We start from the raw sequence: 71,560 nt of genomic DNA, 5'->3' as shown, positions 1-71,560 counted from the left end.
GTGTTGAGCTTTAGACCAACATTTTCGCTCTCCTCTTTCACTTTCATCAAGAGGCCCTTTAGTTCTTCTTTCCTTTCTGCCATAAGGGTGGTGTCATCTGCATATCTGAGGTTATTGATATTTCTCCTGGCAATCTTGATTTCCGCTTGTGCTTCGTCCAGCCCAGCGTTCCTCATGATGTACTCTGCACATAAGTTAAATAAACAGGGTGACAATATACAGCCTTGACGTACTCCTTTTCCTATTTGGAACCAGTCTGTTGTTCCACATCCAGTTCTAATTGTTGCTTATTGACCTGCATACAGGTTTCTCAAGAGGCAGGTCAGGTGGTCTGGGATTCCCATCTCTTTAAAAATTTTCCACAGTTTGTGGTCATCCACACAGTCAAAGGCTTTGGCATAGTTGTTAAAGCAGAAATGGATGTTTTTCTGGAACTCTTGCTTTTTCAATAATCCAGTGGATGTTGGCAATTTGATCTCTGGTTTCTCTGCCTTTTCTAAAACCAGCTTGAACATCTGGAAGTTCACAGTTACTGTTGAAGCCTGGCTTGGAGAATTTTGAGCATTACTTTGCTAGTGTGTGAGATGAGTGCAATTGTGCGGTAGTTTGAGCATTCTTTGGCATTCCCTTTCTTTGAGATTGGAATGAAAACTGACCTCTTCCAGTCCTGTGGCCACTGCTGAGTTTTCCAAATTTGCTGACCCATGAAACAAGGTAGACCTCAGCAAACACCTCTTCTAGCTGTGGTTTCTAACCTCACAAATATTCATAGGTTCCCATTGTAAGACAAGCAAAACTCAAACAATGCTTATCAAGTGTGAAACACTCGTGCTCTGAGTGTGTTCCAGCAGTTAAGAGGCACAGCTAGGCCTGCACACGGGGCAGGGAGAGGGCTTGGTGATCATTGTCACGTGTTCTGTACCTTTAATCCCTCCTCCACCGATGCCTCTTCCCCATCTGTAAACATCCCCAGGTCTCCCTCTAGTTAAAAAAAAAAAGACACAAATTTCTGGGCCCTACCACTTCCTGGGTTCACCACCGTGCCCCATCACCACACTTTTCTCAGCATCCTCACACCCACTCACTGATGAGTCCCTCTCAATTTGGCTTCTTTGCCTGCGACTCTCTGAAAGCCACTGTTCTCCCCAGCAGCCACACCCCAGGCTTTGGTCCAACCTCTCCCATCTTTTCGCTTTTCAGCAGTGACCAGCCCCCTTGTTCTAAGGACTGCCTTTGCCTTCTTCCTCCTCTGCCTTCTTTGTGTTCCCATCTGATTCTCCTCTGTGATTGCAAGATCCTGGAGGCATGGCCTATGTTATCATTTTACACCCTTTGGAATATCACGTGCCTAATCAGTTCTTCCATATTGGTTGACTTGACGTCACTTGAGTTCTTTATTTACATTTACTTCCGGAAGGAAACCAGGTCCACCTCTCCCACTCTAAACTCCCCTGTGTCTCAACAAAATGATCAAGAACCTCTCAATTGCTTTTCTCTGGGACCTTAGCAAGTACAGCAGACACATATACAATGGAATACTACTCAGCCATAAAACAGAAAGAAATAACACCTTTTGCAGCAACATGGATGGACCTAGAGATTATCAGACTAAGTGAGGTAAGCAGAAAGAGAAATACCATGTGATATCACTTCTATGTGGAATCTAAGATACTGAACAAATGAACCAATCTACAAAACAGACACAGACTCGCAGACATAGAGAACAGACTGACAGTTGCCAAGGGGGAGACGGGGAGATGGGAGTCTGGGATTAGTAGATGCGAACTACCGCATATAGCCTGGATAGACAACAAGATCCTACTGAATAGCACAGGGAACTATAGCCAGTCTCCTGAGATAAACCGTAACAGAAAGAATCTAAAAAAGAACGTACATATGTGTATAACTGAGTCACTTTGCTATACAGCGGAAATTAACACAATATTATAAATCAACTACACTTCAACTTAAAAAAAATTTTTTTTTAATGTACAACGGAGACTGTTTCACCAAGGTCTGATTTCTCAGCACCCTGGGAGGGGGCTTTAGCACCTGATCTTGACCTGAGCAGAACCTATTTGATTTCTACCCAGTACTGGATGTATTCATACGGCTTCGAGGAATAGTTTCCTGAGTCTCTTGATGTTTGCAGTGCTTACGATGACTTTCACACTTAGCTGAGCAACCTTTGATACTGTGTGGTTATAACATAATAACCACATGTCGCTTTGTCTTCAACAGTGAAAAATCCGAAGGGCTTTAACCACTGGTAAAAGTGTCTTCTCACGTCAACCACATAGCAGCACATGGTGCGATGTGAGCCAGATGGCTATTTTCGTGAGGCAGGTTGAGCACAGGAGACAAGGCAGTTGCGTAACCGCCTGGGCCCTGCGCAGCGTGGGCTCGCCAAAACACATGCCTGCGGAGAGACAAATCTGTGTTCTCTTTCCTGCTAGCTCTTCACCAGCTCTGGTGCTGACTGGTGACACGTTCCAAGGTCTGTCTGATGCTGCCATCAGGAGAATGCAAGCTCTGTTTAGCTAAGCGTGTTCAGGGCCCTTCAGCTGCCATCACACCTCCTCCCTTTGCCATCTGACCTTTCTCCAGCTTTAATGGAACGTGCTCTCAGGAGGGCAGGTCCTGCCCAGTGGGTGTGTGGGGCAGGGACCAGCCACCAGGATCAAGGGTCTGGGTTCACCTCCTGGCCATGGTTCCCCTTTCTCCTCCCCAAGGAGGAGCCCAGACCGTCCCTGTCCTGAGAGTCAATTTCCCCGAGGGACCCAGCAGTTCAGGCCCCTTCACTGCCCCACAGTGCCCCCTCTGGGAAACTTGCTCTCCTGTTTCTCTGGCCGCCAAGGTGGAGCGGGAGACGCCCCTGAGGGAACCACCAGCTGAGAAACCCAAGTCCTCTCCTTAATGAGTCATCTCTCCCCTTCGACTCCTAGGGAGCTGCTGAAATCCTCAAGAATTTCCAGTCCTTGCTCTGCCATTTTGGATGGTGAAACTGACCCCAGAGTTAAACGGTGAAGTCTGTCCTAGGGGTCCCCCATCTTCCAGCCCCGAGCACCTTTTTAGGGCTCACCTCCTTCCGGGCAAGAGTAAGACTCTTCAGAATCCTACTGCTCCAGACTTCCCCAGTGGTACAGTAGCTAAGACTTTGCACTCCCAATGCAGGGGGGCCAGGGTTCAATCCCTGGTCCAGGAGCTAGAGCCCAGATGTTGCAACTAAAGATCTCCCGGGCCACAACAAAGGTCAAAGATTCCAAGTGCCACAACTAAGACTCGGCACAGCCAAATAAATAAATATAAAAAAAAATCCTGCTGCTGACATGCCACTTTCCTTTGGGGTGGCCCTGGCAGCACACTAAGGGGAGATGCGTTAAATAGCCCGTGCTGTGAGCTGGCCACCAAGCCACCCAGCCTAAGTCCTGTCCAGGGCTTGGAGACAGAGGAGCAGGGTTCTGTTTGTTCACAAGCAGGCTGGGCAAGAGGGCAGAATCACAAAGGCCAACCATCCAAAGCCTCATGCCTGGGCCCCCTGCCAGCTGAGGCCGTGCCGCTGTCTAGAAACACCAAAGTGTCATTCAGGTCTGTGCGTCTTTAGGTCTCTGGAAACATCACATAGGAATACGGGCTGCATCCGAATGTTCTGTGATGGCAGGTGAAAGAGGAGGCCAAGTCATTCCCGCTGAAGACGACGTGAGAGTGAAGGGGAAGAACTGAAGACCATCAGCGAGAAAAGCATTAGAAACATTCAGGACATTCAATCATGGAACGCATTGCAAAAGTCATCTATAACAAGCACATTTCCGGCAGAGAAACAAGAACCAGTTCAAATCGATACCATGCCTGCAATAGAGTATTGTTCATCCATAAAAAAAGGCGATCCTACTACTTACAATAACATCGATGAACTTTGAGGGCATCATGCAAAGTCAGATGCACCATGAGATAAGTCAGACAGAGAAAGACAAATACCGTATGATCTCACTCACCATGGAATCTAAAACAAAATAAGGGAACCACCTCCTCAATACTGAAAGGAGACTGGTGAAGTGGGTGAAAGGCGGTCCAAAGGTCCACACTTCCAGGAATGAGATGAATAAGTCCTGGGGATATAATACACAGCATGGTGACTAGGAGTTAGCAGCCTTGTACATGTGAAAAGTCCTAAGAGAGTTGCTCTTAAAATGTTTCGTCACACACACAAACAAAAAGTTGTAGTGATGAGTGCTAACTAAACCTGTTGTGGTGATCATTTTATAATATATACATGTATCAAATCATCGTGTTACACACTTGAAACTACACTGTGTTATGTGTCAGTTACCTCTCAGTTTCTGAAAAGCTGTACATGTATTACTGCCAATACCTACACCTTTTTTCAGAAGGACAAAAACATTAATAAGCACTCCCTATTAGAAAAACAAATAAACATAATGGAAGAAAGATCTCTTCTACAGTCATTGTAACAGCACATCAAAAGATGAAATGCTGAGGCATAAACTTAGCAAGAACTATAAGGGATTATTTTGAGGAAAACAAAAGAAGATTTGAATAAATAGAAAGATCCCCTTGGTTCTTCTAATATACATCAATTCTCACCAAATAACTTTCAATATGTAGAAGTATCTCAATTAAAATGCCGACCGAAATCCTAACTTTATTCTTTACACAACTATGAATTACAATTAAATAAACACAAAACAATGAAAGTCTTAGAAGAAAACATGAATGGATCTGCTAACAATGTTAAACTACAGAATCCATTTCTTTCTAAGGAAACAAAAAATTCAGAAGCAGAAAGGGAAGAAGTTATCACTTTAATTTAATTGCATTAAATAGTTGATTGATCTTTTTTTAGAAGGTTAACATATCCACAGATTATGAAATTCAAAACATATTTGTCTAAAGGGTATATGAGCATACAGAAACAATGCCCTGAACCAGCATTAGTATTTTCTTGTATGTCTTTACAGGATATCCAGTACATGTACAACCATATTCTTTTATCTGTGAATGGGAGTGTGCTATACACACCCCCTGCCCCTGAGATTTTTCACTTGCTCCAAACAAGACATCAGTGTCTATCTGCCAACTTGGCTCTGACTCAGTCACTTCCAGTTATATAGTATTTTATTGTTCTAAAATTATTAATTTTTAAAAGTTACTCATTTCTATATGGGAAAAATTGCCACAAACCAGTTCAAAAGACAAAATATGATCTGGGGGACGTATTTTTAACACATATGACTGAAGGGGTTAATATCACTAATACAAATCAAAAAACTTGTGTCTTTTGACTATGCATGAGATTGACTAAATTTTGTTAAGAACATTTGAGCTTCCTTTTTGGAGTTTTCCAAAAAAAGGTTAAAGATGTGATCAGAGAGTTCATAGAAAAGGAAACTCAAACATTCCTAAACAAAAGATAGTCAACCTCATTCATGGTTAAAAGATACAAATCTGACAAGTTTTTATTTTTCCTACTACAAGAGCAAAAATCACCCAGTTTGCCACCTCGAGGTGGTAGGAAAAGAAGAGCGAGGCTGTAGGGAAAGAACGTGTCCAGTAGAATGCCTAGAGTGATATGAAGACCATTGACCATGAAGTGCCTCAGATTTGGTTTCTGCCTCTTCAAGGATTCTGCTTCCTAACACCCCTTCAGACACTTATTTTCCATCTGATCTAGCTAGGATGGGTTCTGTTGTTTTCAGTTTAGACCCTGACTTCTGATGGAGAGCCTCAAGTAAGAAGGGGAAGTCAAGTTCGTCTTTACAAGGTGACTGAGAAGATTCCCCAAGATATATCACGTACAGATGTGTAATCAATGGGAGTGGTTACCAGCACAGACACACACCTTTTACCTGGAAACCTCAGGTCAGTCATGTTTTGCAATTTGGGGTTTTAGAGATGTGACCTGGCCTTTATATACATAGCACAGGGAACTCTGTTCAATGATACGTGGCAGCCTGGATGGGAGGGGCGTTTGGAGGAGAATGGATACATGTTTGTGTATGGCTGATTCCCCTAGAGGTTCACCTGAAACGATCACAACCTTGTTAATTGGTTATAGTCCAATATAAAAATAAAAAGTTTTTTTAAAAACCTAATTAAGAGGAAAAAAAAAAAGTGACCTGCTGCAGGTGATGCCATGTAGTGCCCACAGCAGTGTAGGTACACATACCTACATGAGTGATAGCCATTCCATTTGTCATTCTCAAGGGAAATGCAGGCCTTTCATACTTCATGGCATAGTTAAAAACTATATAGCCTTGTGTTAGCTCAGGTCGTGAGTTATGAAAGTCTGCGATCTTCAAAGCTCTTTCAATTTTGGATTTGTGGATTAGAATTGCGCACCTGTATTTTGAGGCTTCCCTAATGGCTTAGACAGTAAAGAACCCACTTGCCAATGCAGGAGACATAAAAGATACAGGTTTGATCCCTGCCTGGGTCAGGAAGAGGCCATGGAGAAGGAAATAGCAACCCACTCCAACATTCTTGCCTGGAGAATCCCATGGACAGAGGAGTCTGGCGGGCTACAGTCCATGGGGTCACAAAGAGTTGGACATAACTGAGCGACTAAGCACACACACCCACGCATTGTATCTACTGCATTTTCCCATGACCTAATTATTTTATTCTGTCTATTCGGTTTTTTAAAATCCTTCAACATGAGCCTGAAATGTGACATATCCAATTCTCAGTGGAGATGGCATCTGCTTCTTGGCACATTGCCACTTCTTATCAGCCCCAGTGGCCTTTGGCCAGGCAGGTAGGGTGAGCCCCAGTTTGCATATGATATACTGGGTTGTTGGTATTGCAAAACCCAAAGAGACGCTGGAGTTTCCCCAGTTCTTGGAAACACCTTAAGGGATCAGAGCCACTACAGTTAAATTGGGATCATTTTTCATATGGGTTCAGGTCTGATTTCCAAGGGAAAAACTCCTAATTCATGTTAAGGATGGATTATCTTTAGAGTTAAGATGTCCTCTCACTGAGGTTTTATAAAAGGTAGAATTTGACCTCTGGGATATGTAGATTGATCTGATACCTTGGTAATCATTGACAAAGCATTTTGCACCCTATCTTAAGATCTTATACACGACACGCAATTTTTTTGTTTCTTTATTTGCAGCTTGATTGCGGTGTAACTGGTATACACGAAGCTGTGCACATTTGAAACGTACCTTCGAATGAGTTTTGTTTTTAAGTTTTAAACTGTATTTATTTTTGGCTGTGCTGGGTCTCCATTGCTGTGAGGGCTTTTTCTCTTGTTGCAGCAACCGGGGGCCACTCTCCAGTTGGGGTCCTTGGGCTTCTCGTTGCAGTGGCTTCTCTTGTTGCAGAGCATGGATTCTAGGCTGCTCGGGATTCAGCAGTTGCAGCACACGGGCTCTGTAGTCGTGGCTCCTGGACTCGAAGCACAGGTTCAGTCGTGTGGCACACTGGCTTAGCTGCTCCACGGCAGGAGGGATCTTCTCGGACCAGGGATCAAACTCGTGTCTCCCGCATTGACAGGAGGATTCTTTACCACTGAGCCACCAGGGAAGCCTCCAGATGTGTTTTTACACATGTGAAACCATCCCCACAATCAAAATAATGAGTGTCCATCACCCCCAAAGTTTCTTCATTGCGCACAACTTTAAAGTAAAGCTGGTTGAGATTATAAGGAAATTTAGTTTCTCCCCTTGGGTACTTCCCTGGTGGTCCAGTGGCTAAGACTCAACGCTCCCAATGCAGAGGGCTCAGGTTTGATCCCTGGTGAGCGAACGAGATCCCACAGGCCACAACTAAGAGTTTGAACATCCCAACTAAGACCTGGCACAGCCAAATAAATAAGCAAAACTAAGCATTAAAAATAAAACTGTGCACTGCGCTTAGTCGTCAGTCATGTCCACCTCTCTGCGACCCCATGGACTGCAGCCCGCCAGGCTCCTCTGTCCATGGGGATTCTCCAGGTAAGAATACTGGAGCGGGTTGCCATTTCCTTCTCCAGAGGATCATCCCAACCCAGGGATTGAACCCAGATCTCCCACATTGCAGGTGGGTTCTTTGACATCTGAGCCCCCAGGAAAGCCACTAAATATTAAAAAATAAAAATGAAGTTTCTCCTCTTTGAAATAGCTTGCTTATAAGGGACAAATCCAGGTGTTTGTCTTTTTGATCTGGTTTATTTTCAAAAAGCAAACCGTAGTCAAAAAGAAATATGTCCCAATTTCAATACCAACAAGAAAACATATAATTAATTCTACCCTTTATGTGATCCTACATCTGCCACTTCTAAAAGAATCCAGTGTAATGTAATATGGTACCCTGAACTGACTCCTGGAACAGAAAAGGATGTTAATGTGGAAACTGATGAAATCCAAATAAAGTGAGGAGTTTAGTTAATAATGGGGTGTCAGTTTGGTTTCCAGGTTTTGACAAACGTAAGATGTTAACTTTAGGAGGAACTGAAAACTGGATGAGGGGCATACAGAACCCTCTGTACTGTCTGTGCCCCTTTTCTATAAATCTAAAATTACCCAAAATATACACTTTGCATTAAAAAAAAAAGGGTCAAATGACAGTTACTCAAGGAAAACCACATTTTATCACAGGTGCTGTGTTTTAAATTTTTTAAAAAAGTATTATCCCTCTAAACAATGGGCAAGCAACTCCATCTTGCTGTTTTTTAAGAGCAACAACAAAACAGATGTCAGGCTCTGGCGCCGCCTTCCCCGATCACAGGTTGTGTGACCTCTCAGTCTTTCCACTGTCACCTGGGGGGCCCTTTCCTTTCCCATCAGGGCGATTTCTAAACACAAGGTTGATCAGAAGGCTGGTATTTTAATTCTCGGAAATAAGACTAAACTGTTTCACAGAGGAGACTAATAGGAATGTAATTCGTGGACTAGAAACGGTCTCTTCTGCTCTGTGTTTGCCCTGATGTTGACATTGCTGTCGTTTGGGGTGGAAGACGGGCGCAGGAAGCGTTTGCGAAGGAGAACACGTGGCGGGTGGGGGCCGGCCCTTGCCTGGGGGCGGCGAGGACCCGGCTTTGCTAGGGGTGTTTGGAGGGAGCACAACGGCTGAGGAGTCCCCCGCTTTGAAGGGACCGGCGCGCGTCTCAGCTGTGTACCCGGCGGGTGGAACGCCAGCCCGCTCTCCTCACATTTCCTGGGCTTTTGTTGACTTACTCGAGTAAGTCAACACCTCTTTTGTTGTTCAGGCTTCAAGTCGTGTCCACCTGTCTGTGACCCGATGGACTGCAGCCTGCCAGGCTCTCCTGTCCTTCACTGTCCACCGGAGTTTGCTCAGATCCACGTCCACTGAGTGATGCGATCTAACTAACCACCTCATCTGCTGCCGCCCTCTTCTCCTTTTGCTGTCTTGCCCGACTCTAGAGCCCTGGAAAGCTGGACGTGGACTGGATTGGACTGACATAGCAAAAGTGATGTGATGGCTCTGTTTCTGGGTGTGGCAGAACCAGCACACAGCAGTGCCCGCTTTTCTAACAGATGCCTTCTTTCGGCTGATGGAGAGATTGATCTAGGTCAGGAAGTGCAGATTATTTTCAGTCATTTGTTTTGCCCACTCGTCTTCCTGTTTAAATGACACGTTTTCTTGTAGACAGTTATTAAATTATGCAGGTCGGAGGCTATGTTGATGTTTCCATTTAGCTACAGTGCCTGGTCTCAAGTCTCTGGAATAATGCCTGTCACACAGGGAGTGCTGATAAATATTTGCTGAGGAATTAACAGGTAAATAGACTCCTCTCTATGGAAACTTGAATAAGTCAACACTTCAGGGTTAGTTGGCTTCATCGGAATCCAAGTTCTTTAGGACTGATTGCTTCCTGGGGCAGCGTAATGTCCATCTGAAAAAAGCAAGAGCTTCCCTTGGTCTTGAGACGTCCAGGAGGGTTCTGAGGCTTCATCTGCATAGGTGTCCCCATGCCATCTGGGGGGAGGCAGTACGGAGGAGTTTATGGCTGTACCCAGGTCCCTGGGTATTAGGCAGGGACAGTGACAGCAGAGAAGGGTGCCCCCCCACATACCCTGGAAAAGCCAAGTTTGTCAGGCAAGGGGTCTTTCCCCAAGTCAGGAAAGGCGGTGGGAGTGTGAGCTTGTGGTGAGGCCCTTTGAACTGACCTTTGGGGAACACCTCCGAGAGCTGAGTTCGTATTTTCTTCAAGCTACCATTGTTGTTTCGTCGCTCAGTCATGTCCAGTGTGACCCCATGGACTGTAGCCCACCAGGCTCCTCTGCCCATGGGATTCTCCAGGCAAGAATACTGGAGTGTATCGCTGTGTCCTCCTCCAGGGGATCATCCCGCCCCAGGGATTGAACCTGCGTCTCCTGCACTGGCAGGTGGATTCTGTACCACTGAGTCACCGGGGAAGCCCTTGAAGCTATAGTAGGAGACTATGAAAAGCTGTGTGGGGCGGTACGTCTCTGGCACAGCATAAGGGGTCCCTCAGGGCTCCTACCTGGGGTTCCCCACCCCCCACACACGGAGGGTCCAGACAACTGGGGCCGGCCGCCAGCGTTGGAACAGAGGAAGAGAGGGGATGCCTGCAGCATCTGCTCTGCAGACCCCGAGGTCACCTGGGACGGAGTCCAGTCGCACCCACCACCCTCTGGATCCCGGTCCACCGTTGTCCGAGACACGAGGCACTGCATTTGGGGGCTGACCAGGGTGCCCTCTGTCACCTCCGCTCAGATGTAAACTCCACCAACTCAGAGTCTTTGCTGTGTTCAGAACAGGGCCTGGCATGGCGTAAGCACTTAATAAATGTTTGTTAAGTGAATAAGAGAAGGAAGGAAGGGGCATGGGAAGGAGTGGGAGAGACACACGGTTGAAGACCTGTGCTTTCCGCGCATCGCCGCCTGGACCCTTTCTGGTCCTGCCGTCACGAACAAATGTACCGAAGTGAGTTTGTGCTTGTTCTGTTCTGATTTGTTTTCCACGTAGATCACCTCAGTATGGTGTTTGAGGTTTCAAGGGGAAAAGGAAAGGAAATCTCACGATGACAATCTTTCTTTTTTATGATATCGCTTAGATGTAGACTCTAAAGAAATGGTACAAATGAACTTACAAAGCAGAAATAGAGTCACAGATGCAGAAAACAAACTTACAGTTGCCTAGGGGGGAAAGGGGGAGGGGAAGGGATAAACTGGGAGATTAGGACTGCTAGATATAAAGTAGCTAACTGATGAGAACCTACTGTGTGCACAGGGAGCTCTATCCAACACTCTGTAATGGCCTGTATGTGAATAGCATCCTTAAAAAAGTGGATATAAGTATCTGTGTAACTGATTCACTTTGCTATACAGCAGAAACGAACACAACATTGTAAACCAACTATACGCCAATAAAAATGTTTGAAGAAAAAATGAAAATGATGAAGATAGTTTAAGCCCGCCACAGAAGGAAAGCTCACCGGCTGTAACCCCATGAGATGCAGGCTGACCCCCAGGCCTCGGCCCGCGGCACAAACGCCCGTGACTGCATGGCCATGCCCGAAAGGAGTCAGCCGACCACGGGCTTAAGTTCAAAGGTTGCTGGAGAGTGAATGATACCTTGAAGGGCTTCCCTGGAGGCTCAGTGGTAAAGAATCTGCCTGCCAATACAGGAGACGTGGTTCACATGGCCCAAGACATGCGTGGGATTTGCAGAGTCACAGCTATAGGTATAATCTCCTAAAACCATAAGCAGCCTGAATTTCGCCCAGTCACGAGAAGCAAGCACGTGAAAAACAAAAGATTCCTTTCTAGTCCATCCTGAGGTGCTTTCTCCAGTCTTCTCAAAAATGGTGACATAATGTTGCCTCCTAGCTCTTTAATGGTGCTCAAGAATTTAGACATTTCAAGATGTAAACTGTGGTTATTTCTGGGTTGTAAGACTATGGGAATTTTTTCTCTTCTTTATTATTTTTAGTATTTTATAGATTCATGAGAGTGATTAAATATTATTATAAAAGGGAAAACAGTGACAAGAGCTTGTGTGTATTTGTTAAATTTAAAAGCTCCGAGTCAATTAAAATTCCAGGGCAAGTTAGCTAAACTAAGGGCCCATGCGTTTGTGCTGCATGTGTGCTCAGTCTCTTCCAAGTCTGTGTGACCCCACGGACCACAGCCCGCCAGGCTCCTTTGTCCGTGGGATTCTCCAGGCAAGAATACTGGAGTGGGTTGCCATGCCCTTCTCCAGGGCATCTTCCTGATCCGGGGGTCGAACCCACCTCTGCTGAGTCTCCTGCATTCTTTACCACTGAGCCACTGGGGAAGCACAAAGGGCCCAACAAATGCCAAAGTTGTCCTTTCTGTCCCTGGAGCAGAAATCCAGTTGGATTTCTCTCTCCTCAGATACTATTGCATCTTTGGACATTAAGCAACCTGGTTTTTATGTTAGTTGCAAGGAGGCTGATCTTGGTAAATGTGTAGGACTTTTGGACTGCATGTGGACGTACACTCCACCCCCCCACCACAGCACAGTCTCTGACTTAATGTCCTGGACATATGTCTTCCATAGGCCTATAATTTCTGAGGGCTTCCTGGGTGGTTCAGTGGTGAAGAATCCACCTGCCGACGCAGGAGATGCAGGTTCAATCCTTCTGTAGGAAAGAGCCCTTGGAGAAGGAAATGGCAACCCGCTCCAGCATTCTTGCCTGGAGAACTCCATGGACAGAGGAGCCTAGCAGACTAGAGTCAAGGGGACTGCAAAAGAGTCGGACACGACTTAGTGACTCAACAACATCAACGCATAATTTCTTAACCTAATATTGTGCACCATGTATTCTTTTTGATTTACAAATCTTTACATTAAAAATACATCATATGGGGGAAAGATACATTGGGAGTATGGGAGTAACAGGCACACACTACCACATATAAAGCATATAGAGACTTTCCTGGTGTTCCTGTGGCTAAGACCCCAAGCTCCCAGTGCAGGCAGGCTGGGGTTCGATCCCTGGTCAGGGAACTAGATCCCATATGCCTTAGCTAAAGATCCAGCATGCAGCAATTAAGACCTGGTGCAGCCAAATAAATAAATATTTTTTTTTCTTAATATATATTTTTTATTGAAGTATAGTTGACTTACAATGTTTCAGGTGCACAGCAAGGTGATTCAGTTATACAAATACATATATATTATTTTTGAAATTATTTTCCATCATAGGTTATTACAAGATATTAAATAGAGTTCCCTGTGCTATACAGTAAACCTTTGTTGCTTGTTGCATATCTATTTTTAAATTAGAAATCTAAAACATAAATTGAAATCTAGCATTCTGTTCATCCTAAGTCAAAGAAGCAGAATTAAAATGTCATAATTAATTTTTTTTATTCTTCTTTTATTTATTTATTTTTTTCCAATTTTATTTATTTTTTTTCAAGTAGAACAGACTAAATTTCTTTAAACAAACTTACTTATACTCCAGAGTCCTTTAAAAACTTAATAGCATTTATACATTGAAGGTATTTGATTTTCTTGTAACTAGCACTTCAAATGCAACAAGCATTTGACCCAACAAGTAAAACTTTCTACAGTTCATAACTTTTATAAATAAAATAAATTAAATGTACAGTGAATGAGTTCTCTGAAATATTTCAATATTTCTGCAGGTTTAGTAACATCGTAAAATACATTTCAACTAAAGTTCACAAATCTAAAAACCTGTTAGGCATTTTTAGGCGTTTTAAGTTGGAAATGAAGACCAATGTTACATCGTAATATGCCAATTACAAATAGTACTTCAAATAGCAAATACTACAGTTTGTCCCAAACTTTAAAAACTATTCATGAACTCGACACTGAACTATTGATGGCTATGAGAATTGTTTCCTAGCCTTTTTGAAAATTTCAACCCATTTACGTTTAAGGTAATTATTGATAAGTACGATCCCGTAGCCATTTTCTTTATTGCTTTGGGTTCAAGTTTATACACTCTTTCTGTGTTTCTTGTCTATAGAAGATCCTTTAGCATTTGTTGGAGAGCTGGTTTGGTGATGCTGAATTCCCTCAGCTTTTGCTTGTCTGTAAAGCTTTTGATTTCTCCTTCATATTTGAATGAGATCCTTGCTGGGTATAGTAATCTGGGCTGTAGGGTATTTTCTTTCATCACTTTAAGTATGTCTTGCCACTCCCTTCTGGCCTGAAGAGTTTCTGTTGAAAGATCAGCTGTTATCCTTATGGGAATCCCCTTATGCATTATTTGCTGCTTTTCCCTTGCTGCTTTTAATATTTGTTCTTTGTGTTTGATCTTTGTTAATTTGATTAATATGTGTCTTGGAGTATTTCGCCTTGGGTTTATCCTGTTGGGGACTCTCTGGGTTTCTTGGACTTGGGTGATTATTTCTTTCCCCATTTTAGGGAAGTTTTCAACTATTATCTCCTCAAGTATTCTCTCATGGTCTTTCTTTTTGTCTTCTTCTTCTGGGACTCCTACGATTCGAATGTTGGAGCGTTTAACATTGTCCCAGAGGTCTCTAATACTGTCCTCATTTCTTTTAATTCGTTTTTCTTTTTTCCTCTCTGTTTCATTTATTTCTACAATTCTATCTTCTAGTTCGCTTATCCTGTCTTCTGCCTCTGTTATTCTACTGTTTGTTCCCTCCAGAGTGTTTCTGATCTCATCTATTGCATTATTTATTGTATATTGACTCTTTTTTATTTCTTCTAAGTCCTTATTAAATCTTTCTTCCATCTTCTCAATCCTTTTCTCCAGCTTATTTATCTGTAACTCCATTCTGCTTTCAAGATTTTGAATCATTTTCACCATCAAAATTTGAAATTCTTTATCAGGTAAATTCCCTATATCTTCTTCTTTTGTTTGTGTTGGTCGGCAATTATCTTGTTCCTTTACTTGCTGGGTATTTCTCTGCCTCTTCATCTTGCTTATATTGCTTTGCTTGGGGTGGCCTTTCCCTCTTCTTGCAGTTTGTGGAGTTCTCTTTATTACGTAGTTTCTTCGCTGTACGTGGGGTTGGACGGGTGACTTGTCAAGGTTCCCTGGTTAGGGAAGCATGTGTCGGTTTTCTGGTGGGTGGAGCTGGATTTCTTCTCTCTCCTTTAGAAGACAATGGGCTGCTTTTCTGGGAGCCTGATGTCCTCTGCCAGTATTCAGAAGTTGTTTTGTGGACTTTACTCCGCGTTCAAATGTTCTTTTGATGAATTTGTTGGGGAGAAAGTGGTCTCGCCGTCTTATCCCTCCGCCATCTTGTTCCTTCCTCCCCAGAACACTGGATTCTTATATTCCACTTGGTCGTGGAGTATCTCTTCCCAGTTGCTCCAGCAAGGCGCAGCCACTGTACCTTACCTTGGACGAGGGGTATCTCCTCAAGGCCGCCCCTCCTGCTTTGAATGTGGATCAGCTCCTCTCGGCCCTCCGGTGCCCAAGCAGCCACCGCCTCCTGGATGTGGTACAGCTCCTCTCGGCCACCGTCCTAACCCTGGGCGCGGGGTAGCTCATCTCAGCCACGATTCTGCACGTGGTCGGTTGCGCCGGAGCTGGGCGTCTCCCGCGTCTGCGCCGCCGGAGCCGGGCGTCTCACCAATTTTCAATTACAGGGAAACATCCAGTATGTAGCTAAATTCCACACTGTTTTAGAGAAACAATAAATATTTTTTTAAAATAATAAATAAACAAGTCCATTCTAAGGGAGATCAATCCTGGGTGTTCATTGGGAGGACTGATGCTAAAGCTGAAGCTGCAATACTTTGGCCACCTCATGCAACGAGTTGACTCACTGGAAAAGACTCTGATGCTGGGAAAGGTTGGGGGCGGGAGGAGAAGGGGTCGACCGAGAATGAGATGGCTGGATGGCATCACCGACTCTGTGGACATGAGTTTGAGTGAACTCTGGGAGGTGGTGATGGACAGGGAGGCCTGGCGTGCTGTGATTCATGGGGTCGCGGAGAGTCGGACACGACTGAGCGACTGAACTGAACTGAACTGAACTGAACTGAAATAAACAAGGGCTTAATTATAAGGCACAGGGAGCTATATTCAATATCTTATAATAAACTGTAATGGAAAAGAATTGAAAAAATATGTATATAGATAAATATATACGTATAACCAAATCACTTTGCTGTATCCCTGAAAATAACACAGTATCGTAAGTCAACTGTATGTCATTTAAAAAAAATACACGCATTTGTTATAAATTGTGATATAGTGTATTTATTACTCTAGGTGCCTTAACATTCTAGAGAATGAGGTATGGCATTTTTTTCTTATTAAGTTCAAGAAATCAGCTGATGTTTAATAGTTCCTGCCCAAGCTAAGCCAGAGTACTGATCCGGGTGACTGGCATTATTACATCAAATCCCAGCTTTTCCTGGAAGTAAGTCTCTACTCTGGCACAAGCCCTTTCAAGAGGAATGTGTACCGAGAAAGAATTGTTGGCTGTGAGGGAGGAATTAAATGAAGAAGCCTGCTGTTCCCAATATGCCTTTCTCTTCCCTGCCAGCAGACTGAATGACTGGCCAGCACCACCCTCGTCTTGGCCCAACGAGTGCCCTTTTGCAACCAGAAAGTCAGAGTCTTGTTTGCAAATGAGTGTATACAGATTACTAGGAAGTGCCGCAAATGCTTTCCACCCTCACACGTCCCAGCCCCAAGCTCCAGGTGTTTAGTTGCTAAGTTGTGTCCGACTTTTTGCGACCCCGTGGACTATAGCCCACCAGGCTTCTCTATCTGTGGGATTTCCCAGGCAAGAATACTGGAGTGGGTTGCCAAACTCCAGAAAATGAGGTTAATTCTTCTATCCCCTTTTTTAAGGTAGGCTTTTACACCCGCCAAGCTAATGGTGCACTGAGTTTAACAAGAAAAGGATGAATGTCAGGCCCAGGAAGAACAGCCCTGCAAGGGTTGCAGCCTTCAGATTTTGGGAGACGGGCGGTGTTGGTATACTGCCCAACCTGGGGATGCCAGACTGTAGAGGTGTGGGTGTGCTGGGTTGCGGGTGCCATGCAAGACTGAATTGGTGCAAGAGGCCAAAGCAGAGATGCTGAGAACATCTACCGACCTGTCTGGTGTCATTCTGTGCAGCCCCTGTGGTGGGGTGAATAATGCTCCCCAAATTTGCCCACATCCTAATCCCCACAACCTGTGTATATGTTATCTTACTTGGCAAAATGGACTTTGCAGGTGTGATTAGGTTAAGGATCTTGAGATGTGGAGATTTTCCTCAATTACATATGGGTATCCAATGTATGGGGCTTCCCTGGTAGCTCAGAGGTTAAAGTGTCTGCCTCCAATGCAGGAGACCCGGGTTCGATCCCTGGGTCGGGAAGATCCCCTGGAGAAGGAGATGGTAACCCACTCCAGTATTCTTGCCTGGAGAATCCCATGGACGGAGAAGCCTGATAGGCTACAGTCCACGGGGTCGCAAAGAGTCGGACACGACTAAGCGACGGAACGGAATGGAACAGATCCAATGTATACAGAGTACATCATGAGAAACACTGGACTGGATGAAGAACAAGCTGGAATCAAGATTGTTGGGAGAAATATCAGTAACCTCAGATATGCAGATGACACCACCCTTATGGCAGAAAGTGAAGAAGAACTAAAGAGCCTCTTGATGAAAGTGAAAGAGGAGAGTGAAAAAGTTGGCTTCAAGCTCAACATTCAGAAAACTAAGATCATGGCATCTGGTCCCATCACTTTGTGGCAAATGGATGAGGAAACAGTGGAAACAGTGGCTGACTTTATTTTTCTGGGCTCCGGGATCACTGCAGATGGTGACTGCAGCCATGAAATTAAAAGACGCTTGCTCCTTGGAAGGAAAGTTATGACCAACCTAGACCGCATATTAAAAAGCAGAGACATTACTTTGCCAACAAAGGTCCGTCTAGTCAAGGCTATGGTTTTTCCAGTACTCATGTCTGGATGTGAGAGTTGGGTTATAAAGAAAGCTGAGTGCGGAAGAAATGATACTTTTGAACTGTGGTGTTGGAGAAGACTCTTGAGAGTCCCTTGGACTACAGGGAGATCCAACTAGTCCATCCTAAAGGAGATCAGTCCTGGGTGTTCATTGGAAGGACTGATGTTGAAGCTGAAACTCCGATACTTTAGCTGCCTGTTGTGAAGAACTGACTCATTGGAAAAGACCCTGATGCTGGGAAAGATTGAAGGCGGGAGGAGAAGGGGACAACAGAGGATGAGATGGTTGGATGGCATCACTGATTCAATGGACATGGGTTTGGGTAAGCTCTGGGAGTTGGTGATGGACAGGGAGGTCTGGCGTGCTGCAGTCCTTGGGGTCACAAAGAGTCGGACACGACTGAGCGACTAAACTGAACTGAACGCAATGTAATCGTAAGGATCCTTATAAGGGATCAGGTGGGGCAGGAGTGTCAGAAAAGGAGATGTGTTCATTGATGGATGCATGAATAAAGAAAATGTGGTATACATACAACGGAATATTATTCAGCTGTAAAAAAAGAAGGAGATCCTGCCATGTGTGACAACCTGGATGGGCCTTGAAGGTACCATGTCAAGAGAAATAAGTCAAACACAGAAAGACAAACACCATATGATCTCAATTATATAGAGAATCTTAAAAAGAAGAAGAAGAAAAAACTGAACCCGTAAGTACAGAGAACAGATTGGTGGTTTTCAGAGGAGGGGGTGGGGGTGAAACTTGTGAAGGTGATCAGAAGGTACAAACATCCAGTTTTAAAACAATTAAGTCTTCAGGACAAAATGTACAGGTAGCTATATTTAATAATATGGTATTACATACTCAAAAGTTGCTGAGAGTAGATCTTAAAAGTTCTCATCACAAGAAAGAAATTCTATAACTGTGTGGTTACGGATATTAAGTAGACTTACTGTAGAGGTCATTTAGCAACATATACAAATATTGAATATTATGTTGACTGCATATCCTAATATATGAAAAGGCTTAACAAATAGATTTATGATGGTATTGTTGTTGTTGTCGGTTGTGTCTGGCTCTTTGCAACCCCATGGACTGCAGCACACCAGGCTTCCCTGTCCTTCACCAACTCCCGGAGCTTGCTCAAACTGATGTCCATTGAGTTGGTGATGCCATCCAGCCATCTCATCCTCTGTCGTCCCCTTCTCCTCCTGCCTTCAATCTTTCCCAGCATCAGGGTCTTTTCCAATGAGCCAGCTCTTCATATCAGGTGGCCAAAATATTGGAGCTTTAGCTCCAGCACCAGAGACTGGAGAGATTTGAAGACACTACAATGCTGGCTTTAAAGACAGAGGAAGAGGCTACAAGCTAAGGAATGCAGGCAGCCTCTAGAAGTGGGAAAAGGCAAGGAAACTGATTTCCCCTAGAATCTCCAGAAGGAAGGCAGCCCTGTTAACCTGTTGTGGACTTCCAGCCTCTGTTGGTGTTCAGTCACTAAGTCGTGTCCGTTTGCGACCCCATGGACTGCAGCATGCCAGCCTTCCCTGTCCTTCATGATCTTTTGAAATTTGCTCGATTTCATGTCCATTAGGTCACTAAGTTTGGGAAAATTTCATACAGCATCAATAGGAAAATCATGCAGCTCCCAAGAAGAGGGGATCCCAGGCAGGACTCCACATGGAGAGTAGGGGCTCTTAGGTCAACCATCTGAGAGCTCAGAGCTCCCAGCCTGGGTCCATGCATCACTGGAACCATTGATGAAAGGAATGAAAGTCCCTAGAAGAGACTCACCAATTCACAAAGCTCCAGGGGAATCATTCATTTGCCCCCAAGAAGGCTTCCCAGATGGGTTAAAACATCAGGTTTCTTTACTTGTGGCTGGAATTGTATTCCCTCCATGTGGCAATGTGGTTCTGACCCAGAAATGCTGACTTGCAACTTCTGAGTGACTTGTGGAACAGGAACTGCATTACCTGGGACTTAGTTCTTGAGAGGAGATTATATCCTGACAGCCCAAGCACTGACTTCTGAAAATGTGACTATTGCTGTTCCCTAAATAATCTCTGTAAAGTGAGAGGGGTATTCACTGAACAGAAGCCAAGTGACTTATTCACTTCAGTTCCTGACACCTGTTATATGAGTTCTTCTATACACATTGTCACAGTCAGAGATCAAGACCCTTTGTCTTGGGACTTCCCTGGTGGTTCAGTGGTTAAGACTTTGCCTTCCATTGCAGGGGTTATGGGTTCACTCCCTGGTCGGGGGCCACATGCTTTGTGGCCAAAAACACAAAAACATTTTAAAAAAGAAGCAGTGTGGTAACAAACTCAGTGAAGATTTTAAAAATAGTTCACGTCAAAAACAGTTTTTTTTTAAAGACCCTTGGTCTTAGCCCAGGCCACCATAACAAACTACTATAAGACTAGGTGGTTCCTAAAGGAAATCAATCCTGAATATTCATTGGAAGGACTAATCCTGAAGCTGAAGCTCCAATACTTTGGCCACCTGATGAGAGGAGTGACTCACTGGGGGAAAAAACCCAATGCTGGGAATGATTGAGGGCAGGAGAAGGGGGCAACAGAGGATGAGATGGTTGGATGGCATCACCAACTCAGTGGGCACGAGTCTGAGCAAACTCCAGGAGGTAGTGAAGGACAGGGGAGCCTGGCGTGCTGCAGTGCATGGGGTCGCAAAGAGTGCGATGTGACCTGGCACCTGAACAGCAACAGGTGGTTTAAACAACTGAAACTGTCCCAGCTGTGGGGCTGGAAATCTGTGGCCAGGGTGTCAGCATAGTTGGGTTCTGGTTAGAGCTCGCTTCCTGGTATGAAATGTGAAATAAAATGAAGTTTTATCAAGAGGTTTTTTTAAAGGAAACTAGGAGGCCATGTATGGATGTGAGAGTTGGACTGTGAAGAAAGCCGATCGCCAAAGAATTGATGCTTTTGAACTGTGGTGTTGGAGAAGACTCTTGAGAGTCCCTCGGACTGCAAGGAGATCCAACCAGTCCATCCTAAAGAAAATCAGTCATGGGTGTTCACTGGAAGGGCTGATGCTGAAGCTCCAATACTCTGGCCACCTCATGTGAAGAGCTGACTGACTGGAAAAGACTCTGATGCTGGGAGGGATTGGGGACAGGAGGAAACGGGGACGACAGAGGATGAGATGGCTGGATGGCATCACCGACTCGATGGACATGACTTTGAGTGAACTCCGGGAGTTGGTGATGGACAGGGAGGCCTGGCGTGCTGTGATTCATGTGGTCACAAAGAGTTGGACACGACTGAGCGACTGAACTGAACTGAACTGAACTGAGGAGGCCATTAAAAAGGTTGACCTTTACACTCGTCTGCACCAGGTGGAATCATGAACTTTTGAACTGGGAAACCGTAAATATTCTAGGCAGTCTGCAAGAACACCTGCAACTTGTCACAGGAAGCAACCCATACTCCCTTGAGTGAGAGCCTTGGCACTCAATGTTGTTTAGCTTCTGCTTCCAACTCTAATTAAAATTCTTTGTAACGCAAGCTTCTTCCTTTGCTTTTAAAAGCCCCTGACTTTTAGTCACTAGCAGGACACTGTTTAAAAATGCTGCTGGAACCTGTGTGCTCTGAATTGCAAGTCTTTGAGATGGTCAACACCAAAATCAGATTGATTATATTCTTTGCAGCCAAAGATGGAGAAGCTGTATACAGTTAGCAAAAACAAGACCAGGAGCTGACTGTGGCTCAGATCATGAACTCCTTATTGCCAAATTCAGACTTAAATTGAAGAAAGTAGGGAAAACCACTAGACCTTTCAGATATGACCTAAATCAAATCCCTTATGATTATACAGTGGAAGTGAGAAATAGATTTAAGGGACTAGATCTGATTGATAGAGTGCCTGATGAACTCTGGACGGAGGTTCGTGACATTGTACAGGAGACAGGGACCAAGACCATCCCCATGGAAAAGAAATGCAAAAAAGCAAAATGGCTGTCTGAGGAGGCCTTACAAATAGCTGTGAAAAGAAGAGAAGCGAAAAGCAAAGGAGAAAAGGAAAGATATAAGCATCTGAATGCAGAGTTCCAAAGAATAGCAAGGAGAGATAAGAAAGCCTTTCTCAGCGATCAGTGCAAAGAAATAGAGGAAAACAACAGAATAGGAAAAACAAGAGATCTCTTCAAGAAAATTAGAGATACCAAGGGAACATTTCATGCAAAGATGGGCTCGATAAGGACAGAAATGGTACGGACCCAACAGAAGCAGAAAATATTAAGAAGAGGTGGCAAGAATACACAGAAGAACTGTACAAAAAAGATCTTCATGACCAAGATAGTCACGATAACGTGATCACCGACCTAGAGCCAGACATCTTGGAATGTGAAGTCAAGTGGGCCTTAGAAAGCATCACTATGAACAAAGCTAGTGGAGGTGATGGAATTCCAGTTGAGCTATTTCAAATCCTGAAAGATGATGCTGTGAAAGTGCTGCACTCAATATGCCAGCAAATTTGGAAAACTCAGCAGTGGCCACAGGACTGGAAAAGGTCAGTCTTAAAAATCCCAAAGAAAGGGAATGCCAAAGAATGCTCAAACTACCACACGATTGCACTCATCTCACACGCTAATGAAGTCATGCTCAAAATTCTCCAAGCCAGGCTTCAGCAATATGTGAACCGTGAACTGCCAGATGTTCAAGCAGGTTTTAGAAAAGGCAGAGGCACCAGAGATCAAATTGCCAACATCCTCTGGATCATGGAGAAAGCAAGAGAGTTCTAGAAACACATCTATTTCTGTTTCATTGACTATGCCAAAGCCTTTGACTGTGTCAATCACAATAAACTGTGGAAAATTCTGAAAGAAATGGGAATACCAGACCACCTGACCTGCCTCTTGAGAAACCTGTAGGCAGGTCAGGAAGCAACAGTCAGAACAACATGGAACAACAGACTGGTTCCAAATAGGAAACGGAGTACGTCAAGGCTGTATACTGTCACCTTGCTTATTTAACTTATATGCAGAGTACATCATGAGGAACGCTGGGCTGGAAGAAGCACAAGCTGGAATCAAGATTGCTGGGAGAAATATCAATAACCTCAGATATGCAGATGACACCACCCTTATGGCAGAAAGTGAAGAAGAACTAAAAAGCCTCTTGATGAAAGTGAAAGAGGACAGTGAAAAGGTTGGCTTGAAGCTCAACATTCAGAAAACACAGATCATGGCATCTGGTCCCATCACTTCATGGGAAATAGATGGAAAAACCGTGGAAAGTGTCAGACTTTATTTTTTTGGGCTCCAAAATCACTGCAGATGCTGATTGCAGCCATGAAATTAAAAGACGCTTACTCCTTGGAAGGAAAGTTATGACCAACCTTGATAGTATATTAAAAAGCAGAGACATTACTTTGCCAACCAAGGTCCGTCTAGTCAAGGCTATGGTTTTTCCCGTGGTCATGTATGGATGCGAGAGTTGGACTGTGAAGAAAGCTGATCGCGGAAGAATTGATGCTTTTGAACTGTGGTGTTGGAGAAGACTCTTGAGAGTCCCTTGTACTGCAAGGAGATCCAACCAGTCCATTCTAAAGGAGATCAATCCTGGGTGTTCATTGGAAGGACTGATGCTAAAGCTGAAACTGCAATACTTTGGCCACCTCATGCGAAGAGTTGACTCACTGGAAAAGACTCTGATGCTGGGAAAGGTTGGGGGCGGGAGGAGAAGGGGACGACAGAGAATGAGATGGCTGGATGGCATCACCGACTCTGTGGACATGGGTTTGAGTGAACTCCGGGAGTTGGTGATGAACAGGGAGGCCTGGAGCACTGTGATTCATGGGGTCGCGGAGAGTCGGACACGACTGAGCGACTGAACTGAACTGATCCCAAATCAATATTTTTTGCTTGATTATTCCTGATAGGTTTATTTAGATTGACACTGGCTTACTGAAAAGTCACCAATCTCACCATGGGCGCCCCCCACCCTCATGGCCCCACCTAGCCCTGATTGTTTCCACAGGCCCCGCCTCCAGTTCTGTCCTGGGGTGGGCTGGGTGGCGGGGATGGAGGGTTGGGGCTTTTATTTATGAACTTGGAAAGGACACTTTCAGTCCATAACACCTCTCCAAAAACAGACACAAAGAGAAGAAAGGTCTTTGCTTCTCTCAGACAGACAAACAGTATACATCTGACAAGAGGTTCCAGTATTTTTGTTGTTCGATTGATAAGTCCTGGGAGTGGCCAAGTTTAATGCTCAGTCGCTAAGTCTTTTCAACCCCATAGACAGCAGCACACCAGGCTCCCCTGTCCTTCACCATCTCCCAGAGTTTGCGCAAACTTGTGTGCAGGAAGTCAGTGATGCCATCCAACCATCTCGTCTTCTACCTCTCCCTTCTCCTCCTGCCCTCAGTCTTTCCCAGCATCAGGGTCTCTTCCAGTGAATCAGTTCTTCGCATCAGGTGGCCAGAGTACTGGAGCTTCAGTCCTTCCCATGAATATTCAGGGCTGATTTGATCTCCTTGCTGTCCAAGGGAATCTCAAGAGTCTTCTCCAACACCACAATTTGAAAGCATCTATTCTTTGGTGCTCAGCCTTCTTATGGACCAATCCTCACATCCATACACAACTACTGGAAAAACCATAGCTTTGACTATATGGAACTTTTTTGGCAAAGTGATGTTTTTGCTTTTTAACACACTGTCTAGCTTCCCTTCCAAGGAGCGAGCATCTTTTAATTTCAGTAATTCCAGTATACATTTTCCAAACACAAAGAGTAACAGTAATCAAATTAGAATACATGTCTGAAAAAAATTCAAATATATGTTTTAAAACAAAAGGAATCAGTGAACAAGGTAAAGAATATATCTGAAAGGATATTCATATAAATGTCTACAGAGAAAGAGAATGAGAATAATATGTATTTTTTTTCTCCTTAGTTTTCATTTTAAAGCTTCAGTCACAAATCAGGTACGATAGAAAACTCACTAGTTTATAAAAATCAGTTGAAATAAATTGTTTACTCATTTGGATGACTAAAGCCTTTCATTATTTGTTCAAGTGTTTCAAAATCTGTATTTGCCTTTGACAAGCAATTTTAAGGAAGCTGTGATTATTAGAATTTGGGCTAGAGAGTCCTTTTAGCAGTTTGTGTTTTTAAAGACTTCTTTCGGAGAAGGCAACGGAGTAGCCTGGTGGGCTACAGTCCATGGGGTCGCTACTAGTCGGACACGATTGAGCGACTTCACTTTCACTTTTCACTTTCACATTGGAGAAGGAAATGGCAACCCACTCCAGTGTTCTTGCCTGGAGAATCCCAGGGATGGGGGAGCCTGGTGGGCTGCCGTCTATGGGGTCACACAGAGTCGGACACGACTGAAGCGACTTAGCAGCAGTAGTTCCCTTTTTTTTTTCAGCCTTTTTTCCCCAAAAGATTTATTACAAGGAAAATAAGCATTTATAAGAGTGAAATAATGAACTGTAAAAGAATTAAGAATCAAGTAAAGAACAAAATCTTTTGGTGGCTCAGTTACAGGCCAGCTAGGTGGAATAATACGTATTAGCTTTTAGGATACATAACATAAAATTCTTTTGATTATATGGGGCTGATTTCCCTCATGAGTATTTTTTTTTAAACATCTTCAAGTGCTTTCCACCACCCCCCCTTTTTTTTTCTTTTTTTTAATTGAGGTATAGTTGCTTTACAATGTTGCATTACTTTCTGCTGTACAACGAAGTGAATCCCTCATGAGAAATTACTGAAAAACTGAGATCTGAGGGGGAACTACTGGTGGTTCTTAGATGTAAAATTTTTCAAGATTTTTCATTTCAGAGAAGGAGACTTGGCTCAGACTAAGTAACAGGACAGTGATGGGGGCTGGGATCTGGAGTTTTCTAGAAGGGGCGGCACTGATGAGACTGAGAACTTCCCAGATATACTAAGGGTGTTCAGAACGTGCTAGGTGGGGACTTCCCTATTGCTCCAGTGGTTAAAAATCTGCCTGCCAATGCAGGAGACATGAGTTTGATCCCTGGTCTGGAAGGATCTCACATGTCTCAGGGCAACTAATTCTGTGACCCCCCCAGCTACTGAGCCCATACTCAGGCCTTGCTCCAGAGTCCACATAGCTCAGCGGGTGAAGAATCCACCTGCAGTGCAGGAGACCCTGGGTTGATTCCTGGGTCTGGAAGATCAAGGGTAGGCTACCCACTCCAGTGTTCTTGGGCTTCCCTGGTGGCTCAGCTGGTTAAAAAAAAAAAATCTGCCTGCAATGCGGGAGATCTGGGTTTGATCCCTGAGTTGGGAAGATTCCCCTGGAGAAGGGAAAGGGTGCCCACTCCAGTATTCTGGCCTGGAGAATTCCATGGACTGGATAGTCCATGGGGTTGCAAAGAGTCGGACACGACTGAGCGACTTTCACTTCACTGCACTTCCACACACTGCAACTAGAGAAAGTGTGAGTGCATCAAAAAAGACCCAGAGCAGCCAAAACTCAACCAGCAAATATTGAAAACAATAAGCAAAATGGTGCTGAGCAGAACAATCACTGCCCTGACCTCAAAGGCTTGCGAGGAGGTGGAGAGATGCCCAGAGCAGGGCCTCTTACAGGAGGGTGTAGGCCTGACTCCTGCTTTGCTAATGGTGCCAGTGGTGACTCATCAGAAGCTCTGGCGACACCGCCCAGCTGCACTGAGTTGATTCACAGCAGCCACTGCCTCATCTAGGCCCATCTCTTAACCAGCCACTCTTATTCCTGTCCAACCGACCTACTGGGTTCTTCCTGGAAGTCTGCAGGACCCAGACGGCAAGTTTACACATGGAAGGATAATGATATGATCTGAACCTTCCCAGAAAACAGAGAGCCATCTAAGTTTCTCTAAATCAGTTACACAAGCCCTGCCCAGAAAATCGGTGGAGACATCTCCTGCCAGCCCCTCCCAGTTCCCACGGGCAGCTTCCAGAAGGTCTGGGCCCTTTCCTGGACTTTCCCAGGGGACTCACCAGGGGCAGGGATATTAAAGCTTTGATATTTACGTAATATGTAGGCGTTAACCTCTCCCTTTATAGGGGTTCAAAGGACCTGCACGTCTCCTTCTCTCCCTGCACTCTTGGTCTTCTCCTTGCCAAATTTTTGGGTATCATTCATTTCCTGTTTCACGGAGGAGGGAAATGCAGAGTGTCCTGTCTTAAAATAGTTACTCTGGCAAGGGAAGGAAGAGAGGAGAAAAAACAGCCTGACTTTTTAGGATGGAGTTTTTGCAGTGGCCCCACTGGGAAAGCAGAAAGGCAACACTTGCAGGGAATGGAGAGGAGGGCGCTGTGGCCCTCGATGGACCCAGTGAGTGTTGCGGGGAGGAAGCCAATTCTGACTGCGTAGTAGAGCTGCTTCTTTGACTTGCCTCTCAGTGCTTCGGTTACCATAATCATACAGAAAAGTTTGCCTCAGAGAGTCCTGCCCCTCTGCCTGACTGTGAAACTAAGGTGCTTCTGCTCAGAACCCTGTCCACCTGCGGAGGGCAGGAAGGAAGAAATTAACACATCCCCTGCCCTGAGGCTGGCCATCCTAGGAGACGTTTGCCAGAGTCATGGCCTTTTTACTTTGCTTCCTCACCGCCCCCCATCTCTGATGTATAAAAGAACCTGGCCTCCAGACCCCAATAAGATGGTTATTTTGAGGTGCTAGCCTGCCATCTGCTCAGTGTGCCGGCTCTCTGATTAAAGTCTCTTCCCTGCCTCAACACCTCGTCTCTCACATACACTGGTCTATCGTGCGGGCGAGCAGAGTGAGCTTGGACTCCATGAGCAGACAGGACTGGGTCACTAGAGAGCCAGGGGAATGTATCTGTTTACTTCTGTACCGGTCCCCCTGATCTTACTGCTTGACTCAGAGGACACACTGTCAAGCAATGGTCAGGGCCTACTTCGAGTTCGGAGCTCTTGCTGCTCTGTTTGACTGACAGGGGCCCTCACCTACCTACACTCTGAAGGTGTCTGTCTCAGCCGAGATCAACAGTGACACAAGACGCTGTGGAGCAGTTCAGTTCAGTTCAGTTCAGTTGCTCAGTCGTGTCCGACTCTTTGCGACCCCATGAATCACAGCACACCAGGCCTCCCTGTCCATCACCAACTCCCGGAGTTCACTCAAACTCATGTCCATCGAGTCGGTGATGCCATCCAGCCATCTCATTCTCTGTCGCCCCCGTCTCCTCCCACCCCCAATCGCTCCCAGCATCAGACTCTTTTCCAGTGAGTCAACTCGTCACATGAGGTGGCCAAAGTACTGGAGTTTCAGCTTTAGCATCAGTCCTTCCAATGAACAGTCCGTTCCGTTCTGTTCCGTCGCTCAGTCGTGTCCGACTCTTTGCGACCCCGTGGACTGTAGCCTAACCAGGCTTCTCCGTCCGTGGGATTCTCCAGGCAAGAATACTGGAGTGGGTTACTGTTTCCTTCTCCAGGGGATCTTCCCGACCCAGGGATCGAACCCGGGTCTCCCGCATTGGAGGCAGACGCATTAACCTCTGAGCCACCAGGGAAGCCCAATGAACAGTAGAAGATGCTAAACTGGGACAGCGACAAAGTTCTCAGGAAGTGGAAGCTCAGACAAGAAATGGAGGTTTAGAACTTAGATTGTGGGTTTGGGGAGGGAGGAGGCAGGGAGAAGGGAAGGAAATAAGAGGGGTGTGCACGTGGGGCAGACAGCGTCGGAAGAAAAGTAGCACACGCGCGGCTTTCAAGTTCATCTTCAAAGACTCACGGATGGTGGTGGTGTCCAGTTGCTAAGTTGTGTCCGATTCCTTGCAGCCCCATGGACTGCAACACACCAGGCTTCCGTGTCCTTCACCAGCTCCCGGAGTTTGCTCAAACTCATGCCCATTGAGTCAGTGATGCCATCCAACCAGCTCATCATCTGTCTCCCCCTTCTTTCTTCTTCTGCCTTCAATCTTTCCCAGCATCAGCATCTTTTCCAGTGAGTTGGCTCTTTGCATCAGGTGGCCAAAGTATTGGAGCTTCAGCTTTGGCATCAGTCCTTCCAATGAACACCCAGGACTGATTTCCTTTAGGATGGACTGGTTGGATCTCCCTGCAGTCCAAGGGACTCTCAAGTGTCTTCTCCAACACCACAGTTCAAAAGCATCAGTTCTTTGGTGGATACTGGATGATGGTGGAGGAGGGATAAATTAGGAGTATGGGATTCACAGATACACACTACCATGTAGAAAACTGATAAACAAGAAGGATTTACTGGGACTTCCCTGGTCATCCAGTGGTTAAGACTCTGAGCTCCCAACGCAGGAGACACGGGTTTGATTGCAGATCTGCTGTGTAGCACAGGGAACAATATTCATTATCTTGCAATAACTTAAAATGGGAAAGAATAGGAAAAAAGAACATATATGTGTATTTGGATCACTTTGCTGAACACCTGCAACCAACACAACATGGCAGATCAAGTACACTCACTTTCAAAAAGCCTTACGGTCTCACAGACAGGAAAGCAGGGTCTTGTTGGCAAGCCTCAGAAAGATTGACGGGGTGGGCAGAGCCAGGTCTGATTGGGGGAATTGAAAAGGCAGGATGAGGAGTTTGGTCTGAGATGCAAAGGGCTCCAGTGCTAGACGGGACTGGCTCGGAGCGCACGGAATATGATCAGTTAGGTTTTGATCAGAGAAACAAAACCAGCCTGCAATGTGTCTGTGTGTGTGAGATAGGGACTTGACCTTAAGAAATCATGGGAGGGACTTCCCTGGTGGTCCAATGGCTAAGATCTTACATCCCAATGCATGGGGCCTGGGTTCGATCCCAGGTCAGGGAACTAAATCCCACATGCCACAGTCAGAGAGCTCTCATGCCACAACTAAAGATCCCTCACGCAACTGTGCTGTGTGCTCAATCACTCAGTCGTGTCCAGCTCTTTGCGACCCCATGGACTGCAGCCTGCCAGGCTCCTCTGTCCATGGGGATTTTCCAGGCAAGAGTACTGGAGTGGGCTGCCATGCCCTTCTCTCAGGGATCTTCCCCAACCCAGGGATCGAACCCAGGTCTCCCTCATTGCAGGCGGATTCTTTACCCACTGAGCCACCAGGGAAGCCCACAACAAAGATCAAAGATCCCACATGCCGTAACTAAGACCCGGCACAGTCAAGTAAAGAAAGAAGTATTTTAAAAATAAATGAATCAGGGAAGTTGGCTACATAATCTGTGTAAGACTGTTTTTTTTTTTCTGTATCTGGTGCTGCAGCCTGGGCAGGAGGGGGAAGAGAAGGTGGACGAAAGGAGGGGTGTACAAGGACATGCTCAAACCACCATCAGTCTCTCTGCATCTCCAGGTCTCCAGCAGGGTGCCTTGCAGGAAAAGGAGAAGCCTTTGTCAGGGAGCTAAACGGGCACCTGGCTTAGGACACAGGGAAGCCAGGGAAGCCGTAGCAGCAGGTGCTGGAGGAAACGTCGAGACTGGCTACAGCCCTGTTCTACAGGACACCAGCAGATAAGCCCCAATACTGTGAGCAGCAGCAATCCCTCTCGCCCCGCCCCAGTCTCCTGAGAGGAGCATAGCCACATTCTACCTTCAAATCCTGTTTAAAACTTAAAAAAAAAACCCGCTGATCCATGCTAACTCAGAACCATGCAAGAAGGGAATTCAAGGAAAAGCAGTTATGGCTTAGCTCAATGGATACTGTCATGGCAGTCGGAGGGCGGTTGGAAAGGAATTTCCAGACACACAGCATTTCAGGGGGAATGAGTATATTAAGAGCAAACAGCAGAGATGATAAGGGCACTTTGAGCGCAGTGGGGCGACCTCCTAATAGACCAACGAGAGTCGACGCATTTCCTGGGTTAGCTGCCAATTCTTACAGCCTCAAAACAAAGAAAATTCCTGGTGGAAGGTTGGTTAGGGCGCCTAAAATGAGCACTCCCGTGGGCATTTTTGCCTAATACGGGGTGAGGACGCCTGCTGGGGGGCTTTGGGCAACAGTTACAGAGGGGCTCAGTCCTTTCCAGACGGTGCTGCTTGTGGCTCTACTTCTGTGGCCTTGGTACAGGACTCCCTGATAATGTGTGCTCAGTCATGTATGACTGTTTGCAGCCCTGTGGACTGTAGCCCTCCAGGCTCCTCTGTCCATGGGATTCTCCAGGCAAGAGTACTATACTGGGTTGCCATGCCCTCCTCCAGGGGATCTTCCTGACCCAAGGATCGAACCTGCGTCTCTTACGTCTCCTGCATTGGCAGGCGGGTTCTTTACCACTAGCGCCACCTGGGAAGCCTTAAGACGCCACAGATACTGTACAAATTCAACTCAAGGCAAGTTACTTAATTCTCCTCGGTGTCCTCATCCATGACACGGCAGTCATGACAGCCCAAAGCGGTACAACACACGCAGAAACACCCAAGCCATCAGCCAATGTGGGCTTCTTTCTCCACCCCTCTCCCACCCTCCTGAGGGCGGGGAGGGCAGCATCTCTAGATTATTCAAATAAGGAAAACATTTCAGGAAGATCAGCGGGTCAGAAGGCAGCAAATTAACGGAAAGGAATGAGGCAATTCAGGTTTGGTAAGGCTGAAATTTGTTTGTTCATGTAATACCGGTAAAGAATACATAAATAAGAGTATAAAATCAGGCACGAAAGTATTCACTTAGAATTAGAAAATAAATCACAACTTACACATTTTTAAAGCTGCCGAATATCGCTGATGTTGCAAAAATTCAGGAAAATAACATATCTATGTTAGTTAACTGCCTGACACACCCCTTTAACGTTCTTTTGGACTTCCCCGGCAGTTCAGTGTTTGACTGTGCTTCACTGCAGGGTGCACAGGTTTGATACCTGGTGGGAGAACTAAGATCCTGCATTTCCCATGGCAGGGCCCAAAAATATTCTTTTATCTACACATTTGATTGTGTAATCGTGGCCTCTACCCGCAACAACACTTTAAAATATGTTCTAGGGAATTTTCTGGCGGTGCAGTGCTTAGGATTCCATTGCAGGGGGCAAGGGTTCAACCCCTGGTCAGGGAACCAAGGTCCTGCAAGGAGGCATGCAACACAGCCAAAAAATAATAATAATATTTAAAAATAAATACATAAAATATGCTGTATAGAAAGAACTAAATGTTAATTCAGTCTTTTTCTCTAGAATGATTTAATCAAAATGTTTCTTTCTATTGGCAATTTAGAAAAGTGTCTTTTAACTCCACAGCCTGCTATTGCTGTATCATGTCGAGATAGTTCTGGAAAACACCACAGGCACCCCAACACCATCCTGCACGGTCTAGAAGTGTGTTAAAGGAGAAGTTGGTGAGGAAAGAGACAGATGTCTGAACGACTGTGGTTAAAAGCTCTTACTTGGCAGATTTCACAAAAGCATATGACCAAGTGCAGGGAGCCCCTTCCACGGCCGTGGACGAGGTTGTGGAAAGAGGGCCTCTGAGGTGTTTGCTTTCTCAGTAAACCTGTCTCCAAAGGGGAGCCAGAGGGGCACCCACTCACAAAGGTTACATGCAATAAACCCAGCTCTGACACAGCGCTCTGGCCGGGCAGAGATGGAACCAAAGGGCAGTGGTTGCTGGATGTCCTTCACAGCCAATTCCAGTGATACTGGCTTCCTGTTCTCTTCAGATTGAGGATTCCGTGGAAATCCCAGTCATCTCTCCAAGAATTCAGTCTCCCAGCCAGGAGAAAGAGGAAGCAGAAATGCCAACCACTGAGAGCAACTGTTTTTCTTTGGCAAGCAGACTTGACGTCGGGGGTGGGAGGGGACATTTACTTGCTTTGGGGATACTGCATGCCTGGGGTGTCAGCAGAATGTCCACCCAAGCAGCAAACTGGGTAGGGCTCCTTTTAATACTTTGCCAGGAACTGTAAGGAAAACATAAACCCTCTACATTTTAGCAGAGAAAAGCTCTGGACGGAGACTGACAGGGGGTTCCCATGAACCCTCAAAGACCACAGGCTTCACTGTCGCTGCTCCTGAGCATTCCACAGCAAGGAAGACCACCAGCCTTCCCTGGCCTGGGCTGAGACACAAACACACGTGTCCTTTTCTTTAACTTGATTTTTTTTTTCCTGATTATAAAAGAAAAATATGCCCATTGGGGGAAAAAGAAAAAAGCAAGCCTTAAAAAAAAAAGAAGAAGAAAGTAAAGAAACCCTGTTACCATTCCGTAATCCCACACCCTATTTCAAGCCAGTGTTTTGGCATATTTCCCCCAGCCATTCTCAACACGTCATTTTTGCAAGGATTCTGCTCTTTTCACTTAACATTTAAACCATGTCTTTGTGTTGGAAAAACTCACTCTAAGTGTCATTCAAATACTGCTAGATATCTCAGCACCTCTGTTTACAAGAGTGGCCAATTTCAAAAGAATTCTCCGTTTGAAATAAAATGCAAAAAATCCAAAAGCAAAGCTTGACGTTGCCGAACAGTGCGCTGCCAAGCCACCCAGCAGGATGTCCAGCACGATGGGGGGAAGGGGGGAGGACTCATGATCCCCTTCCTTGGTCCCGCCCGCCCCCATCCGCCCCCGCCAGTCTCCCTCCAACCTCCCTCTTTATGCCTCCTTCCTTTCCTGCTGAACTTGGTTTATGGCTCATCTTGAGAGAACAGAATGGACTCAAATTCTTGCTGGCATACAACAGATAAGAGCCAACTCAGACTCACACCCCCGCACCCCCAGCTCCCGGGGTCACTTCCTCATAGACTCCTTCACGGCCTGCCCCCGGGCCAAACCCACAGACCATTGTGAAATGGGGGGCGGGTCCCTCTGCCTCGCCTTGCCGGGCGCCAAGAGCCACCAAAGCTCCCCTCCTTCAATCAGTCTTTCCAAGGCTCTTTCCAACACCTACACCCTTCGACCCTACTGTCAAAAAAGGGTTAAAAGCTAAATATGTACTTGAAAGTCTAAGCAAGCAAAAGCTTCAGCCTAAGAGAGGAACGCTGGAATTGTGCAATCCCAGGAAATCCGGGAGCAGTGGGCGCAGACGGGGGTGGGGTGAGGGTCGAGGGCTCCGCGCCAGGCCCACCCGGGGCCCTGGGTGCCGAGGGGTCTTTCCCGCAGGACCGCAAGCCGCAGCTCCCGTCCCCAGCCCAGAAGGCGGCGGGCGGCAGGGTTCCCTCTCCCCGCGGCTCCTTTGAGCCAAGGTCGGCGCCGGCCGGCTCTGCGCTCGCGGGGTGACGCCGGCCCCTCGGGGAGACCCCGGCCCCTCGGGGAGACCCCGGCTCGCGCGCGCTCGGGCCGCGGGGAGCCCGGGGACCCCCGGGGCCGCGGTCCCCGGGAGCGCGGGCGCGGGGAGGGGCGCGGGGCGAGTCCCGGCGGCGGGCGGGGCGCGGGGCGGGGCGCGCGCCGGGAGGGGCCGGGCGCGGCGGCGCAGGGGCCGCTCCTCCGCCCCGGGACGCGCTGCCGCCGCCGCCGCCGCCGGCGCGGCTCGGGAAGAGGCGGGGTCCGCGCGCCCTGCGGTCGCCATGGCCGCCGAGGCGGCGACGTGAGCGGCTCGGCGACCCGCTCCCGGGCCGGGCTGCGCCCCCAGCGCCGCGGAGCCTGCGGCGCCCGGAGCCCTGGGCCATGCGGCCGCCGCCGCCGGCACTGCTGCCGCCGCTGCTCCTGCTGCTCAGCGGCTGCGGCGCTGCGGCGCCCCCCGCAGGTAAGCGGCGCCGGAGAGCTCCCGAGGGCGGCGTCTCGCGGGTGGAAGTTCGCGGGGAGCCCGCAGTAGGTGGGAATCCACGGCAATCCCGATTGACTGGGGAGGGGGCGGTAAACAGGGGTGCCCCGTGCGGGTGGGGTCCGCGGGGAGCCAGGGTCAGTGGACGGGGTTCAGGGCTGCCGCGATCGGGTGGGCTCCGCGGGGAGTCCGCGGGGCGCGGGAGCCCGAAGCGGGTGTGGGATGGTTGCGGGGAGGAATTCCAGGCAGTCTCGGGACGCGAGCTGGAGCGGCGGGAGGAGCCGCGGGGCCCCGGGCCGTGCTGCCCCCGCACGAGTCTGGACACTCTGTAGCTCCTTCTCTGGGAGAGAAAACCCCAAAGCTAGCGCGGCTGGACTGCGAATGTCTCCAAACGAGCAGAGGAAAAACCGGATTCAGGGCTCGAGAAGAGGCCGCTTCCGCCGGCCACAGATTCCTCTTCCCGACCGCCTAGATGTAGCGCTGCCTGGCCTATCCTCCCTGGGGGCGGGCGCAGCCAGAACCAGGTCCAGGACTGCTTTCCTCGCAGCTTCGTGCCAGGAAGGCCGGCCACCGGCAGGGACCTCTGTCCTGGAGATCGTGACTGTACCTCAGTCTTAACTGGGGCCGGGTGTGTCTGATTAGCTGGTGTGAAGTCCGGGTGGTCATTCCCCCGGGATCGGATAGACTGGCCAGCCGAGGGAGGGGAGTGGGACGGCGGCGCAGAACCCAGAAATGTTGCCTTGCGGTGGGCAGGGGATCAGCTGAGCCAGAATTGTAACCATCCGGACAGCCCTTAGGTAAGCTCAGCCTCCTGCTTTCCTCTGACACTAACTGACCATACCTATGAGCCAGGGACAAACTACCGAGAGAGAGACAGACAGACAGACAGAGACAGAGAAATGAGAGGTGGTTGTATGAGAACATTCTATCTGTGCATGTCTATGTGTTTGTGTTTTGCTGGCTTCTTTCTCATGGACTGACTGATATCATAGTTTGGGTAACACTTTAAAAGTGTCAAGAATTTAGAAGTTTCCTCCGCCTTGGATTCTCAAGGTGTTGTTTGGGTTTGTTTCTTTTTATCAGCATCCCTTGCAAAGCCCTTAAACTCCATAGGTCCTGGATAAGGGAAGCATTGCATAACGGAGTGTGTGTATGTGTGAGTGTGAGAAAGAAAGGTGTGAACTCGAGCGCTCCCTGATGTCTGACTCTTTCCCACCCTTTGGACTGTTCTGTCTCCTGCATTGCAAGCCGATTCCTTACCGCTAAGCCATGGGGGAGCAGTAAGGGAGTGTGTTCAGTTCAGTCGCTCAGTCGTGTCTGACTCTTTGCGACCCCATGGACTGCAGCACGCCAGGCCTCCCTGTCCACCACCCACTCCCGGAGTTTACTCAAACTCATGTCCATTGAGTCGGTGATGCCATCCAGCCATCTCATCCTATGTCATCCCCTTGTGTGCTCCTAGTTAAATGGCTGTTTCCTCCTGGGAGCTGGACAGATGGGTTTGTATCTTTACTCTGCTCCTCAAGCTTCAAGTCTTGAACAGCTTACATTTGCTCCTTCCCTGGGCTTCCTTCAGATGAGATTTGTGCTTAGCCACTCAGTTGCGTCTGACCCTTTGCGACCCCATGGACTGTAGTCCGCCGGGCTTTTCTGTTCATGAAACCCTCCAGGTAAGAACACTGGAGTGGGTAGCCGTTCTCTCCTGCAGAGGATCTTCCCAGCCCAGGGACTGAGCCCAGGTCTCCTGTCTCCTGCATTGCAGGCATGTTCTTCACTACTCAGATGAGAAGGGAAAGGGAAAGCTCGGAGAAGCCCTCCGACGAGGTTCGGGCGTTGGTGATCCCCAAGGCGGTCCTCGCGGTCCTCGATATTTGTGCTTCTCCTGGCTACTCTGTGAATTGTTTGTGATTTGTCTGCTGTGGTCCAGGGGTTGATAGAAGTATTTAGAAAGTTTGTAATTTAATACTGCCACAACACCCACAGACAGGTCCATCTTTCTTTCTTTTTAATATTTATTTATTTGGCTGCACTGGATCTTATAGTTGCAGCATGTAAACTCTTAACTGGGCATGTGAAATCCAGTTCTCTGACTAGGGATTAGACCCGGGCTCCCTGCACTGGGAGCCCCGAGTCTTAGCCACTGGACCACCAGGGAAGTCCCAGGTCCATCTTACTAGTGATTATCGTTTACTGTACTCTGCGAAAGTTTGGGTCTGTGTGACGCACTGCAAATAAGCTAGTCATTCGTCTTTTGCAAAGCAGCATCGTGCTGTACTAATCTGTTTTTTGTGACTGTTTGAAATTTTGCATAATAAACAGTTAAAAACTAACTGGGAAATTTTTAAGAGGAACTCTGTTAGCCCAAACACAAAGTGAAAATATTAACAGTGATCATACAGTAAAAGGGTAGTTAAGCAGAAAATTTTCCAGACCTTTCCATTCTGTGTCCTTCAGTAGGCATGTAATTGCATTTATGGCCAAAGGGGAGAAAAATACAAGTATTGTAAAGAAAATTTTTTAAAGGAAACTTGCGATATCTACTCCTTAGAGCTGTTATGGACTTCCCTGGTGGCTCAGGCAGTAAAGAATATTCCTGCAGTGTAGGAGACCTGGGTTTGATTCCCTGGGTCGGGAAGATCCTCTGGAGAAGAGAATGGCCACCCCCTCCAGTATTCTTGTCTGGAGAATTCCACAGACAGGGAAGCCTGGCATGCTGCAATCCATGGGGTCACAAAGAGTCACTCACAACTTAGCCACTGAACAACAACAGTAATAGTTATAAGGATGACACATGCAAAATATCAAACCTGACCCAATTTGTAGTAAACGGTGGTCATTTGCTTTAGAGAGCATTAAAGTACAGTAAGTCAACACACTCTTTAGTAACTTAGTTACCCGAGTGTTGAAGAATGGAGGCTTCTGTTTGTAATTGTTCTAGTTGTTTATTTTCTAGTGGATCTGAATGTACTTAGGCCACAAAATTCTCTTACCGTGCCTTGCTGACTTGAACATCCAAAGCTTCTCAGAGCTTAGAGACCACTGAGAAAGACAGTAAATCCCCAACCACAGGAAAAATCATAGCAAATTAATGTATATTAAGTGACTCCTGTTTGGCCATAACATCACCAGTGGGGAGTAACACGTAATAGGATGTTTGGGGCAAGCTCTGTAAATGACCATAGTGGCCACCATTTACTGGGCTACTCTTTTAACTCGGACAGGCTGGTAAGTGTTTTATATACATTAGCTCTCCTAATTTTCTCAGCCATTCTTTTGAAGTAGATAATAACCCCATTTTGCTCCCTAGGATACCAAACCATTCTTTTTAGGAAGAGATAAATGGTCTAGGTAGATAAGCTGATATTCAGTATTTACAGACAAGACCAACTTCCTGATTATGGGTGAGAATTCAGGGAGTTTTTTGTTTTTGTTTTTTACTTCTCTTCACCTGCAAGGTATTAACTGGAGATGGGATCACTGATGTTCATCAAAATTACCCATCCATGGAAGGATCCTGAAGGGTCTTCTTTTCTGTTTGTTTTTGTATGTTTTTTATTGCAGGATAATTGCTTCACAATGTTGTGTTGGTTTCTGCCCTACAACAACAACACGAGTCAGTCACCCTTAGCGGGGAGGGGTTTCAGGAAGGAAGGGGTCTTCGATTGTCAAGATTAAATGATTAATTCTGATGTTAGTAGTACTTTATTATCTGTGTGTGATAGGTGTTAATCAAACTGTGCTGTTAAGACCCAGGAGAGCCTGTTCTTAAAAATGTATAAAATCTCAAACAGCTGGATCCAGGGTGGGTTGGAGGTAGCCAGTTGGGGCAGGAAGCTGGAACAGGAGGTGTGATTGTACAGCAATTATACGGAAGATACATTTGGCATCTCCCCAGGTTCTCTCTTACCATTAACAGTGAGCCATTGCCCCAAAGACCGTGGAGAAGGAAGCAGAGTGGGGCTTTGCACACCCTCCTTAGGACTGAGAGCTTTATCTTGTAGGCGCTAGGCTGCCATTAAAGGCCTGGTGTCCACCTCCCTGGACTGTGTTCATTTCCTGTTGCTGCTGTAACAAATGACCACCAATGTACCTTAATGTAACACAAACTTATTTGTGCCTGGTGTCTTTGCTGTGAGTTTCTTTGCCATAGATACCTTTGCCACAAGCATTTTCAACCTCAGACATTTTCACTGCATGACTAATTGGCCATCAGGCAATTTTGCTGTAATAGATAAAATAACTGGCTGACAGCTTGGTTTGACAGTTTGGTTTCAAGTGGTTGAAATGAGAAAGCGTTTCTTAGTGAAGTTGCTGATGGCTTTATCAAGCTGACGGATGATGATGACTTGGTTTTCTTATTATGAAACACACTACCTTGGAAGAGAAAGAGGCCGATGGCCTTAATTAAAGGTGCAGAGTTGAACCAACACTTCCCATAGAACTAAATATTTATCAACAGACATGTGACAATATGCTAGGACACACAGTCCAAAGCTCAGTTACAAATATGTGTCCTAGTGTTTAGAAGCTGACACCTTGCTTAATAAAAGAAGAAATGTCAGTGAAAAAGAAAAACCATGAGACAAATCAATAAGCAAAATCATATACATATGTATATATAATATGATAAAAGACTTTGAAGACCAGTACTTCATAAAGCTCACAAAATAAAATCAGTTGTTTGCACAGTATTGCTGTGAATCTGCACACATTTTAAATGTATTCAAATATTTTGCATTTTCAATAGTCTTTTAAATTTTGTTGTTTTTCATGTTTCATTATGTCCAATGTTATATTTCTCTTTTATTTTTCATTATTTTACTTTTGATAAAATTTACTTTTATCAAAATAAGATTGGTGAAATTTACATTTTACATAAGCTGAATTGCCTTATGGCCCATTAGTTATTTGGTGAAAATGTTTGCAGTGAAAATGCTTGTGGTAAAGAAGCTTGCAGTTAAGATGTGTGTTAGTCACTCAGTTGTGTCTGATTCTTTGCGACCCCAAGGACTGTAGCCTGCCAGGCTCCTCTGTCCGTGGGATTTTCCAAGCAAGAATACTGGGATGGGTTGCCACTTCCTTGATACCTAGAACCAAATTCAGCGTCTTACAGTTCTGGAGGTCGGTGGTCAGATGCAGACCGGGCTGGGGCTAAATCAAGGTGTCCTAGCGGTGTGTTCCTTTCTGAGGATTCTAGGGGGAGAATCATTTCCTTGAATTTTCCAACTCTTAGAGAAACAGTGGTGACACTGGGTCCACCCAGATGCTCCAGGATAAGCTGTATTTACATCTTCTGTAGGACCCTAAGTTTCATCTGCAACTCCAAACCCCATGTACCTAATATGTTCATAAGAAACAGACATCTTGGGGGGAGGGCACTGTTCTGCCTCACGTGGGATCAGATCATTGACTCCAGCGGTCAGCATGGGCTGAGTCCTCTGTTGGTGGTCACTGGAGGCTAGGTCTGGGTAACAGTTTGCAGCTCACCACCTGCAGCCATCCATCAGGACATCCTGAAACTGTTGTTGTTTAGTTGCTAAGTCACGTCTGACTCTCTGCAACCCCATAGACTTGTAGCCCACTAGGCTCCTCTGTTCATGGGATTTTCCAGGCAAGCATACTGGAGTGGATTGCCATTTCCTTCTCCAGGGGACTGAACCTGCATCTCTTACGTCATCTCCTGCATTGGCAGGCAGGTTTTTACACTGCGCCACCTGGGAAGTCCCACCCTGAAACACTGTGTGTGTGAGTTGCTCAGTTGTGTCTGACTCTCTGCAACCCCATGGACTATAGTCCACGAGGCTCCTCTGTCCATGGGATTTTCCAGGCAAGCATACTGGAGTGGGTTGCCAGTTCCTTCTCCAGGGGATCTTCCAGACCCAGGGATGGAATCCAAGTCTCCCACATTGCAGGCAGATTCTTTACCATCTGAGCCACCAGGCACATCTTACAAATCACACTTAGGCAGCAGTGTACGGTTTGGTGTCTGGTTTGCCTTTCATTTGTGGTCCTGCGTTTGTCCCTCACTCACTCCATCTCTGGGAAAGACGGTATCATTTCACTTTTTATGTGGAAACTGATGCTCAGGTGTGTTGTGGCAGGATTCCATGGCTCTTGGTGGCAGGATCAGGATTCCAGCTAAAGCCTTTTGTCCACAAATTCTCTTCTCTTCCTACAGAGTCTTTGTTAACACCGTTGACTGCAGGTGATTGACCCTAAATATACGGACCCTTTAGAGCCATCCAGATAAGTCCAGAATCAGTCAGTCTTTAAGGAAATCAACCCTGATTATTCATTGGAAGGACTGATGCTGAAGCTGAAGCCCCAGTACTTTGGCCACCTGATGCGAAGAACCAACTCATCGGAAAAGACCCTGGGAAAGGATTGAGGGCAGGAGGAGAAGGGGGCAACAGAGGATGAGATGGTTGGATGGCATCACCAACTCAATGGACATGAGTTTGAGCAAAGTCCAGGAGATAATGAAGGACAGAGGAGCCTGGCGGGCTACAGTCAACGGGGTCACAAAGAGTCAGATACTTAGTGAGCAAACAGCGGCAAGCAGAATTGTACCCACTCCCTGCCCCAGCCTCTCTGAGACCAGAGAAAAGGCAGGACTTACACATAATGCAAGAAAGAGAGCTTGAGTTTAGCCTGGGTTTCTCCTGGACAAATGCAGAAACTGGCCGCTTAATCCCTGAAGGAGAGACAGCAGGTTACTGGGCTGCAGCCCCGTCGTTCCCCAGGCCCCAGGAGCCTGCTCCTCCAGCTCCGGGGGATGGGACAGCCCCCAAGTCTGGCAACACCCAGCCTCCCTGGAGCTCCCGCTCTAGTGTCTGAGGAAGAGGAACCAGTCACGTGGTGCTCCTGTGGGTCTCAGCAGCACACATGAAATTAACCCGCTCTCTCCTCCTAAGAACCCTTTGAAGTCTGCACAATAATCATTGCCATTTCACAGATGAGACGACCGAGGCACAGAGGTGAAACAAGGAGGTTTCGCACCCTAAGGTCCGAGAGCACAGGGCTTTGAACCCAGGCAGTCAAATTCTGGTCCTCCTCACCACCCCCCAGGTGGAAACCCAGGTGGAAACCCAGGAGAAAAGGAAAGGGAGATTGGGAGGCAGGAGAGTGCTTTGATAGGTGGCACTTGAGCAGAGTACTGAAGGGAGTAGGGGAGACGCGTGGCACAGGGAAGGGCGAGGGGCGAGGGCCCCCCGCCCCCCACGCCACACCGGCGGCAGGGGAGGCTGGGCAGGAACGGGCCTCCCTGAGATGATGCCTGCGGGGCGGGGTTGAGGCCGCTGGTGTGAGTGAGTGGGCAGCCTCTGGTGCTTCACCGTGAAAACCACAGCCCCGAGACTCAGTTTCTGCTCTGAATACGGTGAAACAAGGGATGCCAACAAACTCAAATATGAGAGCCAGCCTGCAGGTCCCCTGGCCACACCTCCATGAAATGAAAGGTGCAGAAAGCGGAAGGCTCTGATGGAGACTCCCAACTTTACTGAGAAGGCTGTCTGCCAGTCTGCTGGCCTGGCGGACTGGAAGACATTGGTGGTCCCTAACGCTCCCCTTCTTAGCTGACTGTCTAGATAGGGGTGGGGAGGGGGATGGAGAGAGAGGGGATGCTTCCTGACTCCTCCCCAGGGAGGGGGAGGCAGGCAGAATAATGGTCCCTAAAGAGATCCACAGCCTAATCGCTGGAGCCTGTGACCACGTTGCTTTACATGGCAAAAGGGACTTGGCAGATGTGATTAATTGAGGGGTTCTGAGCTGGGGAGATTTTCTTGGATTATTGGGCTCAGTGGGCCCAGTGCTATCCCATGGGTCCTTGGAAGCTGGAAGAGGAAGTTGGAACCAAGGAGAGGGCAGCACAAGACAGGTTCAGCCCAGCATTGCTGGAGCAAGAGGCCAGGAGCCAAAGAACGTGAGTAGCTTCTCAGCAAGGAAAAAGGCAGGAACTGTTTCTCCCCTGGCTTCCAGAAGGAAGGGAGCCTGCCGATACCTGGACCTTGGCCCGTGAGACCTATTGTCTGACCTGTAGGGACAGTAAGAGCATAAATCCGGGTTAAGACACTATATTGACCTTCCCTGCTGGTCCCGTGGTTAAGATTCTGCCTGCCTATGCAGGGGACATGGGTTCAGTCCCTGCTCTAGGAAGGTCCCACGTGCCGTGGAGCACCTAACCCACACGCTGCAGCTACTGAGCCCTGGCACCCTAGAGCCTGTGCCCTGCAACGAAAGATGACACCATAGCAAGAAGCCCATGCACCACACCTAGAGAGTGTCCCTCCCGCCACAACTTGAGAAAAGCCCATCCAGAGGGAGAAAGGCCCAGCATGGCCGAAAGTAGATAAATAGATAAACAGATGAAATTTGAGGCACTGTGTTTGTGGTCATTTATTTCAGCATTAGTAGGAAACTAACATGGATCACAACAAACTGGGAAATTCTGAAAGAGATGTGACCTGCCCCTTGAGAAACCTGTATGCAGGTCAGGAAGCAACAGTTAGAACTGGACATGGAACATCAGACTGGTTCCAGATAGGAAAAGGAGTACGTCAAGGCTGTATATTGTCACCCTGCTTATTTAACTTCTATGCAGAGTACATCATGAGGAACGCTGGGCTGGAAGAAGCACCAGCTGGAATCAAGATTGCCGGGAGAAATATCAATAACCTCAGATATGCAGATGACACCACCCTTATGGCAGAAAGTGAAGAGGAACTAAAAAGCCTCTTGAAAGTGAAAGGAGAGTGAAAAAGTTGGCTTGAAGCTCAACATTCAGAAAACAAAGATCATGGCACCTGGTCCCATCACTTCATGGGAAATAGATGGAAAAACAGTGGAAACAGTGTCAGACTTTATTTTGGGGGGCTCCAAAATCACTGCAGATGCTGATTGCAGCCATGAAATTAAAAGACGCTTACTCCTTGGAAGGAAAGTTATGACCAACCTAGATAGCATATTAAAAAGCAGAGACATTACTTTGCCAACCAAGGTCCGTCTAGTCAAGGCTATGGTTTTTCCTGTGGTCGTGTATGGATGTGAGAGTTGGACTGTGAAGAAAGCTGATCGCCGAAGAATTGATGCTTTTGAACTGTGGTGCTGGAGAAGACTCTTGAGAGTCCCTTGGACTGCAAGGAGATCCAACCAGTCCATTCTAGAGGAGATCGGTCCTGATTGTTCATTGGAAGGACTGATGTTGAGGCTGAAACTCCAATACTTTGGCCACCTCATGCGAAGAGCTGACTCACTGGAAAAGACTCTGATGCTGGGGGGATTGGGGCGGGAGGAGAAGGGGACAACAGAGGATGAGATGGCTGGATGGCATCACCAACTCGATGGACATGAGTTTGAACTCCGGGAGTTGGTGATGGACAGGGAGGCCTGGCGTGCTATGATTCATGGGGTCGCAAAGAGTCGGACATGACTGAGCGACTGAACTGAACTGAACATAGACAGGGCTGGAGAAGGCAGTGGCACCCACTCCCGTACTCTTGCCTGGAGAATCCCATGTATGGAGGAGCCTGGTGGGCTGCAGTCCGTGGGGTCGCACAGAGTCGGACACGAGTGAAGCGACTCAGCAGCAGCAGCATAGACAGGGCAGTGGGGACTTCCCTAGTAGCTCGGCTGGTAAAGAATCCGCCTGCAATGCAGGAGACCCAGGTTCGATCCCTGGGACGGGAAGATCCCCTGGAGAAGGGATAGGCTACCCACTCCAGTATTCTTGGGCTTCCCTGGTGGCTCAGCTGGTAAAGAATCCGCCTGCAATGCAGGAGACCCAGGTTCGATCCCTGGGATGGGAAGATCCCCTGGAGAAGGGCCTGAAGAAGGGAAAGGCTACCCACTCCAGGATTCTGGCCTGTAGAATTCCATGGACGAGAAAGTCCATGGGTCACAAAGAGTTGGACATGACTGAGGGACTTTCACTTCACTTCAACATAGACAGGAGAGAGGGTCTCTGAAATGTTTTGACGGGTGTCCAGCCCTAACCAAGCCCTCACCCCCTGAGACCCTGCACAGCGCCTCCTGGAAGCAGGACTTCATTTCCTGAGCTCACTTTGGGATCCAGACTGGCCCCAGTGAGCAGGGTGGGCCAGTCTGGAAGAGCTCGCCTCCCACCACGCTGCGCCTTTGGGCCGGCTTCCGTCAGGCCTGGTGTGAGTTGGCTGGAGTGTCAAGGTAGCTGGTTGAATTAAGATCTGGAAGGAAGGCCAGCCCCAGGCCTTAGCTGTGAAGGTGATGGGCATTCTGAAAGTAAACAAGTGGCCACAACTTCTTTCAGCAGGAGCACGGCGGGCCAGGCTCTCAGGCACCCTTCTTTGAGGCTGGATGCATTTACTGAAAATGTGTGGTTTGAATTTCCTGCTTGCAACTCTGGAACAGCCTGTTTTTCAGACTGTGCAGCTCTGGGTGTTTCTCATTAACCTTTTAGTCTCAGAGAAAGTCTTATCATCACCATGTGTTTCCTCACGAGAGAAAAGTCTTCCGCTTGGTGGCCTCTAGCCTCGTCCTGTAAATCACGGGTCATCCCAAGGAGGGGGGATTCTAATATTGGCGGTGGTTCCCTGCAGAATGTGTTCTTCTGTTATTTGTGGTTCTCACACGTCTCAAGGTGCGTGCGAATTAGCTGGGAAACTTGTTGAAAATGCAGAGTTCCTGGTCAGGGGTGGGGCGTGGGAATCTGTATTTTAGCCTCCGTGATTATGTCGTTGGGGGAGTCTTTGAGAAACACATGAAGCCCAGAAGACAAGTCCTCACCCTCCCAGGTGTCTTTGGGATTTGCACACCTGGTTTGGGATATGTGTGTGTGCGTGTGTGTATACACTTTGTGGAGATTTCCCAAATATTCCTTATATCAAAGTCAGGGACTCATGCTTGTCCAGTAGCCATCAAGTTAATCTTCTCCAGAACCTTCTCCAGTGTACTATGCTTTATTCCTTATTCCTGAAGAAGAAACCAAGGCCCAAGCTCTTACGTTACCCCCACTTACTACAGGCAGTCTCACTGCTGTGACCTGGGTTCAATTCCCAGTCAGGGAAGCCTTTCTCCTTCCTCTCCCCCTGCCACCCGCCACCTCCCCTGTGGGACCATACCAGCCTCTACTTCCCTGTAGCTCAGATGGTAAAGAATCTGCCTGCAGTGCTGGAGACCCGGGTTCAATCCCTGGGTTGGAAAGATCCCCTGGAGAGGGGAATGGCAACCCACTTTAGTATTCTTGCCTGGAGAATCCCATGGACAGAGAAGCCTGGTGGGCTGCAGTCCCCGGGGTCACAAAGAGCCGGACATGACTGAGTGACTCACACTACTACTCCTAAAGGTAGACAGGCGTCCTCATTCAGCCTTGCCCAGGACCTGCTCATATGGAACTGGGGCCTGCAGGTGGAAAGGCAGCCCCAAGCCCCTTTTCCCCACAGACTGTGTCAACTCTGACGTCTTTTGTTGTTCAGTTGCTCAGTCGTGTCCGACTCTTTGCGACCCCATGGACTGCAGCACACCAGGCTTCCCTGTCCTTCACTGTCTCCCAGAGTGTGCCCAGACTCGTGTCCATTGAGTCGGTGATGCCGTCCAACCATCCCATCCACAGTCGTCCCCTTCTCCTGCCCTCAGTCTTTGCCAGCATCAGGGTCTTTTCCAATGAGTCAGTTCTTCGCATCGGGTGGCCAAAGTATTAGAGTTTCAGCTTCAGCATTAGTCCTTCCAATGAATATTCAGGGGTGATTTCCTTTAGGATGGACTGGTTGGATCTCCTTGCAGCCCAAGGGACTCTCAAAAGTCTTCTCCAACACCACAGTTCAAAAACATCAATTATGGGATTAACAAACAGTTAAACCAAGATAAGAGAGTTGAGGGAACCCTTCATGCAATCTCCAGGGAAGAGAGCCAAGGGAACCCCCATGTGCCATTTCTGGGGTGAAGGGCAGTCTTTAGTCAAAGGCTAAAGGCATAGGGGACGTACGGGGAGAATGGGTAGTATCAAAACCCCAGCCATATGAATTACATATGTTTGTAATCAACTTTTCTCCTCTTGACCCTCCCTGTCTCTCCCTCGTCTCCCCCCTTCTCTTATTCTCTGTCCTTTCAAGACTCCTCGGCCCAGCTGCCTGCTCCTCGAAACCTGAAGGTTCACCTGTACAACGCCCAGCAGGCGCTGAGCTGGGAGCCGGTGTCCCTGGACAGCGACCCTAGGCCGGTGGTCTACCAGGTGCAGTATAAATAGTAAGCGATGTTCCTGTTGGCCTTCTTCCTGGGAGCTGGGCGCGGAATGTTACGGAACCGTCAGCTGCCTGTTCTTGCTCCTTGGCAGGACTGTAAGCAAAGTTATCAGAAGCAGATAGTCCTCTTGGACTTTTTATTGGCCGCACCTTGTACAGCATGTGAGAACTTAGTTCCCTGCCCAGGGATCAAACCCACACCCTATGCGTTGGAAGCCCAGAATCTTAACCACTGGACCACCAGGGAAGTCCCTGTCTTGTACTTAAATCTCCAAGGATGGAGATTTCACAACTTCCCCTCCAATCCCTGCGCTCATCCAAAGGCTGAAAGGACATTGACCCTCAGGGAGCTCAGCTGCCTCACCACAGGGCAGCTTAGTTGTGTGGAAGTTGATTCATCGGTTCAAGGTGGAGATTGTATGAAAGGGCTTCCTGTCTGGAAAGGGCTGGAGGTATCTTTTGGTCTTCATCATCTTCAGGTTTCAAAGTCTGGTTTATTTAGCCTTCTGGCCTGAATTTGGCCTAATAAGAAAGCTATTCAATTAATGAACAATTAATCCCCAGTTTCTAAGCTGGTGATCCATCTTGCATTTATTCTGGCCCCTCATTCTGTCTCACTCCTGTTCAAGCCTTCCTGCAGTTGGCCATCACTTGATTTACAGTATAAACACAGAGGAAGGAGAAAGGCAAAATCCAAGTCGCTGTTTACCTTGGTAGATGCATCAAGTGAAGACCAAGTTAAATTCATTGTGAGACTTCCCTTGTGGTCTAGTGTTTAGGACTCCATGCTTCTAATACTCGGGGCAGAGATTTGATCCCTGGTCAGGGAACCAAAATCCCACATGCCCTGAGGTGCAGCCAAAACAAACAAACAAAAATTATTGGCTAAGTCATTTTTAGATTACTAAATAAACAAATGTTTTAAGAGTGGGAATGCCTAGTGCTGGTGGGAATGTGGCTGGTGGACACCGTTGAATCAGAGTCAGTTGTGAGCACAGCCCTCTTGAAAAGTCAGTTCTACTCTTCATTTAGAATCATGGGAATGTCCATACTATTTTTTTATTCTAGGCAGACAATACAACCTCCTCTATCAGAAGAAAAGAAACCAAACAAACTTATACTCATGAAGATATATATTCAAGTGTCTGTTCATGTCCATTGGCTAGATGTTGACAAATTGTGTCAAGTTAACTTGTGAATGAGCCCTTAGGTGACCACTGAAAAGGGAATGTGTCATGTAACAGCAGGTGCAACTGTATCCAATTTGGAATGAATCTATGGTCAGAACGGGTAGGGAATGTGGAAAAATTACAAGTGGTTAATTTGTTAGAGGAGGAGGTTTCCAGATGACTTCTTTTTCATCTTTAACTGTTCAGTGTAATAATATTTGCTTAAAAAAATGATGGCCTTCCCAGGTGCCACTAGTAAAGAATCTGCCTACCAGAACAGGGGATGCAAGACACCCTGGGTTGGGAAGATCCCCGGAGTAGGAAATGGCACCCAGCTCCAATATTCTTGCCTGGAAAATTCCATGGCCAGAGGACCCTGGCAGGCTACTGTCCATGGGACCACAAAGGGTCGGACATGACTGAGAACATTATAAAAATGAATTCTAAACAGATTTGAGGCCTATGTCTGGATTGCATTTATCTATTTCTATTTTTTTAGAGAGATTTTAAAGGTGGTTTTAGTATTCTAAAATCTTTATTATATTTGTTGTAATATTGCTTCTGTTTTACATTTTAGTTTTTTGGCCTCAAGGCATTGGGGATCTTAGCTCCCAGACTGGGGATCAAACCCACCTCCCCTGCATTGGAAGGCAAAGTCCCAACCACTGGACCACCAGGGAAATCCCTATCTACTTCTTAAGTGATTGTAAATTTCAAACATGATCATCTGAAATAAACAGACCCGTCCGTGAGGTCCAGCTACATCATTTTGTGCCCAGTACGAAATGAAAACATGGGGCTCTTGGTTCGAAAACTTTGGAGAATTCAGGATGGCAACAGCAGAGCTTCAAGTCAGGAGCCCTCTTAGGAGTAGAGTTCTGTGCCACTGCACAGGCCACCTGCCTAAAGCTCGCCCCGCTCAACTTCAGTGAACACAGTCTCCTAGAGTGCTGCCGGAGACTGTAGTAAGAGGAGGTCCCAACTGATGTACCGACTAGTGCTCTTTGGCCTTGATTGGGGAAGCACATTTATGAGTTGGCAGAGTGCCTCTGGACCCTAGAAGGGTTTGTTAGAGGCTTTGGCAGTTTCACATCACAGACAAGCCTGTTTCACTGTGTTTTCTGTTGGGAAAGCTTTTTGTAAGATATTTTTTCAGATTAGAGGTTGGTTTTGGTAAAGGAAACAGAGTTGAACGTGAATATCCCTGTTTAGGGCTCTAGTGGTAAAGAACCTGCCCGCCAGTGCAGGAAACATAAGAGATTTGGCTTTGATCCCTGGGTCAGGAAGATCCCCTGGAGGAGGAAATGGTAACCCACTCCAGTATTCTTTTCTGGAGAATCCCACGGACAGAGGAGCCTGGTGGGCTGAAGTCCATGGTGTCACAGAGAGTCGGACACGACTGAGTGACTTAGCGTGCACACACATTCACACATCATCCCTGTCTGGAAAAGCTGAGGGGTCATGAAAACTCAAACAGAGGCTAATTTTTATGTTTTCTTTTCAAATTACGGACTTGATTGTGGAAGAGGGCTTTTGATTTTTTTTTTTGCTGATCTGTTTTTAGATACTTTCACACGTTTAGGACCTTTTAGTTACATGAAGTAATTTAATTCTGAGGCTTGTGTAACTTTAAACTTTCCATTCTGTTTCTCTCCAGGAAACATTGCTATAACTTTATATGAACGCGCCTTCATTTTTTGACAGTCATGCCAGCAAAGCCAAAATTACGTAGAACACACTGTGGGGAAATTTGAAGTTTGAATCCGAGGTGTCAGATCCTCTGGCCTCGAGTCTGCGTTTAGCCCACAGTGGTTTTTTGTTGTTGTTGCTGTTGTTGTTTTACTAACTAGTGTTAACATTTACAAACCTGGAGATTTCACTTTAAAAAAAGAACGGAATTTCTGTTTTTTCTTGAAAATAAAAGCAGGCAGAGAGCCGGGCCCTTTCGAGGTCCCACCCCACCTGGCCTCTTGCCACGCCAGGGCCTGCCCACCCCAGTCTTCCCAACCCTTTTTTTCTTAACTTCACTTTTTTCTAATTTTAATAGCAAAGCACCTTCTTTATAGAAAATCTGGAAAACCCAGAAAAGTAAAAAGTACAAAATTGAAGCAACCTGGGGTCCAAGACAAATCACTGTTCTCATTTTAGTGTATTTCTCTCTAGACACTTTTTCTAAATACATGGACTTGTTTGCAGATATGCCAGCACCTGCGTGAGACGGAAACGAGACTGGGGGCAGGCGTCTGCGTCCTGCTTCCCTTTCTTTTCTTTCCTTTTAACTGAATGCAGTTAAGCGTTTGAGTATTTTCCGTATAGTTCTTTCAGTGTGAACATTTTTACCCTGTGTTTTGTTGTATGGTGTCACTCGTGATTCTTTTAACTTCTCCCCACTCACGAGTGGTGGAGCTGACAGTCTGTGGCCGTTAACAGTAATGTCCTCAGACTGAAATCACCGACTGTTTTCATCCATTTCTGGAAGAGGACTTGCTGACTTCACAGGGGACAGACTTACTTAGTCATTTCTGGAAATGATGCCACAGAAGGTGAACAGGGAAATCATTGGTTGCTCAGGTGTTTAATAAATATTTTTAGACGGTGCTTAGTAGGCACCCCTACCTTTTCATTGGAAAAGCCCCTGATGCTGGGAAAGATTGAGGGCAGGAGGAGAAGGAGACGACAGAGGATGAGATGGTTGGATGGCATCACTGACTCCATGAGTTTGCGTAAACTCTGGGAGTTGGTGATGGACAAGGAAGCCTGGCGTGCTGCAGTCCATGGGGTCGCAAAGAGTAAGACACAACTGAGCGACTAAACTGAACTGAGTAGAAACCCCAGCCCCTGGACCAGGCATTTTCCTTTCGTCCACCAGATCAACCTTCAACACAGCACTGAGTGAGAATCAGATGCTGTAGCTCATCCCCGTCTTACAGATAAGGAGACTGGGGAACAGAGAAGTGAAGTAAATGGGTGTGAACCTGGGTGATCTGGCTCTAGAGTCCACGTGTTTAATCATGAGGCTGTGTTCCCTCTCATGATTAAGGTTGCTTTCAAAATTAGACAAATTCGGGGGCTGAGGCTGTCCATATGAGCCCATTGCCAGGAGCCAGGACCACTTGCTGGGTAATGCTCAGACTGGCTGATTCATCATAGACTTGGGCAAGAGGCTGGGGCTCCAGGCCTGGGTGGTGTCATGCTGTGAGGCTGTGTTCATTGCATTATCCATTTAAATGGGGCCCACAGCAATTTATTTTTACCCTTTGCAAATAGATGGGGAGCCAACAGTGTCAGCTGTCATTTAAATTTGGATGGTTTGTGCTGTTTTAAACCCCCTTCTTAAGAAACACTTTGAAACAGTAGTTCTGAACATACAGAAATGCAGCAGATTTCTGTGTATTAATTTTGTAACCTGCAACTTTACCAAGTTCGTTTATGAGCTCTAGTTTTCTGGTAGCATCTTTAGGATTTTCTGTGTGTAGTATCGTGTCATCTGCAAACAGTGACAGTTTAACCTATTCTTTTCCAATTTGGATTCCTTTTATTTCTTCTCTGATTGCTGTAGCTAGGACTTCCGCAACTGTGTTTAAAAAAGTGGCGAGATGGACATCCTTGTCTTGTCCCTGATCTTAGAGGAAACACTTTCGGCTTTTCACCCCTGAATGTGGTGTCAGCTGTAGGTTTGTTATAAATGGCCTTATTGTGTTGCCATATTTTCCCTCTGTGCCCACCTCCTGGAGAGTTTTTTTATGATAAATGGGTGTTAAGTTTTGTCAGAAGCTTTTTCTGGATCTATTGAGACAATGGTATGGTTTTTGTTCTTCAGTTTGGTGATGTGGCGTATGACACAGATTAATTTGCGGATATTGGAAAAAATCCTTGCATCCCTGGGATAAATCCGAAAGGGACAAGTTTGGAGGAGAGAGGAGGAGGTGGAACATGGTAGGTCAGTTCCCCAGCTAATCAACAGCTGGAATTGGCAGGGAGAAGGTGAGAATACCTTCAGGTATCTGTGTAACTTAAAAAAAATCACTTACCCGCTTCTGTAGCACAGCCCCCAGTCTGAGAGGGGGCGCCTGTGGTTTGTGATCCCCTTCCCAATTAGGTCCCAGGACTCCAGGGTACGGTGGTGTGTGAGCCTGGTGGGCATCTTCCATGGAAGCCTTGGCCACACGTATTGATATTTCTTTCATCGGGTTACCTGCCACTTTAGCAGAAGCTGAGTCTCCGCACTGGGTCAGAGACCCTTAGAAACCCACGTGGTGTGTGAGGGTCGGCGGCTGTGACCCCAGCCTCATCTCTCCTGTCTCCCCTGGCCCTGCTTTCCAGGCCAGAGTTGCTGTCCAGGGCACAGCCTGTCTCTCGAGGGGACACTGCCTGCTGCCCCCACTGAGGCTTCTGGAGTCACCTCTCTGCCTTTTCTCAAGTCTGTCAGCTAAGGACAGAGCTCAGAATCGGGGATTAGTAATAGAATTCCGTGTGGGCATGTGTATCGGAATTCAGGGGGCGCATTCTCACTTACAAGGATGCACGGCCTTACAGGCGGCGAGCTTCCCTTGTGGGCAGGCCTCTCGTTACTTTTAAATGGGTGACTCATTCTTTTCTGGTCGCACTGGGTCCTCGTTGCTGTGCAGGCGTTCTCCAGTTGCAACGAGCAGTGGGCTGCTCTTCGTCGCGTTGCGTGGGCTTCTTGTTGTGCTTGCTTATCTTGTTGGAGACCACGGGCTGTAGGCTTGCAGACTTCAGTAGTTGCAGCACGTGGGCTCGGTACTTGAGGCTGGCGGGCTCCAGAGCACAGGCTCAGCAGCCTATGGCACACACAGGCTTAGTTGCTCCGCAGCATGTGAAATCTCCCCAGACCAGGGATCGAACCCTTGTCCTGTGCATTGGCAGGCAGATTCCTATCCACTGTACCACCAGGGAAGTCCATGACTCTTTTTAAATGGGCAGCTATGGATGAAAACAAAGCTTTACACCAGTGAGAAGCTGGGGTGTGGTTATATGAACACAGTATCATTCCTAAGACATGGGCTCCAGAGGCTGTTTGAAGTATTAACATTGGCTGTGGAACAAAATGAGAGAAAATATTTGCAAACTGTATATCTAATAAGGGACTTGTATCCAGAATATATCATATAAAAAAACTCTTACAACTCAGCAATTAAAAGGCAAATAGCCAAATCAAAATAGAGACACAGGATTTGAGTAGACAGTTTTCCAAAGAAGATATTCAAATAGCCAGTAAGTACATGAAAAGATATCCAACATCATTAGTCACCAGAGAAAATACAGATACTTGAATGGCTTCAATAAAAAAGTCATAATAACAAGCCTTGGTGAGGATATGGAGAAATTGGAACCCTCATACATTGTGGCCGGGAACATAAGACGATGCAGTTGCTTTGGAAAGCAGTTAAAAAGAGAGTAACCAGGTGACCTGGTAAGTTCATTTCTGGGTATACACCCCAGAGAACTGGAAACATAATTTCACACAAAAATTTATATGTGAATATTCTTAGCATTATTCACAGTAGCCATAAAGTGAATAAGCCAAAAGATAGCCCACCTGTCCGTCAGCACATGAGTGGATAAATACACAGTGGGACGTTAACTCGGCCATAAGAGGGGATGAAGTACTGATGCGTGCCACAACATGTGTCACGCTTGAAAGCACACTAAGTGAAACAGGCTAAGTGAAAGGCACTAATCACAAAAGACCACCTCATTTATGATCCCATTTCTACGAAGTGTCCAGAACAGGCAAATCCTTAGAGATAGGAAATAGATTGGTGGTAGCCTAGGGCTTAGGGATTGGGGGAAATCGAGAGTGATGCTCTAAGCATGGGGGTTGTTTATGGGATGAGGAAAATATTCTAAAATGGGTGTGGGGAGGGTTGCACCACCCTGCGTGTATACTGAAAGCCATTGAACTGTCCCCTTAAGTGAGTGCAGTGTGTGGTATGCAAGGAATATCTCAAAGAAAACAAAATTTTTTTTTCAACTCAACCTTGGGGGAACTGTGATGTGTGATCAAAGAGAGATTTCTGCTAAGTGAAATCCTTTTTTCCATTTGCAGCAGCACCAGCAGTAACTGGTATAATGTCAGCAAAGAAGATGGCAAGGTGGATTGTATAAACCTCACCAGGACAGAGTGTGACTTTACCGCAGACAGCCTCTCGGAGGGGTTCCCTTGGCATTTCAACATCTCTTTACGTGTTCAAGCTAAGCTGGGGGGCCTCATTTCTGCCTGGGCAACAGCACCTTGGTTTGAACACTATCGGAATGGTAAGGGGACTTGGGTACAAATTCCTTTAACGTTTGCACTTTGCTCTTTGCTAAGCGGTACTGACTCCATGCCCCTAAGTCCTGCCTCTCAGCCTACATAACCAGCACCCAGGTGGGTGTGATGGTCAAACCAGAGTACTGTCCACAGAGGCTGGGGCTAGGGGAGGGTGATTTGCTACACTAGGGAGTCACCAAACCACAGCCTGCAGGTCAAATCCAGCCACTGACCTGTGTTTGTAAATAAAGTTTTATCAGAACTGTGGTGTGTCTGCATATGCATACATAATGGAATATTACTCAGCCATAAAAAAGAAGGGAATAATGCCGTTTGCAGCAATGTGGGTAGACCTAGAGATTATCACACGAAATGAAGTAAGCCAGACAGCGAAAGATAGATAGTATATGATATTACTTACATGGGGAATTTAAAACTATAATACAAATTAACTTACTTATAAAACAGACTCGCAGACATCAAAAACAAATTTAAGGTTACCAAAGTAGAAAAGGGGAGAGTAAATTAGGAGTGTGGGATTAAGAGATGCACACTGCTATATACAAAACAGGTAAACAGCAGGGACCTACTCTGTAGCACAGGGGACTTAAAATAACCTGTAGTGGAAAAGAATCAGAAAGAATGTATATATGGGTTTCCCAGGTAGCGCTAGTGGTAAAGAACCCACCTGATACTGCAGGAGACGTAAGACACACAGGTTCGATCCCTGAGTTGGGAAGATCCCCTGGAGGAGGGCACAGCAACCCACTCCAGCATTCTTACTTGGAGAATCCCACAGACAGAGGAGCCTGGCGGGCTATGGTCCATGGGGTCACACAGAGTCGGACACGAATGAAATAATTTAGCACCATGCATGCAAAGGTATATATATATATATATATACACACAGCTGAATCTAACGCAGTATTGTAAATCAACTATTCTTCAATTTAGAAAGTTTTATCGGAACAGTTTCCCCATCTGTTGATGCACTGCCTATTGCTGCTTCCCTGCTGCAGCAGGCCAGCTAAGCAGTTATGCTGGGGCTGTCTGACTGGTCAGAGCCTCAATTCACCCTGGCACTTGACTGAGAAAGTTGGCCAACCTCTCTGCTGAGGGGGATACTACTAATAGTGTATTGGCTTCACTGGTCACTGTCACCTGGCACAACTTCTTTTATGTTCAGGAAAGATCTTAATTCAGCCTTGACCTGTCGCCCAGCAGATCTATGGAATGACTAAATGAACAGACGTTCTCTCGGATATTGAAAGGGGGCATCAGAGTCATCAAACACCAGTTCATAGATTTGTTCCTTTTGTTATTGTTCCATCACTAAGTCGTGTCCGACTCCCTGCAGCCCCATAAACCACAACACACCAGGCTTCCCTGTCCTTCACCATCTCCTGGAGCTTGCTCAAACTCATCTCTGTTGAGTCGGTGATGCCATCCGACCATCTCATCCTCTGTCGTCCCCTTCTCCTCCTGCCCTCAATCTTTCCAGCATCAGGGTCTTTTCCAATGAGTCGGCTCTTGGCATCAGGTTTAGCGACTCATTTTTTACATAGTCAGCTATGCCTGATGATTCTCCCTTGTCTACACAGATGCAAAGTATGGAACTTCTTGGGATCCTTATTCAAGCTCAACAGAAGCATAAGACAGTTGAGGAAATGTGATTGCTGTCGAGATATTTGATGACTTACTAAGCAATTGTTTTTCACATACTGTAGATGTTATAATGTTATTTTATTTTTTTAAAGGGAGGGGTCAGGTCTTTTCGAGATACATATCTTATAGATGCAGTGATGTAATGTCTGAGATTTGTCCCAAACCATCTGGAGAGTGGGAGGGTCAAGGTGGTCCTCACAAGGTGAAGGAGAAACAAAACTGGCCGGGCCTCGACGATCGATGTAAAATTGGGTGACGAGTACGTGCGCTTTGGCTACAGTCTTCTACTTGCTGGGTGTTTGAAATTTCCTGTAATAAGAAGCTAAGGGGGGAAAAAATCAGTGGTTTTTGCTAGCGGTTTGAGGATGGGACAAGAAGGCAGTGTGGTCCCTGCCGGCTGGTCATCTACTGTGGACCCATCCTTTGTCCTTGAATGGAGCGCCGCCAGATATCTGAACTGTGAAGCATCACCTCAGTGGGATGAGCAGAGGGCAATGTAACGGTGGCGACAGCAGCAGGACCTGTCGTGCTGTCACAGTCCCCGTCAGCCAGCTGCTGCTCTCTGTCTTCCCGGCCGGAGTCGGGCAGCTGTGTCATTGATTAAGTTCCTGGCAGAGTGTCACTTCGAGCCAGTGGTGTTTGCAGAGCCCGTTGCTGCTTTCAGCACTTGTGGTCAAGTCAGGATGGGTAAACAGAGTGACGATGCTTTACCGAGGGCTCGAGGGGAGAGGGGTTGGGACGGTGGCTGAAGGGGGCAGGCTTTAGCATCACGTAAACCTGGTTTCAAACCTCAACGCTGCCCCTAACTCGTTGTTACTCTGGGCAGGTCACATCCCTCTGGGCTTCCGTTGCCCGCTCTGAGAAATGGGCATGGCCTTCCACGGTTGTTACTTGCAGATCTGTGCGGACATGCATGTAAAATTCGTGTTGCCAGCTTTAGAGTGATCGCTCAGGCCGTGGACACCGCTGTCGGTAGTGACTGCATAGATCTATCAGGTCCTCCTTCTGGGCCTGGAGAGAAGGCAGACTGTCCACCCTGGAGAGACAGATTCATCACGTTGGTATCAGATTCCTGGTGGTGAAGGGATGTAGTCATCTGGTCACGCACACCCACTCCCTGGGGTGAGTCACAGAAAAGTCTAGAGAATCTGCTCAGCAGGGGAGGGGCCTGGCTCTGCACAAGGGCAGGCTGACCGGTGCTCTGGTGACTTTGTTGTCTAAAGGGCAGCTTGAAGATGTGCGTGCCAGTGTCCGTGAGCGGGTGTGGTGAGAGCTTTTTCTGTTCATTGTGGCCAGTCCGCAAACAACACTGGGGCTTGAGACGGGCCCTGCCCAACAGCATATCTGTCTGGATCTAGTTCCTTCACCAGGACAAAGGAGGTGAGAAGGCAAGAGTGCAGGCCCTGCGTGGACCAGTTACTTTCCCCCAGAGAGAAAGGTGGCCAGACCACCTGCCTAACCCTCCCCAGCCCGGGAGAGCCCAGGGTGGGGCGTGGAGGCGAGAGAGAAAGCCAGCCCCCTTCTCGTGAACAGGTGACAGTTCCCAGCGTGCGTGTCAAACACGCAGAAACAGACCCCTAAGAACTTGGAGCACACGACCTGTTCTTTGATCTGAGTTCCTCTGGTTAATTATACAGTTTGGATGCTTACTTAATAAATGCTATAGTCTTTCTTCTATCGTGTACCAGAATCACAGCACTTGGCTCTCCAGTGATATGTATTCCAGTGCATGAAAAGTCTCACCAAACAGATTTATGATAGTGTTGTTGTTTAGTCGCTCAGTCCTCAATCCCCTGGATGGTAGCCTGCCAGGCTCCTCTGTCCGTGGGTTTTTCCAGGCTGGGGTGGGTTGCCACCTCCTTCTCCAGGGCATCTTCCTGACCCACGGATCAAACCCACATCTCCTGCAAGTCTCCTACAATGCAGGCAGGCTCTTTACCCCCAGCCACTGGGGAAGCCCTTATGACAGCAGTGTTTCTCAGTTATTATGTTTAAGTGTCCTATTGGGAAAAGCTAAAAGAGAAATGTATTTAAAGGTTGGTAAACACCACTTTTATTTACATATAAAATATGTAACAAAAAGAAAATATATAGAGAAGGTAGGAGCTAACAAAATCTCTTCCCTCTCTTCATGGAAATTTGACCTTTGGTTAACCTTCCAGCTCTCTGGAAACCTGATAAAGCTGGCATATAAAACATGTTACTAGCGTAGCGTATGGCAGAAAGACCTCTGGTAAAGAATCCGCCTGCTAGCGCAGGAGACGCAGGAGACACAGGTTCATTCCCTGGTTGGGAAGATCCCCTGGAGCAGGAAATAGCAACCCACTCCAGTATATTCTTGCCTGGAGAATCCCATGGACAGAGGAGCCTGGTGGGCTACAGTCCTACAGTCCATGGGGTCTCAAAGAGTTGGCCACGAAAGCAACTCAGCACTGCACAGTATATATGTATACACATGTATGTACACACATGTGTCTACATAGATTGATGGATCTCGTTTGTACTTCTGTTTCAGTTACCATCGGGCCTCCAGAAAACATCCGGGTGACCCCAGAAGAAGGCTCCCTCATCATCAGCCTTTCTGCTCCCTTCAATGTCCGTGCCTCCGAGGCCTTTTTTGTGTATTATGTCTACTACTGGGAGGAGGCGGGAGGCACACAGGCAAGAGCATGTTCTTCTTTGTTTTTGATGTTCTTTTCTTTGGAGTTTCTGGGTAGCAAACGAAATGCCAAGGAGGGGATTTCCCTGGCCGTCCAGTGCTTGAGACTCTGAGCTCCCATTGCAGTTGGTGGGTTCAACCCATGGTCAGGGAACTAAGATCCCACAAGCTGCTCTGCTCAGCCAAAAGGAAACTAAAATGGCCAAGGACACCAGGGCATCCCAGTGCACCCTTAGAGCCAAGCCCCATCTGGAGGGCCCTCTCTGCCTCGCATCACACAGTCCCCGCGGTCTGGGTCTGGATTCAGCCGGCGCCCGGGGAGTCTTTGCCACACTCCAGCGTTTGGGAAGGTCTCATGGGCGTGTTTCAACTCCTGCAGTCTGCAAGGTTAAGCTGTGTGACATCTCTGATCTGCATAGTTTTCAAAGAAGGCGGTGCAAATCGGTGAAAAGTCTCAGTGAGGGCAAGAAGAGGGCGTGCTCCAAGGATAAGGGCCAGCAGGTTGGAGAAGGCTGGGCACATCCGGGGACTGCACACACCCAGATCCATCAGAAACGCGGGCCTGGGACTCCCCTGGCGGTCCAGTGGCTACGAATTCACCTTCCAATGCAGGGGACGCACGTTCAACCCCTGGTCGGGGAGCTAAGATTCCCACATGCCGCAGGGCAACCAAGCCCGTGCACCGCAACAAAGACCCAGCACAGCCAAAATAAAACTAAAATAATTAATTAAAAAAAGAGAAATGGGGCCACGTGAGGGGCTCGGGCAGGTTAAGGTTGACAAAGGAGGGGTCAGAGCAAAGAGGCCTGGTCAGCCCTGGTGAAGCACAAGGAAAAACTGATGGCCTTTAGTCATCTCCAGTGTCTGATCATCCCAGCTGCACTTTTTTCCCTATTTTCTGGGCATGCAGTGTGACAGCAGGTGAGACGGGGGGTGGGCCTTAGTTCCCCAGCCAGGGATCGAACCTGTGCACCCTGCCATGGAAGCCTAGAGTCATAACTGCTAGACTGGCAGGGAAGTCCCTTCAAGCTACATTTAATGATGTTTCACTACGTGTGTGAACCTCCTGATTTCCAAAGTTCAACATTACTCTAATTTTCATAAGAATTTTAAGAACTGTATGTTTATCTGGAGCTTTCTTTGTGTGTGGCACCGGGCCGGGCACTTTGGATGCATCATTTCCTTTAGCCTTCCCATCCACCAGTTTCACGGAGGGGGAAGAGCGAGTGTGCGGACTGCCCATGGTGAGCAGAGGAGACGCCTAGCCCCAGGGCCCATGCTGTTTTCCTCCCACGTTGCTGAAAGTGAAAGTCGCTCAGTGTGTCCATCTCTTTGCGACCCCGTGTACTATACAGTCCATGGAATTCTCCAGGACAGAATACTGGAGTGGGGAGCCTTTCCCTTCTCCAAGGCATCTTCCCAACCCAGGGGTCAAACCCTGGTCTCCTGCATTGCAGGCAGATTCCTTGCCAGCTAGGGAAGCCCCTGTTTCTTTACGTTGAGTGTAAAAACACCGAGGAAGGCAAAACTCACCGAAGGGCAGACTTTTACCAAATAGGGAAGAAAGAAATAATCATTTCCCAAAATCTGAGTTCAAAGGTCTGGTCAGCTGGAACAGAGGCGGTCTGGAAGAATCCGGGAGGGATTCCCCTTTCAACCAGAGCATCTGTGCTTTGGGCTTCCATGAGCAAAAGATTCTGCGGCTAAAGTGACTCTGAAAGCCACTGATATGGTCTCCATTCCAGCTGTGAGTCCATATGTCAAGGGTCCCCAAACCCAACCCCTAGATTTGCTCCAAGGATCCTCGGGGACTCAGTGTCCAGTTGTACTTAAGGCTGTGACTTATTACAGAGAAAAGACGCAGAACAGAGTCAGCAAAGGGAAGAGGCACAGGGGGCAGAGTCTGAAGGAATCCAGGCAGAAGCTTTCAGGAGTCTTCCGCTCGTCACACAGGCTACACTCAATTCCCCCGACAACAAGTGTGACCGAGTATGTGAAATCGCATCTCCCAGAGAAGCTCCTGAGAGCCTCAGTGCCCAGGGCTCGTACTGGGGGCTGGTCACACAGGCACCCTCGGCCCAGCAGAGACACCAGAGCTCCCGACTCCCAGAGGGAGAGCAGGCATTCAGCGTCAGAAGCATCATTTATATATTAAAACAGCCTTGTCACTTAGGGATCGGTGGGACGCTCCTCAAAGCCCGGTTCCCAGATGCCAGCCTTGGGTAGCCTTGCAAACAAGACCTTTCTAAGGACAGTAGTCTCAGGCCTGAACGGTAGCTCTTCTCTGTAGTCTGTGATTCTTCTGGAAAAGCCAACTGGCTGCTGAAATAAACTCAAAAAAGAATAGTGTTGGGACTCTCCTGGAGGTCCAGTGCTTAAGAATCTGCCTTCCAAGGCAGGGAACCTGGGCTTGGTCCCAGGTCAGGGAACTAAGATCCCACATGCTGAAGGGCAATGAAGCCTGTGTGCCACGAGGACAGAGCCCACGTGCTGAGCTGAGACCCGACACAGCCACATAAACAGGTAATTTTTTTAAGAAAAGCATATTATCCTTAAATTTACCTTTTTTAAAATAATTATTTATTTTAAAAAAATTTTTGGCTGTGCCACACAGCTTGCAGGAACTTAGTTCCTCGACCATGGATTGAACAGGCCATGACAGTGATAGCGCCAAGTCCTAAACCACTGGACTACCATGGAATTCCCTGAAATTGCTTTACGAGGCGTCATGAGTAAAAATGGTTTCTTCTCTGCCCTGGCAGTCATTGTTAAGCAGGAGGGGAAAAAGTTTTGAATCATCTATAATCCTACTGTTCAAATACAGTATGACCATTTGTATTTTTAAAAATGAGATCATGTCCTATATACTGTTGAATGATCTGCCTTTTTTTCAGTCAACGTATATAATAAGCCACTTTATCTCCACATTATGAAGCATGTGTTACACACCACCATTTTAGATGGTTGTAGCGTATTCTGTGTGTGTGTGTGTGTGTTCAGTCGTGTCCGACTCTTTGTGACCGCATGGACTGTAGCCCGCCAGGCTCCTCTGTCCATGGGATTCCCCAGGCAAGAATACTGGAGTGGATTGCTATTTCCTCCTCCAGGGGATCTTCCCGACCTAAGGATCGAACCTGCGTCTCCTGTGTCTCCTGCGTTCCTTACCACTAGCACCACCAGGGAAGCCCTAGTGTTTTCTACTGTATCTCCCAATACGAAAGCAGTCCTTTAGGAGAAATCCCGTATTGCCATAGTGCGTGGTGCCTTTTTCTCATTTCCCCGTAGAATAGTGACTGTCCAGAATGAGAGAGGGGCCATTGACTGAACATGCGGAGGTGACAAACTGGAGGGAGGTGACGGCAGGAGGGAGACAGTGGACAAGATCCTCTGAGAATCTGGGACCCAACTCTTCCCTGATGACATACACCTCTAAGAACATGTTCACCAAAACTATAAAGGGAATCAGCACAGTGAAGCGATAACCAGAAGCAGATTCGGAACCCAAGGAACATTCTTTCCTAGAATGCCCTTTTCCCTCTGTTCATCGACTAACTTGAAGCTGTACACGAGACTAACCATGAAATATACAATGTTCATTTCAAAGGAGAAAATTTCGTCCTGGAAAGCTAAATTCCAGCTCTGCACCCTCCATAGCTACAATGGGGCTTCAGATCTCACAGCCAATGGCATCAGCATGTTTCTCAACACTGCTCCCCAGTTTTCACACGTGAAATTTGCCGGCTGTAAGCATTATATGTATAAAATTGGTATTGTGTCTCTTTACAACCAGAATTGCCTTATTCTTTGGTTATTGTGTTCAATGTGAACTTGGGGAAACACTGGAGAAGATGGAAGGCCTTGACCACACCTGAGCGCGTAATTTTCATGTGCGATTGTTGATGCTTTTCACGCAGGTGACACGCCCTTTCAGGAGCAACTTCATCATATTGAATGATTTAAAACCCTTAAGAGTATACTGTTTTCAAGTCAAGGCAGAACTGTTTTTGACCAAAGAAAACATCTCTCGACCTGGACATTTAAGTAACATATCTTGCTCCGAAACAGCAGCAGATGGTAACGTATGCTTTCCTAAGTGCTTTCTTTCTGAGCTGGGAACAGAACACTCCTAAAATAGTGCAATCAGGAATTGCTTTTTCGGTGAAGGGTGGTGGTAAGTGTAGGGAGTCCAGGGAGGACGGGCTAAGACAGCAATTCACAGTAGATATAACGAGGCTGTGCTGGAATCTCCAGAACAAGAACTGCCAGACGGGTAACACCTGCTTTGTTTTAGGATTGCCTTTGTTGTTGCTGTTCAGTCACTCAGTCGTGTCCGGCTCTTTGCGACCACATGGACTGCAGCACGCCAGGCTTCCCTGTCCTTCACCAACTCCTGGAGCTTGCTAAAACTCATGTCCATTGAGTCAGTGATGCCATCCAACCATCTCATCCTCTGTTTCCCCCTTCTTCTCCTGCCCTCAGTCTTTCCCGGCATCAGGGTCTTTTCCAGTGAGTTGGCTCTTCACATCAGGTGGCCAAAATATTGGAGCTTCAGCCTCATCATCAGTCCTTCCAATGAATATTCAGGACTGATTTCCTTTAGGATGGACTGGTTTGATCTCCTTGCAGTCCAAGGGACTCTCAAGAGTTCAATAAAGCATACAGGGTTGGGTCATTTTCCTGGGACATCAAGTTTATTTATGCAGTGGTGGATGAGAAGTTACCTGATGTTTGTAACATGTGTGTGTCATCTTGTTCATTTTTTGGTTGTCTCTCTAGCCTCTGTCAAGCTTCAACAAGACACCCTGGCCGCTGCAACAACCTTTTTGGTGCTGTCAGTGGTGGTAGGGTCCTGTCTCTTCGTGGTTCTGAAGTACAGAGGCCTGGTTAAACACTGGTTTCACTCTCCGCCAAGCATTCCATCACAGATAGAAGAGGTATGTGTGTGCACATCCACAGGGGTGACTTGTCAGTCTTTCTTGGCCCCAGTAACACCTAAGAGTAGGATAGTGGACAGAGCCACAGACACAGAGGTTGGAGTTAAAAGTGGCACTTGGTTATTTGCACACTCATCTTCATGACAGCATTATTCACCATAGTGAAAGGCAGAAACTCCCCGAATGTCCATTGACAGGTGAATGGATGAATGAAACGTGGTGGGACTTCCTGGTGGTCCAGTGGTTGGGACTTGGCACTTCCACTGCCGTGGCCTTGGGGTTCACTCCCTGGTCAGGGAACTAAGATTCGTGCAAGCCTCATGATTCACAACCCCCCACCCAGAAAAGATGTGGTATACACATATGAATGGAATGTTAGCCTTAAGAAGGGACTTCTGAGACATGCTGCGATAGGGATGAACCTTGAGGACATTACGGTCAGGGAAATGCTAGTTACAAAATGACAAATGCTACACGATTGCACAGTTCGAGCGCTTCAGAGTAGTCACATTCACAGAACCACAGTGTAGAACAGAGGTTGCCCGGGTCTGGACGGGGGGAGGAAATGGGGAGTTCACGTTTAACGGGGACAGTTTCAGTTTTACTGTGAACAAAATGAAAAAAGTTCTAGAGACAGATGGTGATGGTTGCACAACAATCTAAGTAGACTTCACACCACTTAACTGCACACTTAGAAAGGGTCAAGACAGTACATTTTATGTCAGGTGTTTGCTGTTGTTTAGTCGCTCGGTCACATCCAACTCTTTGCGACCCCACGGACTGTAGCCCGCCAGACTCCTCTGTCCATGGGATTCTCCAGGCAAGAAGACTGGAGAGGGTTGCCATTTCCTCCTCCAGGGGATCTTCCCCACCCAGGGATCGAACCTGTGTCTCCTGCATTGGCAGGTGGATTCTTTACACTGAGCCACCAGAGAACCCCCTATGTTATATGTACTTTTCCACAATTAAAAATTTTTTTTTTTTTTAATGGCATGAGGTTGGCCAAAAGATGGCCTAATCTGGGCCCATCCAGGAGATTGGCCACAGTAGGTCCTACTGGAGACAACACATCAATCCCAGGCTTTTGGAGACTGCCCCCAGGGAGCCTGCCTGGAGCTCATGGACCAGTGGAGGCTGCAGTCAAGAGCATGTACTTTGGGTCAGACAGTGTGCATGCAGGAGGATTCTAGAGTAAACACACCCAGAGCCATGAGCTCAAAGCCTTGCATGCCTAGTGCACAGGCCATGTTGCTTTAAAGAATTTAAGAAAGAAAAGCGGAATGTGTGGCCCTTGTCGTTGAGTTGTTAAGTCACATCCAACCCTTTGCAGCCCCATGAACCGCAGTACACCAGGCTTCCTGTCCTTCACCATCTCCCGGAGTTTGCTCAAACTCATGTCCATTGAGTCGGTGATGCCATCCAACCAGCTTATCCTCTTACCCTCAGTCTTTACCAGCATCAGGATCTTTTCCAACAAGTCGACTCTGCATCAGGTGGTCAAAGTATTGTAGCTTCAGCTTCAGCACCAGTCCTTCCAACTTCCAATGTATATTCAGGGTTGATTTCCTTTAGGATTGGCTGATCTCCTTGCTGTCCAAGGGATTCTCAAAAGTTTTATCCAGCACTCCAGTTTGAAAGCATCAATTCTTTGGTGCTCAGACTTCTTTATAGCCCAGTGGGTCTTACAGAAAGTCTTGTTTTCCTGCCCAGCCACACCACAGCCCCCCTCCCCAAGGCTCCATGAGGCAGCCAGGTCCTCTGAGGACAGAGCCATTGGGACATTCTTGGGATCAGAAGCTAGCTGATAGAAGAATACTTAAAACTGTTTGCCTCTGGAGGTTTATCATTCTTCAGTAAAATCAGAATAAAAGTACTAGAAACAGAATCCCATGTTGTTATATCTTGTCTATAAAGACTAAATCTAGAAAGAGCTGTAGTCACTTGATTTCCTTCATATGTCATGAGCTGTTGAAAGGACACAGACATGAGAAATACACATTGAACTCCCTACTGGGACCTGCATACAGATGCTGTAGGATTCTGCTTCTGTGAAGACTCTAAGTAGAAAAATAGTCAAACTCATAGAAAAGCAGAGTAACACAGTGGTTACCAGGGGTGAGGGGAGAGGGGAGCGGGGCGTTGCTTTCAAATGGTAGGAAGTTTCAGTTATGTGAGATGAGTAAGTTCTGGTTTCTGCTGTGCAAGAGTGTGCTATAATTAGTACTGTGTTGTGCCCTTAAAGGGGCTTCCCAGGTGGCTCGGTGGTAAAGATTCCACCTACCAATGCTGGAGGCACAGGAGACTCGGGTTCAATCCCTGGATTGGGAAGATCCCCTGGAGAGGGGAATGGCAACCCACTCCAGTATTCCTGCCTGGGAAATCCCATGGACAGAGGAGTGTGGCGGGCAACCGTGAGGTTGCAGAGTTGGACACGACTGAGCGACTAAACACACACGTGCACTTCAAAATGTGTTAGAGTAGAGCTCAAGTTAGGTGTTCTTACCACAAAACTACAATAACGGCAACAACAACAGCAACCAATTTTCCTGGTTAATACTGTCACAGCAGAACAGCTGTCAGCTCAGAGTTTTACTTGCATTAATAATCTCCGTCTTGGGACTTCCCTGGCGGTCCAGTGGTGAAGCCTCTGCGCTTCCACTGCAGGGAGCACAGGTTCAGTTCCTGATCTGGGAACTAAGATCCCGCATGCCGTGAGATGAAGCCAGAAAACTAAAAAACAAAACCAACAAAACAGAAAACTCTCAGTACAACTAGCAGCAGGGCCCCAGTAAGTGAATTTACTGCTACTCGTTTCTTTGGGGCTTGAACCTAAAACACAGAGTCTTTCGATTCGCTTTCCTTCCTGGGAAAGTGTGAAAAGTCTATATCAAAGGTCACTGAAGTTACATGAGAAAATGACTCATGTTTCACTTGCATTTTTGAGGTTTCGCAAGAGCACATGACATGTTGCTGCTCCTCTGCTCACCAGCCAGCACTAAGCTGACTGCATTTTATTTGTGAGGTTCCGCAAGCACACATGCCACGTCGCTGCTCCTCTGCTCACCGGCCAGCTCTGGGCTGACTGCATTCCCAAGAGCCACACAGTCGTTTCTTGGTAACTTGATTGTGGCGGTGGTGGTTGTTGAGTCACTCATCAGTGTTTGACTTCCCTGCGGCCCCTGTGGACTGTAGCTCGCCAGGCTCCTCTGTCCATGGGATTTCCCAGGCAAGAATACCGGAGTGGGATGCCATGCCCTCCTGCAGGGAATCTTCCTGACCCAGGGGTCGAACCTGCGTCTCCTGCTTTGGCAGGTGGATTCTTTACTGCTGAGCCACCTGGGAAGCCCTTGGTAACTTGGTAATTGATGTCTAAGCCCAAAGCAGAGGCAGGAGAGACACAGCACGTTAAGGGTGTGCATCAGCACTTCGCCTCAAGGACCTGCACTTTGTCATCTGCCCATGGCTGCCTGCTGCAGATCCTCCGCACCCATGTGTGTGTGATATAAAGCAGAAACGCCTGGTGGGTGGGGTAGCTGAGAAACAAATGCCTGTGAACTTTCCCTCTTCACCCTCACCTTGTAGATGACCAGGAGGCTTCATTTCCTCCTTCCCTGAAAAGGTAGAATTCCAGAGACATTCCAGGGGAATAGCCCACAAGCCCTCATCCAGCCAGTGCAGCAAGTCAGAACTTCATTTCCCGAGTTACGCCCCTGACACACTTTCAGAGCATCCCCTTGGTTGGCCCTGAGGGAGAGGAGGGGTTTGCAGGTTTCTGAAGCTGTTTCGTTGGTGGACAGAAGTGGAAGTTACACCAAAATGATATAGGATTAGGCCAACTCAAACTGAAGTCAAAAGGTCTGGTATCTGGAACTTACAGACTAATTATAGTAATGGTTTTCAATTTTTCAAGTATTTAAAGGATCCGGCTCAGCCCATCTTAGACGCCCTGGACAAGGACAGCTCGCCAAAGGATGACGCCTGGGATTCCGTGTCTGTTGTGACGTCTCCAGAGAATGAGCAAGAAGGGAGTCCCCAAAGCACTTTGAACCAAAGCCCTGGTCTGAGCCACCAGCCCACAGAAGGAGTTGTCTGAGCCAAGGAAGCTGCAACGTGCCTGTCAGGACTGGATGGAGCCACTTGCTCCTTAGTCTCGTCACAAAAAGACCCCGGGGGTGCTTGGGAAGAAGTCAGTTTTGGGAGAGACAAACAAAAAAAATTTTTTAACCAGTGAAAGTCGTTCAGTCGTGTCCAACTCTGCAACCCCAGGGACTATTCAACCCATGGAATTCTCCAGGCCAGAATCCTGGAGTGGGTAGCCTTTCCCTTCCCCAGGGGATCTTCCCAACCCAGGGATCGAACCAGGGTCTCCCGCATTGCATGCAGATTCTTTCCCAGCTGAGCCACAAGGCCTAAATCTTGCAAGTTTCTAGACTGATTCTGCATACCAAAAAAAATTTTTTTTTTGCTTAAACACTAAAAAGGCATGTAATTATTTGTTAGCAAATGGGCTGTGACACCCCTGTGATATTTCAGATGTTGCCTGGGCTGGGTGGTCAGGAGACGGGGTCCTCTCCTTGGTTCTGCCAAGGACCTCGGGCCCTTTGGGCAGGTCACGGAACCTGTCCCAGACTCTCCCATCAAAGGACACTGAGTGGCCCTTGACATCCAGTCTCCTGGCTTAAAATGTGATTAATCCTGTAAATAGTTTTATAGTAATTTAAGGGACATTTTTCCCCCCCAAACTAGAAATAAAAGACTTTCACTAACTTTTTATCAGCCTGTGTAGGGACATGCCTGGTGACCCAGTGGCTAAGACGCCGTGCTTCCGGTGCTGGAGATGGCGGGTTTGACTCTGGTCGGGGAGCTGAGATCCCACATTGCTGCAGAGTGCGGCCAGAAACTGCAAATGAACGAACGGGCGTGTGAAAGTCTATGTGAAGGCCTCCTCTCCACCTTCTTTATTTTAGCCTCTTCTGCAGAGTTTCAGCTTTTTGCTATGACGCTATCTATGAGGCCCAGCAGACTCAGCCAGAGGCCACACAGCAAGAACTTGGACTGCTTGACAAGTTAGGCAGGGGGTTTTGCAGCAGCTGGGTCAGCACCACATTTGTACGTGATGTGTGGCGTACGTTGAGCAAGGCGTGTAAAGTGGATGAGCTCGTGGCCAACAGTGTATCCGCTGGGCTGCTGTTCTTCCCATGGGGCAAGTATTGATGGGCTAAAAATCCATTTACCTGATTCCTGAGGTTTAGGAAATGGATGCATCGCTTCACGCCTCCCCTCCAACACACAGAAAGTGACACGTTGCCGTAAGGTCTGCTTCAGAAAAAAACCCCCATGGGCAGCCTAACCTTGGCAGTGGGAAGTAGAGATGCTGATGGTAGGTCCCTGAAGTGCCTAGGACTGGTTGATGGAACCGCCTGCTATTACCTCTACTGAGGAATTGGCCCTTGGGCTGACTTTCTAACCAGCCATTGTGACCCCTGCCCTCCAGGGTGACAAGAGAGGAAAGGACACCCACCCCAGGGGAGTCCCCTTATGAGATGTCTACTTTATCAGTCAGGTTCACCTTGAGTTGGGACAGGGCTGGAGAAAGAGTTGTCATTCAGTTGTTCAGTCCTGCCCGACTCTGCGACCCCATGGACTGCAGCACACCAGGCTTCCCTGTCCGTCACCAACTCCCGGAGTTAGTAGAGGGCAACTGTAAAGACTGCCCTCAAACCATTCAGGAAATTGAGGATATGAGCGCTTCCTCTGCTGGTCTATACGATGCAGCTGGTTGAGGTGGGGAGGATGTGTGTACAGCAGGAAGAAAACCGGCTAAGTGAGTCCAGCAGGAAGGGGGACAGATACACTTAGGAATAAGCTCTTCTGTGCCACCCTCCATAAAAGGAAGTGCCAGCTAGTCAGGGGCAGGCAGGCTGGTCATGGGGACTAGATTCTGATGAGGCTGCACTGGGTCAAGGCAGAGAGTCCAATGTCCTGGGGCAGACTGGGTGGGGTTCAGGCCCGGAAATGCCCTTCTTAGTTGAAGGCGGCAGCTTCAGCGAGTGACAGACTCAGAGTTCAAGTGCAGGGCCGGCACTCTGACCAGGTGCCTCTCAGGGGCCAGGCTTGCGTAGGGAAGGGGCTACACTGACACCCAACTGGGTTCACCGAGGGCCTCTTGGGGCCTCCCCGCCCTTCCTCAGTAAGTGTGGGGCTGGCCTGTTATGCAGAAGGAGAGGACAGAAATTATTTAGGCCACTCCTTTCCCGGCAGCTCAGACAGTAAAGAATCTGCCTGCAGTGCAGGAGACCCGGAGTTCGATCCCTGGGTCAGGAAGATCCCCTGGAGAAGGGCATGGCAACCCACTCCAGGATTCTTGCCTGGAGAATCCCATGGACACAGGAGCCTGATGGACTACAGTCCATGGGGTCACAAGGGGTCAGACGCGACTGAGCACCCATGCATGCACGTCCACAGTGAAAGTGCAAGTCGCTCAGTTGTGTCCGACTCTTTGCGACCCTGTGGACTATACAGTCCGTGGAATTCTCCAGGCCAGAATCCTGGAGTGGGTAGCCTTTCCCTTCTCCAGGGCATCTTCCCAACCCAGGGAGTGAACCCAGGTCTCCCACATGGCAGGCAGATTCTTTACCAGCTGCGCCACCAGGGAAGCCCATAAGTAAACTGATACTGAGACCCAATGACGCTCATTCAATGTATGTGTAGTCTGTGGCTGCTTTTGTGCCGCAAGGCTGAACTGAATCGTTGCAAGAGCTTGTTTGCCTGTGAAGCCTAAAATATTCACCACCTGAACCCTTACAGAAAGAGTCTGATGACCTCTGATCTGTACAATGAAGTGTATGTTGTATAGGAGAAAACAGACTCACTCCCACTATTTAGGTTTATACAGTTACAGAAGGTCCCTACAAGACCCCACCCCATTTGATGCTGAGACTGTTTAATTCAAGGGTCATATATTACATGGGAGGAGGGGAATTTGATGCTTGCATGTATTCTATAAAGTACATTATGGAATATGTACTAGGAAAGGCTGGAGATCATTTAGGTGTAGGAAAATTAATGGAGAAACATAGGCCCTAGATCAGTGCTAGGTTACCCAGAGATGACGGGAGAGTTGCATCAAGGCCACTGCTACCTCATACATGACTGCTATGTGCATTAGACAAAGGCCCCATCCTTCAATACCCTTTGTTTTGTGCCGAGTTTTAAGTCAACATAGGATGTCCTGGGGCTTCATTGTGAATGGCGCCCCCTGGGGGTCCCACAGTGCTCAGCATACAGATTGCAGGTGGGGTGGGGGGGTAGGGGGATGTCGGGGGTTGGGGAGTGGGGGTTGGGGGTACAGCGCGGGGCCATGGGAGAGGAAGCAGCCCCTCCTGCTCTGGGTGGCACCAAGGCCAGCAGGATGAGGAGCTGATGGGCATGAGGGTGCAGAGGGGAGACCAGGTGGGGCGTGGGGGTGAGGGACAGGCAGAGAAGGGAGACTGTCTGCATCCGTAGGTCACCCGCTGATGTTCGCTCACTGGCTGCAAAAACCACAGCTACCGTCTCACTCAGAAACTGCCCGTGTGGAGAACAGCTCGGGTCCTAGCCTGTACTTGGGGCATCTGTCTTTGTTGACTTCAATTTCATTCACCATCATTTATCTCAGTTAATAGGATGTTTAAAAGTCTGCATAGCCACTAAGTTACACTGCTTTCGGGTACCGGAAAACAACTGTGTATCCCTAAGGGGCTCCAGGGCTCTCCAGAATAAAGGTGCTTTATGCCAGAAAGCCTGTGTTTTAGGCAAGAACCTCCTAAACCGTCCCTACTGTTTGGTGACAGTGTGAATCCACACAGGCATCTTCCCATGGAGCAGTCAGGCCTCCGGCTCCTTGGTGTGCTCACAGGCTCTCCGAAGAAGTGACAGCCCTCTGATGGGAACATGGTGGAAGTCACCTCGCCCTCCTTGCTTCCAGTCTGTAGTGACTGAGGATGGCCAGCTGCGTCAGGAGGGCGCCAACCCACAGGGCGCCGCACCCGGCCGGTGGAGGGAGCTGGTCGGTGCTGCTCACAGGCGCTCCAGGAAGACTGAGAAGGATGCCGCCTAAAATCTCATCCTGCTAACAGAATACAGGTAGGAGGGGCTTC

At 47.5% G+C, this 71,560-nt stretch overlaps 1 protein-coding gene across 1 annotated transcript; it reads left to right on the top strand.

The window, feature by feature from the left end:
- Positions 1-34,273: 34,273 nt before the first annotated feature.
- On the top strand, positions 34,274-68,193 carry IFNGR2 (interferon gamma receptor 2). Its single transcript, XM_055421243.2, has 7 exons — positions 34,274-34,491; positions 46,593-46,725; positions 53,961-54,169; positions 58,345-58,490; positions 62,403-62,562; positions 63,265-63,422; positions 67,333-68,193. Exons 1-7 carry the CDS (start codon positions 34,413-34,415, stop codon positions 67,513-67,515), a joined length of 1,068 nt encoding a protein of 355 aa, XP_055277218.1. The 5' UTR covers positions 34,274-34,412; the 3' UTR covers positions 67,516-68,193.
- The last annotated feature ends 3,367 nt before the right edge of the window (positions 68,194-71,560 follow it).

This window comes from Moschus berezovskii, chromosome 1 (genome assembly GCF_049115385.1).
Source record: "Moschus berezovskii isolate FMDL1 chromosome 1, NW_MosBer_1.0, whole genome shotgun sequence".
NCBI lineage: Eukaryota > Metazoa > Chordata > Mammalia > Artiodactyla > Moschidae > Moschus > Moschus berezovskii.
This window is presented reverse-complemented; position numbering and strand designations above follow the sequence as displayed.

Bases quoted from the DNA above. Each gene is read 5' to 3' on its own strand.
- IFNGR2 (XM_055421243.2), top strand. From the start codon at position 34,413: ATGCGGCCGCCGCCGCCGGCACTGCTGCCGCCGCTGCTCCTGCTGCTC. The intron at 54,170-58,344 runs GTAAGGGGACTT...CTTCTGTTTCAG, and splicing joins GTTTGAACACTATCGGAATG to TTACCATCGGGCCTCCAGAA. The intron at 62,563-63,264 runs GTAACGTATGCT...TTGTCTCTCTAG, and splicing joins CTCCGAAACAGCAGCAGATG to CCTCTGTCAAGCTTCAACAA.